This window comes from Lepisma saccharinum (assembly GCF_977018435.1).
Source record: "Lepisma saccharinum chromosome 15 unlocalized genomic scaffold, izLepSacc3.1 SUPER_15_unloc_1, whole genome shotgun sequence".
NCBI classification, from domain to species: Eukaryota; Metazoa; Arthropoda; class Insecta; order Zygentoma; family Lepismatidae; genus Lepisma; species Lepisma saccharinum.
The window spans coordinates 2,667,454-2,739,542 of NW_028142892.1; the positions used below are offsets into that span (position 1 = coordinate 2,667,454).

The 72,089-nt window shown below is 39.0% G+C and overlaps 1 protein-coding gene across 2 annotated transcripts; it reads right to left on the bottom strand.

Moving 5' to 3' along the window:
• Positions 1–5,417: 5,417 nt before the first annotated feature.
• On the bottom strand, positions 5,418–57,240 carry LOC145982234 (alkylglycerol monooxygenase-like). 2 transcript variants are annotated; one of them, XM_083115804.1, is made up of 9 exons: positions 57,099–57,240; positions 42,286–42,413; positions 40,990–41,141; positions 37,544–37,647; positions 21,504–21,666; positions 18,217–18,368; positions 16,536–16,670; positions 12,178–12,291; positions 5,418–7,030 (listed from the first exon to the last, which is right to left on the bottom strand). In XM_083115804.1, exons 1-9 carry the CDS (start codon positions 57,195–57,197, stop codon positions 6,767–6,769), a joined length of 1,311 nt encoding a protein of 436 aa, XP_082971930.1. In that variant the 5' UTR covers positions 57,198–57,240; the 3' UTR covers positions 5,418–6,766. The 2 variants fall into 2 exon arrangements, with proteins under 2 accessions (XP_082971930.1, XP_082971931.1); XM_083115805.1 differs by lacking the exon at positions 42,286–42,413 and having other exon boundaries at positions 57,099–57,232.
• Between the last annotated feature and the right edge of the window lie 14,849 nt (positions 57,241–72,089).

The following is a 72,089-nucleotide window of genomic DNA, read 5'->3' on the forward strand; positions in this document are numbered from 1 at the left end:
ACACACGCACCCACACATACATCCATTTTTATATATACAGGGTGATTCTAAAGGTAGGGTACAAACGAAAACCACAGATACCTCCCATGAAAGAGACGAAAGTACCCCTTCCACTTTGCCGAGAGATGCCTCCGTGAGGAGCTAGACAACGCCGAAAACGTGTGAAAATGAACTTCACACCGCTGTACAGCCAGTACCAGTGAAGATAGAAAGGCGGAACAAAAGAAGTCAAAAGGAACACCAAAGTCGCCGATCCGAAAAACACCAGGCGGCAGCTGTGCAACGCATGCGCATGGGGTTCCACAAAGGAAATAGGAGTATCCCGCAAGACAAGTGAAGGGAAAGGGTAGCGATCGCGATCGACAACAGTAGGGACAAAAGAAGCAAGAAACACACCGAGAATGCAAGCAAAGTGGAGTGGTGGGGTCCGTACGACACTCCAGCAGCTTTTCGCCCCCTCTCACCCAGCGATGTGCCCCCGGCTTCATTTCTAAGATGCTGATTGGGCCCCATCACGACGTTTTTAACAACGTCTGTACGAGGAACGTGGTCCTATCTGTACGTGCACATTTCATTGGCAATAACCTCCTGTGTCCGTAGTTACTGTGTTTGTCCTGCTGGCGCACGACCTCTGTGTGACATCCCCTCGGTGTAGCTACGGGGAATCCCTAGTTCTGCATTTTTTGTCTCCTTGGCACGTACCATTCCCCGTCCGGTCCTCTTTCTCTTTTGTTGCACCGTGCTTTGTTCTTGCTGCGGTGTCTCTACAGTGTGTTTAGGGACTCCCCATGCGCTGCACCGCCAGCGCCGCCATTTCTGCCCCGAACCATGTACGCGTCTGTTGCCTGTTGAGTGTCAAGGACCACTTTGCTTGCATTCTCGGTGTGTTTCTTCGTCCTACGTCGTTCTCCCGTGGATCTGCAACATCGCACTACTTTTCTAGACTGCACTGCTTCAGTCATGGTGTTTTTTCCCGCTGTGAAATTGTTCCTTCATGCATCATTGCTTCTTTTGTCCCTACCGTTGTCGATCGCTACCCATTCCCTTCACTTGTCTTGCGGGACACTCCTATTTCCTTTGTGGAACCCCATGCGCATGCGTTGCGCAGCTGCCGCCTAGTGTTTTTCGGATGGGCGACTTTGGTGTTCCTTTTGACTTCGTTTGTTCCGCCTTTCTATCTTCACTGGTACTGGCTGTACAGCGGTGTGAAGTTCATTTTCACACGTTTTCGGCGTTGTCTAGCTCCTCACGGAGGCATCTTTCGGCAAAGTGGAATTGGCACTTTCGTCTCTATTTCATGGGAGGTATCTGTGGTTTTCGTTTGTACCCTACCTTTAGAATCACCCTGCATAGATATTGTTGTTCTAAGTGACGTGTACTCTCGTCCTGTACACCTTTTATTTGAAAGCTGTCTGGGAAGATCATTAAAAGAGCCAAAGACCATCACGACGTATTCTTTTAAATGAAATAGCTTTTTGAAGAGAGATGGTTTTCCATCGCACTCTGGTAGTACATATAGAAAATAGCACAGATTACAAGAGTTAATACATACTTACTGACGATGCGAAGAAATTACATCTCAAAGTTCTCCCTCATAACATCATGGTAAATTTAACCTATTAGTTCTGGAACATCTCGGGCATCGTTGCAATTAGCCCAGAGGCAGAGTTTTAAGTCAATTTAATTCAAAGTTAGGCTAATCGGGATCGGACCTACAGTTTAAAGTGGGATTCGAATCAATGTGCCACCAGCAGGTATCGAACCCGGGACCTCTTGATTAACCCAGAGGTAGAAAACTACGTTTAATAACAACAACTCAATTAACCCCATTTATATGTGAAGTTAACTAACACATACTGTTTAAAACCTATTTATTGTATTATCAAAATTCAATTGTTATTCTCCCCCACAAAAAGAAACCCTATGCCAATGCACCCCTTCGTCCCTGCCAGGGGTACTGAAATACAGGAGAATTTCACACCGTACCTAGAGGCGCATAATTCTCTTATGAAAATGATTGTGTCCACAGAGATATTCTGGACTAAATTGTTGTCTGTAACCTCCTCAGCTAACATGCCTAGTCTCTTATCATACTCTATTTACTTCACATCCATAACCTTCCCTCGTCGCAAAATACATAGGGGGCAATGGGACTTTTGGCTCACCCGGTACCATGCAAAGTTATTCTGTTATTAACTTTTGCACACCTCGTTGAAGAAGCTTCGAAAGTTTGGAGTGTGTGTCCTCGCACATAAAACACTCATTTTTGAAATTTTGAAAAGTGTGAAAACGTTTATTGTTTGGTTTAAATAGTAGAATATGTATTTTACACTCATGTTTTTCGAATTAATGTATTTCTACTTCGTTATTCATTTCGAATAATAACTAACTGAACTGTATTCCCGTTATTAACAATAAAAGTAACAAGCTTCCCGATTTTTTGTAACTTGAAATGAAGGATGAAAATTTCCAGGGGGAGGGTCGACGGACCTATTCGATCTCCCTCCCGACGTGCATGCTTGCAGCAGGATTTTATCAATCCGCACGTGAGCCGGGCGTGTCGGGCTTGCACGAACAGAAGCGGAAACGTTGGCCAGGTCAACTTTTACTGGCTGCAATTGGCCGACCAGGGTATAAACTGATTCCACTTGGCCACCAGTCGGCGCGACCATCGATGCCAAGTCCTCAATTTCCAATTAAAAATTTACTTTACGTCTCTATTAAGTTACGACAATCAAAATCAATTGTACGTGATTTCGTATTCCCCCCCCCCACTTTTCCCCTCTTAAATATGTAAGACAACTCGTCTTTTAGAATCACTCTCTAATTTTAGATGGCGTCATCGTTCCATTATGGACGTCGCTTACTAACGGAACGCACAGATTCACGAACGTCTAAAGGAAAAGTAAAAATATGGCCAATTGCAAGAAGAGGAATTCAGAGCTGCTTTTTTTTAACGTTTCTTCAAATCCTGAAAGGTGAGTTATTTATCAATTCTGCTCGCTCTTATGTTAGGCTCTATGCAGAAGTAATTTTGAAGCTTTGGAAAATTACTTACCAAAGATAATAAATAATACCTGGTGTATCCACGTTTTCAGTATTTTGCCTTATTTAAGTAGAAGAGTGTATGTTGAGTAAAATATTTGATTGGGTAACTGTTTTGACTGCGTACTACATTATAATTATATCATGACGTAATTTTAGGCAGAAGAATAAATAAGTTACATTCATTGCTTCTTTAATAACCTATATGAATTAAGTTAATGTGGCATATCTTCACTTGATCCCTGTTGTATTTCAATTATTTTCCTCCACTGCATCATTGCAATAGTATTACATACTCGTTAAACATAGAAGAAAATCAGGGCCTCCCCGATGGCGCAGTGGTAGCGTCGTCGCATTGTAATCAAGGGGTCCCGGGTTCGAATCCCGGCGGAGGCACATAGTGGTTCGGATCCCACTTTAAACTGTAGATCCAGTCCCGATTAGCCTTACTGTGCATAAAGTGGACTTAAAACACCAAATCAATCAAAACATAGAAGAAAATAGTTTCCATCTGCTTAAATCATTACGGTGACTATAATTTTTAAACCAAAAATTTGATCCCCTCCTTATCCTGACGAAGGCGCTTGGAACACTTTGAAAACAAGAAACTTTCATTGTACCAAATTTTACACACAAAATGTGAACAATACGTTAGTCCTAGTTAGCATTAAGAGAAGCCCCTGAGGGGTAGTTTTCCCCGTCATTCTGTTTCGATGATTTCACGTATATCTGTTTTAACCATCTTTCCACTCGATAAATGCAAACACAAACATCAATGTCTTAACCGGGATTCGAACTCTGAACCCCTGAGGCTCTAGCGCACTTCACCGTTCTGACACGGAGGTCGACAATGTACTCGTATTGTTCATCTTATATTCCTTGTCGGTCTACATTTTTTGACAATGTAATGGTATGGTGGATTGCTTTTGAAGAAGGCCAAAGCAGCTTGTAGTGTATTGTAACACGTTATATCCACGCGGGAGACCCAGGTTCGGAATTTTTCTGGCCTTGTCCCTGCAATAAGCGGCTCTGGGGTTCACCCTCAAATATAAATGGGTACCTGGCATATAAAGACGGCCGCAACATGACACAGCCGTAGTTAGGAGGGGGCTAGAGGGGCGGGTCGCCCCGGGCGCTGTTGGAAGGGGGCGCCGATCGTCAAGAAGAAAAACATTGAAAATTACTTGTAATAAAGGATGAATGCGATCCCATCGAAAGTATTGGAGCCTTATTAAAACAATATCACTGCTAGTTTCCAAATATATTGATTTTTTTGCTCGCTTTACGAGCTTTTCTTTTAAAGGAAAGTTTAGTACAGTTGTTACGACATGCAGACTGCAGTTTACACCAATAGTATTTTTACAGCTGCATATACTATTGGTCTATTCACTAAGAAGTTCTCCTGCTGAAAAGTCTGCAGCCGTGTGGATTAAAGGACACCATTCTGTGACTGACAAACCTCACCGAGCTGAGACAACAGCAGGCTGTCTTCCGTGACATACTTGATTGATTGAATTGGTGTTTTAAGCCCACTTTATGCACAGTAAGGCTAATAGGGACTGGACCTACAGTTTGAAGTGAGATCCGAAACACTATGCGCCCCAACCGGGTATCGAACCCGGAACCCCTTGATTACAAGGCAACGACGCTACCACTGCGTCATCGGGTAGGCTACCATGTAGTGCTGATATTTTACATGTAATTCATAAGAAACTTGTAGCTAGGTTAGGTGGACGTTAAGTTTGAGCCTGGCAATAGAAATTCCGTCGAGTTTTCTGTGTTACTAATCCGATATAATTTTGTATACGAATTTGAGTTTTCATAGAATAGTTAAATTTACTGACTGCTAACGTATAGCTACAAATTTGCTTACCCCCCAAAAAAAAATATTTCCCAAAATAAAATCACAAATACGCCACTGAGTGACCCAAAACAAAAAACTTAATTTGCACAGTATATCCCACATAAAAAAGTTATGTGTTGGCTCAATGAATAAGGTAGTGTATAATAATACACTTATTTTTCACTCTTTGTACACATGGTTAGAAACATTATCATCTTCAATAATAAGAATTTAAAGAATAGATTGCACGAAGGTATACAAATCATGGTTTTAGCGCAATTCAAGGAATTGCATCTTTTGTAAATACAATGTATAAAGAAACAAACTGCCAGGGTACTAACTGAGACGAGTGTACAAGTAACTAGAAACAACGTAATCATTGCATAATACTTATAGAATGGTATTATCAACTTTTCTGCGAGAAACATGCAAAAGAACAAAGTGCATATGTAACAGAATACTCAAAGATTCATAGGATTGTGTAAATTTTTCACTAATCTGAAAAATCGACATTCGTTAAAAATAAACTTTTTTATTTAAACTTAACTTTATGAACATTAGTGGAATGGTACACGTACGTACTCTATCATACAAATCCACAATATATACGTACATAGTCGATACACTTGAAAAAACACTAAAGAGATCCGTAGTTTTCTCTACGAAGAAATCTTGTGATGCACTTTTAAGGTACTTATAGTAAGTAGTTTCTACTGCTCGATGTGCACAAATATAGTAAGTCTTGTTTGTATAAAATGAACGGAATAAATAAGAAAGTAACAATGTACTTTCGACTATAACAACACTGCCGTAAGCTGCCTTCAGGTTCTTAAAAGTGTCTCACTCATCGCACGTAATGCAGACACCTATTTTTATCAAGACCCACCCTTCGTCTGTCTGACGTCAGACTAACTGCTTTTCTTGTTAGGTTAAAGTCTCTTAGCATAAATAATTCAGTTTTCGTAAAAACCCCGAAAAATCGCAGTGTGTTTCAGAGCCGAACTGGCCCATCCTATGCGCCCTCTTACCATGACGCTCTGCCTCCAAAAGGGTGCCGAAAATTACGCAGTTTACACCCTTGCTGCAAGATGATTCGTTAACAATGAAATTCTTAATACATCAAGCGTGTATTTTTTGACCATAGATGGCAGCACAAGAATATATTTTTTGTTGGTTACAAGCATCACGAAGAACTAGAAGGTTTATCATAATTATACGAACTTTTATAGCCTACATGTTCTTTAGTTCTAAAAGACTTGAGAGACTATTATGTGTAATTGATTGGACGACAATAATAACTTACAATTTGAATCAAACTCTTCTAAACTAATAGTTTCTCCACGAATTCATAAGATGAGTTCATTTCACGAATTCATAATTCGACGAGATAATGATTGATTACGTTCTGCAGTTGATTTGTATATCCCACGCTGTTAATTTTTTAACTGATCTTATTTTACTCCAATGTAACCTATAGCCCAGAAGCGTCAACTTAAGATAAATTTTGAGGAGGCAAGGTATTTTTTGGGGGGCAGGATCGGCATATGAACAATACATTATATATGTAAACATACATAAAATGAGTCCTTCTACGTGAATTTTGGGGGACAGAAAGTGCCTTCCCCCACTAAAGTCAGCGCCTATGGTATAGTCTAATGTAATTGTAACGTTGTCGATATGTTTACTGATGATATTTTTTTAATGGCCGCCCGAACAATGAAATTCCATCACCCTACTGATGCTCCCAGTCCGGCACAGGTATGTTTATGCTAAAAGAACTAAGCCTAAGAGCGAAGGCTTACGTAAGGAGACCAGAAAGGTGTCTGTGTTCCGTGCAATGAGCAAGACTTTTCAAAAAGCAACACTCTTTTGGCGAGATCACTTCCTCTTGGATTTGGCGCCGAGGAGCTTGAGCGTCTGCAGCCCCCAGAAGGAAGACGAGAGGAAGAAGCAGGGCTGCAGGCAGTAGGCCAGGAGGCTGGAGTGTTGCAGCCCCCCGACCCTCGCGTACAGCACGAACAGCAGGCAGCGCAGGAGCTCCAACACGCATGCGTGGGGGACGTTGTCGAACAGCATGCCGATGGACGTCAGCGACAGAAGGATGTAGGACACGAAGCAGATCACGGAGACCTCGCTCATTCCCTGAAACCAGAAACAAATATAATCAGGGTGGGAAAACGTTTAAGTTTGGCGGAAATGCTGGCCTTAGGGAGAGGTCCGAGGGGAGGTTGGTGGGAGTCATAACCAGCGATTTATCCACACCCCCCTAACCCCCCCCCCCAACATCCTCCGAAATTTTGACGAACACCCCCAAGCAGAGAAGTGGGATATGGGAATATATCAACAATAGAATGACAATACTTCAACATTAACAGAATGGAACCATATGTAGCTCTACAAGAAGCGTAGTCCAATGGACCTTTCGATCAACTAAGACCAAAGTGTCAAGGAAGGAGGGTGGAATGTGCAGCATGTCCATTTCCTGGAAACACTAGCTCCCTTGACAAGGCTTCGGTCAGCTCTAGGGAAGATACATTGCAATCTGGAAAATGTCAACCTGACCTCTCGCCCTCTTTACGGGGAGCACATAACGCACACTGTGTTGACAGTTAAGCGTTTGAATACCTAAATAAATATTTCTTAAAAACGTTACAGATTTGTAAATTCAACCCCTGAATCAATGAAATTTACATTTTGTTGCATTTTCCTTTCGATTCTTTCATGTGAAAAATGTACAATAAAAGTAAGAGAAGAAATTGAAAGATACAGGTGTAACTCCTTGTAGTGAATTCTGTTACTATGGTTAGCAACACTATTTTTCTGTAACTTGGGCGAGATGGATGATTTTGGAGTGGTAGAGAAGAGAACAGTCAAATGCTTCTGTGTGCCATCTCAGTTCGTGTGTTGTCGTTCTGCTTACTGTAACAATGCCTGAAACTTTATTTGAAAACTGGCTGAAGAAGGTAGAGAAAATGAAACCAGACAAAATGAAACCGTATCAATCCCTAGGATTGTATGTTTATTTTATTAAGTCTCTCTGAACGCTTCATGTTGACCAGGGCATTCACTTGTTTTTCTCAGCTGTCTCAAGCCTCTTAGGCATGTTTACAATGCATTGTGTTGTGCCATGCAAACCTCCTGAGCATTCAGGAAACAGGTAACACTTCTGGGTTTGGTGTCAGCGGTTTGCATGGTAGCAATTATAATAAACACGATTCGGCATCGAGGAAGAGCTCGATGGCCAGGGAATATAGAGGTGAGACAAGCTGGGAAGTGACGGGACTTTGGGAATTGAGTTGGTAGAGAGAGGAGGTCAGGAAGACAGGAGGTCGAGAGTGGAAGCACGCTTTGATCAACAGTTAGAGAGAAGCTCACAGAGGACTTCGCTATTTTCATTCAGCTCAGAGACTTCAGTTAGACAGGTAATTATCCTACACCCAGCCATGATACAGGTTCAACGGTTCACAAAATCCAACGAGTTGCCATTGTCTTTTCAGTAGTTTAATTCCTTTGTGTAATTTGTACCTTTCGCATGCCAAGCAATAACTCGTCATGTCAATGACGAGTGGTCTCATCAAGAGGATGAATGATGAGTAGTTTACATCACCCCAGCAGTTAACTGGTTCAGATCCCTTCATTCTATAGAATGACACGAAACCGAAAGTGGCGAGTAGAAAAGCAGCGACACTAATCGTAGATATAATTTTTTCCAACGGATATTCATAAAGTACCAATATAAAATGTACTGACTGAGTATAAGATATAAAATGGCAAATATTTCATGAAGAACCAAAGTTATTCATTCACGTCTATAGTTGATGTATGTGGCCATTTTTGTGGCTCTAAGAGTTCTTACCTTTGTTACAGAAATTATACATTAGAAAGAGAGTTCTAAAAGATTTATTTAGTTTTCTTTTAAGGCAAAGAGGCACATGACTCCTAATTTCCTAGAGTCTCATGTTCAGTATTTGAAAGATACACTCTCAATAGCGCAAAGAGTATTTTCCAAAGTTTTGTAAGGGTATAAGACTCCAATATGAAATTCCTTGACCGATTTCGTTCAAAAGCAATACCAGGTATCTATCAAACGTGCATCCCAACTTCCCACTATATTTTAAAGTCTTCATGGCCATGCTCTAAATATATAGAAAAACTCAATATGCTGACCCAATATCTGGAAACATCTATGAACAGATTGAATTAGGGCGAACATTTTAAAAACGGTCCAAAATATGCAATTAACACCCCCAAACTTACATCTCCCCAAAAGTTTCCAACATTCCCCAAGGGAAAAATCCTGGATAAACCCGTGGTCATGACCCCTCCATTGGCCCCGAGTTCCTAAAAATAAAGAAGAGCTTCAAGGGCAGGAAAAGACAGCAAAATGAGGGCCGACCACTAAAAAAAATTACACAAACTCCCCCCGTCGAAAATCCTGGTCAATCGACTGGGAGGGGTAACTTAGGCACCAAATAAAATAATTGTTTCTGTACGCTTTATAGGTCGCTCCTGGTTTCAATTTAGCAACAAAACTGAATTTTCTTGACTTTATATATGTTTTCACACTTAAAACTATCCAAAATTCCTGAAATCTTATTCTAAACAAGGAAATACATAACAATTGTGTTCAAATATTTTATTCAAAAATGGTTATTATGCGCTATTCGTTTAATTGTAGAATTAAATCATGAAGTGAAAGTATTATTTTATATGAAACAATGTAAATTCACTGCAGCGTCAAATTTCAATGAAAAATAATCAAAATAGAATTATGATAGATTCGATACATTAAAATAATAGTTTTATATTGAACTCAGACATAAATGAAATAGTAATTTGAAACCTTTACCGTATGTTATGCTTATAGCTGATAGGTAATAATACGAAATACGCGTATATGCATTAATTGTTTATTAATGTTTATATTGTGACTATACAATATAAGACACATCTACTTTAGACTGACGAACACAAATCTGTTCAGACCCGTATTATTATTATTATTATTATTATTATTTTTTGTTTTAGGTCCTGCGTATATTGTATGCCCCAGCCTCCCATCCCACCTCGGGCCATCCCTGTCTGGCGGTACCCCGTAGCGGCACATTTTTGTACGTGAGAATAAAAACTAATTACGTTCAAAATAAATGCGTGCGTAACTGCATGAATGCACGATTATTTACGAACTTACACAATTTTGAGCTGTTCTCACATGGACGCACATAACAAATTTTCAAAAACGAACAGCTGGTTTCTTAAGTTAGACTTGCTGACATCATGTTTACGTCATCATAGGAAGAACTGCTTCACAATGGAGATAGAAAAATTAGGTGAAAGAAGAGAGGAAGGAAGAGGATTAATGAAGCGAGAGAGAGAAAGAGAGAGAGAGGAAAGCGAAGTAGAGAAGCGAGAAAAAGACAAAAGGAAGAGAGAAGCCAGCGAGACAGAGAAATAGAAAAAATAGAAAAGCGAGAGATAAATAATAATAATAATAATAATAAAATCGCCTTTATTGGAGCGGGCGTGTTTCGGCCTCTATGGCCGTTCTTACAACAGAACCTTGTCTGAAATAAGAACATGAAAAGGTTTACATATCAATACAAATAAGAACAATTAAATATATTGGTATATACGCATATATGTATAGATAATGAAAAAGAAAAACAGATTTACCTATAAATTGTTGAACATAGGTATCTAATGTTCGTTGCTTTTGTTTTAGTACATATTCATATATATTCAGTAATCTGGAACAATGAAAAATATAATAATAATAATGAAGTGAAATAAAATAATGAAATTATAAGATTTATATGCAAAATAGAAGTTTAAAAGAAAAATAGGCAGAAGGTGAGGCAGAGAAGGAAGAGCAGCAGCATATGCTATACACAGAGAGAGAGAGAGAGATAAAAGATGAAACAGGCAGAAAACGGTAGGGAAGACATAGAAAAATAAGTGATCAAAATGAGAGGAAGTAATGACGAATGAATAAGTGCTAAAAGCGAGAAAAGTCAAATGCAAGAAAGAACATACAAGGAAAGACAATGACAACAGATTTACAATAAAAGGAAGGAGAATGAGGCAATTTTTCCTTACTCGGAGGAGATGTTGCGGACGGGCAGAAGTTCATTTCATGAACACAATAACAAAAGAAGTGGAAGAATAGTGGAACCTTTCTTTCCAGAAAAAAAACCCACAGTTTATGGGCGTATTTAAGGGGTGGGGGTTATAAGGGTTCAACCCCTCTTCCAACTAGATCAGAAAATGTATCCAGATTACCTAATTTTCACATATTTATTCTTCTAATTTAGAGGCATGCAAGACGGGAAAGAAATTAATTGCAGGTGCCTTGGACGGGAAGTGTCTGCCATTTCAAGATAATTTCAATAATTTTTCAGGACGGAAAATGTTCAGAAAATTCCCGACATTTCACTAATTTTAGATATTACATGTAATTTCTGCCCGAAGCAGTTGTTTTTTAAATTGTAGCACAAATTTTACCATTTCTTTAACAACCTACCTGATTCGGACAGTGCGCTGAATTTTAGGAATAAGCATTCTTTAAGTTCGAATTTTTTGAAAATTTGAAATTCCCAACTTCTTGATAATCCCGAAAGTCGATATCAATTCACAAAGGCTGGATCGGTAGGAGAAATTGTCTCGATTAGCCTTTCTGCGTATAAAGTGGATTTAGAAACAAACTCAATCATTTATTTACTCTCAGTATAAAAATGTCAAATTACAAAAGGGTTGAAATTCTTTTATTAAGTTTTTGTTCATTTTTGCTTTCTGCTAATATAAATCAATTAGATTTAATAGTTATATTTGTCTTGCATTCTTGTGTTACTTTTATTGTACATATATTGTTATTGGTCTTTTGAAAGCAGGGTTCTTAAAAGTCCAGGAATTTTAAATAAATTCAATTCCGGTCCAGGAGAGAAAATCAACAAGCGTAAATGGGTTCTGGACAGTAAAGAACCTTTATATGTGTAATGTATTTCAATTCGGTCCAGAAACCTTTCTTCCGGATCATTTTAAATACGAACCAGGAAACTTTTACCAATGAAACAATTTGCAACTTGGACCGAATTTAAATTGTGCGAGAGAAAAGGTTTCGGTCCTGCAGCGGAACCCAATAGAACCCATTAGAAACTTTGGATAGGGGGGGGGGGGGGTTCAGCACAAGATTGTTGGTGAGGGGAAATTCCCGTCCACACCAGAATTTCGTACCCCTTCCCCTCCGGTCCACCCCTTGAATTCATCTGAAAGAGAACTCCCTTCTCGCTTACCACGTGTCGCAGGGCCAGTTCCTGGAAGCCGAATACTACGAGGCAGAAGTGGAGGAGGAGGTAGACGTTGCACCACAGAGGGAGCTGCACTTCGTATTTCTCACGGGTCCTTATCTGGAAAGAAATATGCCTTTAACTATTATTATTATTTATTATTTGAAGTAGGGTTACACTTAAGCTTACAGTATTTTTACACGGATTATCTTTCTATAGAAACAGCTTTTTGCCCTACATGGGTTAATTTGTTAAGCTATACAATTCTGCTAAATGTTTATAAATGTATAAATATGGAAAAATATAAGTGTGCCTATATAATTGAATACACAAGGAATAAAAACACACAATATATAGAAATTAAGTAAGTATATGTGAAGGAGGCAAATGAGGCACGGTGTCAGTATTCGTAGATTAACATCTTAATTTCTTTAAATTTGGCCAAATTTCTCTCCTTTTTCCAGGCTACAGGCAGTTGATTCCATACATTGATTTCATACAATGAAATACTTCTTACTTGTAAGCATGGGCGGAGTTTGAGCTTTTGCTTTGGGGGGGCAGACTCTGGGAGAAGCATATCATATTATAAACTAGCGGACATTCAATAACCCTCAGGTATTGAATATCCTCTACTTTATAAGGGATCCGGAGGCCTTCCCCCGGAAATAAAAAAAAACAACTTATAAACACTGTGTTTTAGACCTTTTAGATTTGAAAATCTTAAATTTCCACGCTTAAGTAAACAAATATTAATTAGTATATTGGTTGACAGTTTTAAAAGAAGCAAAACAGTACGATTATTGAATTTTGAATTTTATTATTTTTTTATTGATACAATACTCGTATTACTTTAAAAAAGTTACGTATAGTAAGCTTTCGAAAAATTAAATTGAAAAGTTATTTTGATTCCTCTGCAGTAATTTTTGATTCAACACAAATTCATTTTACATTTTTCTTTCAATCTGTACACATCAATCAAATCGTCTGAGACCCGCTATTGCGGCGCAATTACTGCACATGCCATCATGCCAAACGTCAAGATTTGCAGTATGGCTTCATAACAAAAATGTAGTAACTGAACTTAATCATGTGTAATTTTTTAAGTCTTTTTTAAGTTGAGGGGTCAGGGCCCCCCTGGCCCCTCCAGAACTTTGCCTATGCTTATAAGCAGGGAACGGATTTACATGTAGTAAAAAAGTGCATATACATGTTTAGTTATTTTCACAAAATATGGAGTTAAATAAATATGGACTTAAAATTGTAAAAAATTACCCTTTAATAATATAAGACAGTACAGGAGCTGCATTCAAGGGATTCTCTCCCAATGTTGCCAAATACCATTTGTAAGAACCAGGAGCCGATGCTTGAGCCCTCATTCACTATTGTTGACAACAATTGTAAATAAACAGGAATATCAAGTGTTTTACGATAGCAAAAGCAAACAGTAGGGAGGTGAAAAAATAAAACTTATTGTTTGGATGACAGAAAACTTGTAATTAAGAATTAACGCAATTGGTTGGTATAAAAGAGGTCGTAATATTTACTTTGTTTAACGTCGCTTCGGATTTTGCCAGTTAATCGCAAAAAATTCACTCAACTCTCTAGTTATTCCGCGAATATGGAGTATATCTTGAGAAATGTTTTGAAAAGTGGAAATATTATTTAAAATATGTCGAATATGAGCCAACACCTAATATATGTAGAAATATGGAAAATAAAAACTGAATTTTTCGAGTCTACATGCCAGGATGTGCAAAGAAAATACAACAGATTTCAGCTTCACACAAAAATATGTATTTCCATAAAATCCGTTCACTGGTTATACGTTTCCAAGCATGTGGAAAACGCGGTGTGGCCCGTTATCCATGTTCAAAAAATCAAATACGAGGGGAAGTCAGTAAATACGCCACAAACTGATGTGGGATAGCTGAAAATAGTAGTTAGTAGTTTCTAAAAGTGGCATTACATGGCAGCACAATCCAGCTTGAATACTGCGTATTCAGTTAGCAGTCGCGACTGTACTCGAGGATCGTACGTGGAGGAGATTATGCGAGTGACGATAGACAGCATAGCAACTGCAACAGGGTGTTCTCGTGGTTTAGCCTATAACATAATGCACGAACCTTTGACTTTCCGAAAAGTGTGTGCACGGCGGCGGCAAACGTTTCGCGGATGATGAAGATGTTGAACGTGAGGTGCGACTGTGGCTGGAGCAGAAGCCCAAATACTTTTATGCAGCTGGTTTCGGAGGACTGGTAAGTGTGGGGATTATTTTGAGAAATATAAATGGTTCTTAAGTCAGTATCTTACTTAGTATTCTTTTAAAATAAACGTTTGTGACTTAACTGACTTTCCTATGTACTTCGTTCAAGTTTAAAATTGTTCTAAGATTCATGCTTTGTTTCTGTCTTTGAATTTCGGATATTTTACGATTTTCTACCTTTTGGGTCAAGGTGAAGATGAAGGAAAAATGTTTAAATGGATAAAGGGACCGACAAAATGCCTTAACAAGACTTCAATTGAACTTCTGGCTTCTTAATGTATGGGAGTGACCACTCAACACATTACTTACAAAGAAAGCCTTCATGAATCGATTGATCATTTTTGGCTAATCGCGAATATGAGGATGAGTGATGAAATGATGAAAGAACACTCACAAAGACCACCAATGATCAGGCCCCCCGTTGATTGATTGAGTTCGTTTTTTAAGTTCACTTGATGCACAAGGCTAATCGAGACAGGTCCTACAGTTTAAAGTGAGATCCGAACCACTGTGTGCCTCCAACGGGAATCGTAGCCGGAACGGAACCATTGATTACAATGCGACGACGACGCTATTAACACTACGCCATCGGGGAGGACCCAGGACCGGAATTGCATACATATACAATTCCTGGACCTTAAACAACCCTAGTTATAACTGTTGGTCAGTTTAAGTCAAATGGTCGGGTTTCCTTCATGTTTGGCTACTTTCCAGTATTTCGTTGTTTTTAATTTCCCAGCCATTTTCCAAGTCACTTTTGGAGAGCTGGGGAAGAAGTCACACCTAAATCAGGGAGTGTGCCATATATTTAACTCCAACAAATTGTATTTCTGCAGCTTTGTTGTGTTCTGAGAATATGCTGGTCACGTGGTTTCGGCCACGTCTTGTGCACTCTCACGTTCGAGATGCAGTTCCCCAATGCATGTAGCAGCGAAGGAAGGGAAACTAGGAAGTGCGCTCGTTTCATTGAAAAGTTTACAACGCAGCGCTGTGTGCGTACTTTTTCTGATACTGGTAACAACTACTCTCAGTTTCATATAAATTAATTCAATGGGTGCATATTTTGAAATACGAAAATTCAAGTATTCACTTACCGTAATTTTCGGCGTGAAAATAATATTTCCTTAAGTTCCCTAGCAACGTTCGTTTTCATGGCCAACAGCAAAAGTATTGTTACACCTCTAAACACATTGCACAATGGAGTTCTTGCATTGACTATTAAGTTACAACTGTTTATGTAATCTCTGGACCCAACCTTCTTCTGTTTGATGCGAGTTTTCTAACTAGGAATTGTTGATGAGGATAAAGTGAGAAAAAAATGTCTGATTTCGCCCCTGAAAATGGACATTACTAGGGACCTTAAAAAGGGGGTAAATTATTGATTTTTTAAAGTTTCTCGATCTTTGGAGGCAATTTCGTGGGGGTTCGTAATGGGGTATTTTTTGCCTCCTGGGCTTCCTTCACGGGGACATTTATGTCAGTGAGAGTAGAATTGAGGCTTCATATATACTATGTTTATTGGACAAATCGATGGTGGCACTGTATGATGCATTTACTTCGTACGCCCTAAATCTATAATACTAACTCTCTAGCCCTCTTAAGGCCAAAGGTTTATGGCTGCAGCAACACAAGCCTTCCATCTGTCCCTGTTCTGGGCAAGATCAATCAATCCTTAACCGATTTCCTTTAGGTCCATCTCAGCTTTATCCCACCATACTCGTCTTGACCTTCCTACAGGTCTCTTACCATCAGGTTTCCCAACAAGAATACTGTGAATTCCTCTTTCCTCTCCCATTCGTACCACATCTAAGCCTTCTTGATTTAATGATTCTAATAATATCTGGACATGGATACTAATTATCCAGTTCTAAATTATGCAACCTTCTCCACTCACCCTTCTCCTCATCCCTATTAGGTCCAAATAATTTTTCTAAATACATTATTTTCAATTACTCTTTTTATTTTCCTCTTTTAATGTAAGGGACCAAATTTCACATCCATACTGTTTTGTATATTTTAACTTTTAGTTAAATCTACGAGTTCACGATATCGTGCAATGGAGAAAACATGGCACGGCCCTTGACGAGTGTCCCTTACTTACGTCCATCTTGTCTTCCTCCGCCCCCAGGCGGGGCCTTCCAGGAAGCCAACTGGGCCCCTTCCACAGGGCCCCCAGCTTGTTCCTCCACCCCTCCATGGAGTTCCACTTGTCTACAATGTGCCTGTTGTAGAACGTCTGAAACGATGGAAAATACTGCTTTATCTTGCGAAGAGGAGAAAACAAACAAATGGAAACAATTTGGCAAAGTTTGCAATAAATGCACTTTATGCATTAAGAATGAGAAATAAGTAAAGTAGATACGAACGAGTCAGGCAGGCGGAATTTGTCGGTTAATATTTGCTTAAATAAATTAAAACATATTTTTGGGTTAATAGTTATCCGAAATGATAAAGCTTCCCTGCATGATCATCGACTAGAAATCCCTAAACACAAGAGGCGGATGGGTCTCCTGAGAGCATGTTAAATGTAAATGTTAAGCCACAAGATATTCGCAAAAATACTTTAAGTGAGGAACGTGGAAAATGTAGTTATTGGCAATACAGACGTGCATACTGACGTTCTCCTAATATAAAAAGGCTTGATTTTCATATTGAATCTCCTGCTCAAAAAACGAAATTTTTCAATTACACTCTGCCTCGAAAACCTATGGAGCAAAGCCGCGCAAAGCTGTACAGAAGGGAAGAAAGCGAGTGAGTGGAGCACGGCTGGTAGCTGCGTTCACTTCTCCTCTCACACGTTCATTGGTAGAGTCTTCTAGAGTCACTACTTGCCCAGAGGACTTGTATCCGTTCGGTCGCTCCAAGACACGCGGGACACAGAATATCTGTTAGAATTTCACGCACATGAAATTTTATTACCCACCCTACATGTTTTATAATAATAAGCTAGGGAAGGGATTTTAAGGTGCAACACCTTTCCATAAATGTAGCGCTTTTCATACCGATCGTTTGAGAATGTATTTAAGGACTTGAAATCACCATTTTGCACCTTTTCGTGAGAAATCCCCTTTTTACCCCTCTTTGATGCTACAGCACCTTTTTTCCTTACTTTTCTTTCATGTTTTGTTAAAAAAAATGGACAGACTAAAATGATTTTCACTCTTCTTGAGCAGCTATACAAAATCTTAAGAGCCTCGAACGAGAGCTATAAAATTATGTAATATAATAATTGCAATTCCAACACAATGTAGTTTCTCCACATACTGTATAAGGATCTCCTGAACTCAAAGCATCAGCGACTTAATTCCAAAACAGAAATGTTGAGCGTAATCCAAAATAACAAGTTGGTTGAAACCCAGTAAATGTTTTTTGAACCTTTTAGAAAACATTTTTTGAAACTTTTTTTCCATTTCCCGATCATAATTTTTCACCTTAAAAGCTTTTCTCTAATAATAACAATTAATTTGAACAATTTAACTAGTCAATGTGATAGTAAATTCTATGCCTTTTGTGGGCCTCCCCATGGTGCAGTGGTAGCGGTCCCGGGTTCGATACCCGGTGGAGGCACACAGTGGTTCGGATTCCACTTCAAACTGTAGGTTCAGTCCCGATTAGCCTATGTGTGCATAAAGTGGACTTACACCACCAACTCAAATCTACTTTTTTTGTAATTCCATTACTACTATGTATCTGCGATGACTGTGACAACATCCTTGCCCAGTAACTAACTGCTAAGTGAGAGTTGCGTTAACTCTTGAGTAGAAGCAGAGAAGGGCGCCTACCTGTGACCAGAAGGGGTTGAAGAGAGGCTGGCTGAAGACGAGGCCATACACGATGTCCTCCCCGTCCCTCTCCTCAGCGAACGTCCCGAACATCCTGTCCCAGATGATGAGGAAACCGCCGTAGTTCTTGTCCAAGCAGTACAGGTTGCAGCCTGCAAGAAAGACATAAATACTGTAGTTGAACGTTCCATGTTGAAGCAAAGTTCATTTTTTTAATTACGTATTTAGAGAACTAGATTGAACCCTCCACGTGACGTATCAGAGAAGAGCTATTTCTTCAGTTTGAGCTGGTTACAGGAGTGTCATCAAAGATCTTGTGGTTAGTATCCCGGGTTCGAATCTCTGCCTTGGCATGGGTGTTCTTTGCGAGCGTCCCTTCGTCAATTTCAGCATCTTCATCATCTTCATCGTCGCTATTCGCCAGAAGCGGCAGAAAAGCGACGCGAAAGTAATCATTACATTGATTACAAAATACATCTATTGAACATACGTAACAACCAGCCTGGAATTCATTTCATCTTTTCCATTTTATTTTTGATCAGAGTTTACATCAGGCTAAAAAGTGTTCCATATGGCGGCTCGTCAGTTATCCATTCAGAGAAAGACACGGACAGCTACGTCAGACTTATTATTTAGTAGTTACGGTAGTGGCGGCGTCAACTTACATGTGCCGGTGGATCCCGAGCCCACCCAATAATATGTCTTATATTATTATTATTATTATTATATTTGTTATTGTGATTCGTGCTGGATTTTTTGTTGAAATCGGTAAATAACAGATTTTGTAAAAGGAAAAAATGAGTTGCTGTGATTAATATCATGACACATGATCCAATGCTTTCGTTTTGGCTCCTGGTCGAAATAGCGCGTGGATGCCGGCAGTTACGACCCTTGAGGTCCCGCTTATTTTTACGCACATATGTTTAGCATGCATACAATTGTATTTATATTGCACAGCGAGTACTAACCTGTGTCATAAGAGCTGTTCAAATTGGTGGCCGTGTAAGCCGGACTTACACTTTATTAGTTCTAGTAAAATGTATGTAATTATATGGCAAAATTCGTAAAAACTTCAAAGTTCAACTCGGCCCGATACCAGTCTTCGAGATCCTGTTTGTTAGACTGCAACACTTCAGCACCAGGGGGCACATAGGAACTCCCGCGTTCTGCTTGCGGAAAGTTGTAAGCCGTCTGAATGTTGCCTTACAAATTTCTGACCGCGAAGGAAGCAGTGCCTACCGTATCTGGATGGAGAACCTTAGGTTCGTAAACCTACGGCCACAGGCTTACAGCAGCGTTGCAAACCTCATGTTTAGAAAAAGTGTTGTTCATGGACGTCCGCAGTATTTCTTTCCACCAGGGAGGATTAAGCAAAGTATTTTTTTTTCAGGGGTTGGGGTAAACTAGGTATATTTCCCTTCTCAAAATATCTGCAACGCCCTTACAATAATTAACAATTTGATGTGACTGAAATGAAATTGTATGTGTGAAAATGGTTGACATTCATTTTTCAGGAAGTGTCTCCTTGCCTTGCCCCTTCTGGACATCCATGGTGTCGTTTAAACTCCGAAATTATGCTACATACTACTAAATTGTTCTGTGATTTTCATATTATTAATATTAAGTTATAACAAAAACATAAATATAAATTCGAATGGTTCAACCAACAGCATGGGTTCGACGTTATACGTGAAAAGTTTGAGAAAATTCAACCACAACGAAAAGTGGCCCTCTTCTTTTATTTATATCCCCAACTTACAAACGACTTTTTTAACTTGTGCGAGATTTAGCACCATTATGCTTGGGTTGGCTTCACTGAAGAGGAGGGGTTCCAGCGTTGTCGGGTATGAATGGTTGACTGCAAAGGAAATTTGAGCCGGCGGTGCTTCAAGGAGGTTTTTTCCAGGAACAGGGAATTCTGAACCAAAATGTAACAGGAAGGGGAAAAAGGAGAAACCTAAAAATGAGCGGGATACGATACGGGAAAACTAGATACACATTGATGTGCTAAAATCTTGTTTCTGTTGTTAGCTTGTAGGAGAGCATAAACATCAGAAATATTAAGATCTCAGTTTTCCGTTTATGTATAAACTCAGCTGGTAATAATTGAGCTAAAAGTGCAAAAATAAATAAATAATTAAATGTTAATGAAAGCTGAAGATTGAACCAATTTTACAAATCTCATGTCAAATGTGAACCAAATATTATTAATTACGTAGTCTGTGATTCAAACACTCTCCGAACAGCGTTCGAAAAGCCTGTTTATGATCTTTTAGGTGCTAGATTTGCTTTTACAGTATCCTAAGAAAGCACTTACATGTCCTTTGATAGAAATTTCTGGATATGTCCCTACAATTAGTGAGCATTTCTTTTTTAATTAATATTGTATTATTTTATTTATTTTTTGCTAAATATAGGGAATTTTAAGGCAAGAGAGGGAATTTATTTATATCCGAAAGGGATATTCCCATCACAGTACGAAAGATCACTGCTGTGAGCAGTGACCAATTTTGGATCTGGTTTCTTTTTGTTTCCCCTTTCTTGTTGTCGAGGTAATGCTTTTGCGAATTCCATCTATTGAAAGCGGACTGTCGGCCCTGTGCTGTGGTGTGATAGTGAAGTGCATTATGGAATAAAATGAGTGTGATTGTGCGGTGGGGTGGAGAACTTGTTGAAGACGCCGTTATCCAGCAAGGATTTTGCTGCCAAGAAGAAACTTGTGGATGTAGGTAGGCCCACCCCTTGCTTCTCTAGCAGGCATAGTAACAGAAACGAAAAATAAAGTGCGCCGATTTTGTGATTCAGGGTACGAAGCTGATACTTGGTTATGCGGTTGTAAAAAGTATTCAGCACTTTTCTGTTTCCTTCTATTTTTGTTTCTTTATTGTTATTATTATTCATTTTATCTAACTTTGCATATTTTTTATCGTTGCGTTAGTCATTGTGATAGGAATAAGACTGACTTAATTATCAGTTGAAATGTAGGAGATACACAGCCTAGCAAAGAAAACACCAATCCCAGGGATTTATCCAGAATTTTTAATTTGGTGAAAAATTCTAGGGAAGTGTTCTGAAAAAATGGAGGGGGTCGATGTGTGTGGATAAATCACTAAACATGCCAGCCCAAAAATAAGCACAACGGGAAATAACCTTCATCATGATAGGCTTACACTATTGGAAAGGTCACGCTCCGCCACTGGAGTTAAGCATATGTCGTGCAATGTATACCAGTCCACCTTTATGCGGATTACATCGGTTAGTAGATAAACTAGTAAGAAGAGAAGTACCATGGTGCACTCTGTGGTGCTTGGGCGTGTTGAGCACCCACTCCAAGGGGCCCAGGGTCCTGATGGTCTGCGTGTGCGTCCAGAACTGGTAGAGGAGGCTGAACTGTTGGTGCGTCAGGAAGTGGGCGGGCGGCACGAAGAGCGCCATCGGCAGGTAGAAGATCTGCAAAGAGAAGGGTTCAATTAGATGCAAATAAATGCAGGCATGCAAGTAAAACAAAAACAAATCACAAAAACTCAAAATTTTCCGGCAATTTCTATGTTTTTCGCAAAATTTCCCCTTTTTACCCAAAATTGGTACTGGATTTCCCTTCATGTAGCCTCTGCTTAGTGGAACAGAAAGCAGGAAGGGACAAGCAGTTTTCTCCCGCCGACGCTGTTTGCAGGGGCGGAACTGACCCCGCAAACCTTTCGCTTCGGCTCCCTCGCCCTCCCCCGTACAATAGGGGAGGAAACCCGGTCGTCAGAAGGGTGCGGTGGAGAACGATCAGTGGCGTTCGTAAACCAGTCAAAGTATTTTAAATAATTTTGTTAAATTCTGGTTCAGAAGATTGTTTAAAGTCAGCTGTGATACACAGATGACAGTCTCCATACAGATGCTCTAGACTCTTAAACCATCTGGCATGTGTCCATATCAATCATTTAACTAAACCATTTGTGATCACTCTGTATAATGAGCAAGTACCGATATATTAAAACTAAATTATAATAATAATAACAAAGAGTTACTTTACCGGCGGTAACATGGAGAACACGCCACTGGTGGGACATCAGGTTGACTACCGTAACTAGGGGTGTGCCGGGCAGAAAAAAAATGGTCGAGACGGAATTGGAAGGAAATATTAATAATTCGGACATTTCTCCATTTCTACACCAGGTCGGATTTTTTGGATGGGAAATTTCCAGAAGCAGTGAAATTCTCGATTTCTACAAACTATTTCCGCTTCAAGTGTTTGTTTTGCACTTCTGAAATAAAAAAAAAATCCAAAAAAATTCAGAAACTTATAGTGCAGAAAATATCAAGAATTACGAAAAGTAAGGATCTGACTTTGATAATTCCAACACCGTCATTTTGAATTATTAATTTTTCCTACCCTGCATGGATCAGATACACCATGGAGGAAAGTATATCAAGTGGTTTCTCCTTGATATCTGTGCATTGTGAAAGACTACTAAAATACATAGAAATGTTCATCAACAAATTGAGGAACGTTTTTGGAAAGTCTCAACTCGTATTCAATACAAAATAATTTTCAGTTCAATTTGATTGTTATGATTTGTAAGGTAATAATAATAATAAGAATAATAAGAACAACAACATCAATAATAATAACAACAGCAATAGCAATGGATGTTTATGTCCCCCCTGAGAAAAAATCCTGGTTGTTCTATTTTGTTATTAAATTTTGCACAGATCGCTAACGAAACATCTTAGAATGTGATCGGGAATTTTAGAAGTTTATTTTGTGGAGCATCTCCTCGTCAGTGATTCGGGATATTGGTTTTCTTGCGCTTCTCTGCGTTTTTCAGGCATGTTTTCTGGTTTCTCGAGTGAAAGAAAAAAAATCGTTATTCCCTGAAGGAAGGTACAGGAGGCTTCATCCAAATTGACATCTAAAAGTTTGAAAATGACACACATATTCGTGCAAGGTTAATTAAACCTGTAGATTTTATGAATATTTATTATTTAAGTTGTTTTTTTTTTCTGGACAAAAGCTGAAAGAATAAAAAAAATGATTATACGTAATGACAGCTGGAATCTCGGGACTGGCTGAAAGTGCTGTTTTAATCTAAATTCACAAATGTAAAACTTCACTCCACAGAATTGCTCTTGTATAATAGGAAGGTTTTCATATAATTCTCTGAATGTTATTGACAATGATTCTACATCATCATGCCCTGGGGCGCCGCGAAATGTTCCAATATTTCCAGTGAAATGATGGGATTCTTCCAAACATGTGCATATTTGGTACTTTTACACAGAAGATGTTTCTGAATTTGAAATGTATTTATTTTTTAACTTAAGATAAGGAACCTAACCACACTAACTGAGCGTTGCAAGTGTTAAGCAGACCTACATTCTGACTTTGGCACCGCGGTAAATCTTGAACTAAGGGCGCCGTGAAACGAAAAATTTTGGGAACCCCTGCATTACACAATCAATTCATCCATCTCATAATAAACCAACAGTAAAATTACACAAAACACACATTGCGAGGAAGAAAATTTTTAGATCCAATTTTTTGGAGACTGAAATTATTCTAGATTTAATAGGGCGCAAATAATTTCACGGGGCGCCATGGCATTCTCTCTTTTCCAACTGTTCTCATTTAGATTGTTCGACGGCCAGGGCCGACTTCCGTCGTCCCCTAGCTAAGGCTCTAAACTTGGTAAGACGAAGAAAAGCAGGCACTGCTAGAGAAGTGAGCAAGAAAATTTTACAAAAGTATTTTTATTAATTGGGGGCGAGATTTGCCCTCCCAGAACTCATTTCCGTCCAAAGTTGGTGGGGACAATTCCCCATGTCCCCCTGTGGTTGCGCCACTGTCTGTCACGTGTGCTTTACTTAACTAAACTGTTCCGGGTATGATTTTCCGTGCAGGACATTTTGTTAGTTCGGTTTGACTTAATATTTTATGTTCAATCCATATTGGGTAAAGTGAATTGAAAACAAGCATTTATTGATTTGTTTTTTAGGTCGCTTTTCTGCCATTTGTGGTTAATCGCAACCAGTGATGGATTCAGGAAGTAGCCCGTGGATCTCCCACCGAGAAATTGAAAAATTTAAGCAGAAAATTTCAGTAACGTTGCAAAGCAGCAGAAATCTGGCAACCAAGTTCACTTCGGCTGCCTTCCATTCACTTTAATTTAACTTAGAACTGACTTTTTTTTTGGCTTTTACGTAATAATGACTGTTTCAGTGTTCTTTACAATCAGAAGTCAAAATTAAGAACGAATTTTACTTATCGTCCGTTTTGATAACTGCTATCAAGTAATATGCAATTAAATTCAACTTTTTGCAGCTAATTTAACTGTTAATCAGTCAACAGTTTGGTAGTAACGTGCTTGTGCAGTCTTATTGATAAATACCTCCATTTAACTATGTATTGGATAAGGGACATTTAAAAGTATTAGTATTGTTTTTATTAGTGTTATAAGTTGTTGCCTCTGACATTCCGTCCCAGAAAATTCGATATCCCCACAGAGGAAAGTGGCTGGACACTTGACTGATCGCGACGATGAAGATGAATAGCGTAAGATTAAATGTTTTGTTGGTTGATTTGGTGTGTTATGCACAGTAAGGCTAATTGGGACTGGACCTACAGTTTAAAGTTGGATCCGAACCACTATGTGCCTCCACCGGGTATGGAACCCGGGACCCCTTGATTACAAGGCGACGACGCCACCAAAGATGAAATGACAATCACACACACACATCGACAGGACACATCACAAGTCGCAGAGACGCCAGAACCTCGTTAGTATGCAAAATGCAGTCGAGGCTGAGTTTCCAAAGAGGTTGATAGTTTGGCGTCTTCAAAGGGGGTTACTCTTTATACACACCGAATTGAAAACACTATTATCTAAGGTGAAGTACAAAACGTATGAAATCACGTTCAATAAAGGTATTCGGATGTGATTCTACCATGTCGGCATATGAGTAACACACTGTATATGAAAACAAGAGATTATACCCTGTCCCGGCAATCTCTGGAGCAACCAATAGAAAACGAGTGTCTGCGCAACCAGTGACGCGAGACGGCTCCACCAACGAACACGTGAGAGGAAACGGGATTGCGTGGAGGGGGTGGGGAGCCACTTCAACGTGTACTGCTTCACTCTGCCCACTCGATTCCCCCCTCTCCCATTCTCTGCCGCTATGCGTGGCCTTGCTCCAGAGATGTACGGGACAGAGTAGATGCGAAGGTATTGCAAGAGAGGGACTATATACAGGATGATTCAAAAGTCCCGATCCATTTCCATGATACTGAAGTTGAGTTTTTTTAATTTTATTATTTTTCTTTTAAATACAGGTAAAATAAACCATACTCACTAAAGAAGAGAGAACAGCCATAGTGTGTGGACGGATGAAAGGATCTTGATGAACAAATTTCTCAGAAAATGATCTGTACTGGATGAAAGACGTTCAGGAAGACCATCGACATCGGTACAAAATGTGACAGGACGCAATTGAACGTAGCCCTCGAGCTTCAACATGCATAATCGGCAGAGAGATTGGTGTATCACAAGCATCCATATGGAGAAAACTACGCTTTAAGCTTCACAAACGTGCCTACCATATCCAGGTGATGCATGCGCTTGAGGATGAACACCATGCATCTGGCGAGTCCATGTGTTACGATCTCCTTGCGGCTGTGGAACACGAGGACTTTACGATCAACATCATGTTTAGCGATGAGGCGACCTTCCACGTTTGTGGGTTGGTAAACCGCCACAACAGCAGGATATGGGGTGACGAACAGCCTCATGAAACTTTTCAGTGGGAAATAAACACACAAAGTTAATGTGTGGTTGGGTATCACCAAGACAAACCGATCAACTGTGGAGCGGTGGGGATTGTGGGGGAAGGTCATGTTGAATTACATTGATTCCACATCCTAAGGAGGCATTGAATTGATTTGTGTTGTTTTCCCATCTGTTTTTTTTTTCTTGAATATGGATCGAGACTTTTGAATCACCCTGTATTCCATGCGTGTGTTCTCCATCTGCAGAATGTCTCGTAAATAATTTTCTGTTGGCAGTCCGAGACTGATAAAATGTACAAGTCGCTTTTTCTAAGAATAACTACTATTAACGATGGGACATTCGAAGTCGCAAAAGAAATTGTGAAGAACATATTGTGTCGAATCCGATTCTTAATTAGTTTCACAGAGGACGTAAAATCCATAGCGAAGGCAAGAATTAGATAAAGAAACGAGTTAGCTAAGACGTTTCGATCGCCAATTGGTCTCAAATATCGGAGGATGTGAGGTCGTTGAGAGCTCGGGCCTTGTAAATAAAGGTGCAACTATCTTTTGTGACACTCCTGTCATTTTCGTACTTGTGGTTGGGAGAAAAATTCATTAGCATGTTCCTTCGTTCTGTTATCTACATGCCAACACTGAATTGTTGATTGGTTGATTTAGTGTTTTAAGTTCACTTTATGCACAGTAAGGCTAATAGGGACTGGACCTACAGTTTAAAGTGTAATCCGAACCACTGTGTGCCGCTACCGGGTATCGAACCCGTGACCCCTTGATAACAAGGAGACGACGCTACCACTGCGCCATCGGGAAGGGCAACAACAACAATTGTATACGTCTCCATAGTTTCTTTAATACATTTGTATAAAGATGAGGAGGGCTTCTCTTTTCTTCCAGTTTTGGTTAATCGTGATGATGAGGTTGAATGACGATGCGATGAAATTGACGAACGAACACTCGCAAAGGACGCACATGTTGAGGTCGAGATTCGAGTCCGGGATCGTCGTAGCGCGCTGCGATAACCACTCCACCACAAAGTCGGCTAAAGTGAATGTCACGAAATGAAATTAAGTCCACAATGAGCAGAACATGTACTTCAGCATCAGAAAAATCGCATTTATTTATTGAAATTTCTAGCACAGCAGAAGGCATTTTAAACCGGAAAGGAACAACAGTAAAACAGTACACTAGTATTAAAAACAAAACACGAAATAAGATAACATAAAATAAACAAAATATCATTCCTTAAGAGAGATTTCAGATCGAAGCGATAAGCGACACGGAGCCCCACTGTTGGAAAGCATCCATGGCAGAAGCTATCAACAGACCGAGGCGACACGATGGACGCTATGGAGAAAATGGCCCAGTCCGAGCGACACGTGTAGCTTCTCGTCCCACTTCGATACCAAAGTTTGCTATTTCTGTCTGTGTCGCTTCTGTGCAAAAGCTCCCTAAAACATAGAATAAACAATAAAAAAAGAATGAAAACAGATACGGATAATTTGCCTTCCCTAGCAGTGACATCTACTTCACAGGAATAAATTTCAAGAATCGTTTCTTCTCGCGCATTTCACGTCCAAAGCAGACGATTCCTCAGCGCAGCCTGGTTTCAGGAGGGTTGTTGCGAACCCTTGCATTCGAATTCTGGTTGTGGCATGGACGACCCAAAGCGTTCGTCCCTTCATCAAATCATCATTCATCGTGGTAACTACGTAACATCCCTCCCACGTAGTACACCCTGGATGCAGACTAATCGACGCTCACTGCCCTTATAATCCTGTGTCATCTCTTTGTGACTGTCCATCCATCCATCTCATCTCATTGCAGCTAATCAAAAAATACCTCACAGACAGAGCTCTGCATGGCAATATTCAACTATAAATTAGACTGGGTACAAGTATCACGTATACAAAGAAATTCAATATGTCATAGAAGGAATAATGTATATCTAATTATAAAGAAATTCATGCATGTATTATATATATACAGGGTGTCTCATAAGTAATAGCGCAAATTGACACAGGTGAAAGTACACTATAATAGAAGCAAGAAAGTCTCGGTAAACATGGGACTGCAAACGAGCAGTTTTCGAGATAATTGCGAATGTGTGATTACAAGCCGCCACTGGCGTCCTTGTTTGTAAACGTCGTCCTAGTTGTTAAAATGCTAATAATGTATGTGAATGTGTGGGTACAAGCCGTCACTGATTGAATTTTGTAAACACCGAGTGCTTTACTCCTTGCGCGGTCCGAGGTTTGTTCTGTGTTTACAAAACAGAACATTTCCGAGAGGTGGCGTTCTAATCAAACAGGATGGATACAATCAGTACAGAAAATTGTACATGCTTGTGACCAATTCCGAAATGATCCGGGGGTGTCCGAAAGAATTCGAAACTCAATGCGGAATCGCGTACAGTATTGCATCCAGATGCAAGGACGACACTTTCAACACCACCTTTAACAGGTACGAGTGTACAGTAATTGTAACGTAGAACATACGTACTAGTAAAGTAGCGCTGTATTGCTTGTTAAAGTAAGTAGAATGTTCAATAAAAGCAATGAGATCTCCTAATTTTTCATTATTGGTATTTACCAACTAGCATGATGTTTACAAACACTGAAGTCAGTGACGGCTTGTACCCACACATTCGCGATTATTACTTTTTTGCTTCTATTATCGTGTACTTTCACCTGTGCCAGTTTGCGCTATTACTTTTCAGACACCCTGTATATATAATTTACAAGTATATATCCTTATGATTGTTATTAATATTGTGAATGTAATGTACAATTTATCACATATGTGCAGCATGTAAAATTCTTTTCTTCTTATACTGTAATAGTTTGTGTACCATAGCTTATATAATATTTTCCCATAGTCAACGGATGAATAAAGATTATGATTATGATCACCATTCATCATCATCTTCGCGATTAGCCAAGAGTGGAAGAAAAACGAAGTAAACTAAATCAAAATCAATCAATCATAAGTAGGGATGACCTAAGATTCTCTAAAAATGACCCATAGATTGACTTTAAAATTAATAAATAAAAAAATGAGCTAGAATATTTTTCGATCTTCAAGTAAAAGTATTTTTTTTCACGAATGACAGGAGGGATTTGAATAATTCGATATGACCCGTTTGTTTGGTGGTTCAAACTCTCTCTTTCTTTTTACTTCAATCTTACATAAAATACGTCACATTTGTTTCTCTGCATGTCATTCTCCTTTGCCAGTGGCCCTTGCACGATACAATAGAGTTGTGTTTCGTGCACATCAGATCATTTTTTCGAGTGTTGTGTTAAATTTTACTTTAAAACCACCAAGGATTCACAGTATTTTAAGTTTGCTGCAGGGAAATTAAATTTACCACAGTTAATTATTAAATCCGTTGCCAAAGATTTCAGTTAAAATGATATTGTACTTTGCATTGCCAATATTATCGATCAATGGCGTATTTGCTAAAAAGACTGTTTGGAAAATTAAATTCGTGAGAAACATCACAAATGATAGATTTGCAAGAAATGAGGAAATAGAAACTGAAAAATGACCTGAAAGCAAAAAAAAAAGAGGCTGGAAAATGCAAAATAAATATAATCTTTTCTGGTTCTAATTGAAGGAAAACAGCTTAGCATTGTCTTGAAGGCCCAGATAACAGATGATTTTTCTTCAATTTCCTAGTCCTAATCACAACTGTAGCAATTAAATAAATACAGTGAACATACTTGATATCTCCCCAAGACGTCGTTTGCAGTAAGTGGAGCGTGCGAATGAGTCAAGGGCAGTTATTCGCGTGACGCTCGGAGTTGCTCGTCCTAGAAATGACTGCATCCTCCGATAACCCTTGACCTGCGATAAGCAAAGGGGCCACAACAGAGGAAAGATGGCTTCGGGTGAAGGCTGCAGGCAAAGCATCAGAGAGGAACGCCTTTCCGGGGTTTCGTAGGGATAAATCCTTTGTTGCAGATGTTCTAATCGTTCTTAACTCCTCAATGCTCTACCTGGTTCGACCAATTTGATTCTTCTGGCGCCTCTTTCAACTTTAGACGCACGTCTGGTTAGAGTACTAAATGGGACCACTTTCACTCATTCGATTTGTTGATTGAGTTGGAGTTTTATGTCCACTTTATGCACAGTAAGTCTAATTAGGACTGGACCTACAGTTTAAAGTGGGATCCGAACCACTATGTGTCTTCCACCCTAGAGCGTATAATGGAATATCATTTTAACGTGACAATGATCGTAGACACATACATGTAACATATCCGCCTTGATAGATTCAGCCCACAATCATCTATTTCATTTTCATATATCACTAGGGCGACCAGACGTCCTCTTTTATCCGGACATGTCCTCCTTTGTAGGTTTCTGTCCTGCATCCGGGCGGATATTTTAGAAATCGGTAAATGTCCTCTTTTTGGAAAGAGTATAGCATGGATCATAGCAAATGTCTTGCACAGAGAATGCTGCCACACATAACGTCATCATTTATGGCATATCACTTGGGGTGCGTTAAGTATTCGAGCAATGCTCACCTAGCAACTGGGAGATGATCACGATCACTTTCCCGGCTGAGTCATTAGTGGATTTATAGGCACTAAAAACCTCTGTAATAGGCAGTCAAATAGGCACTAAATGATGAAAAGAGGCACTAAAAAGGCACAATAAACTAAGAGGTATGAAAATAGGCACTTAAAACGCACCTTAAAATTAAAAAAAAGACATTAAAATAAGCAAGGAATGTGAACTTCTTTCAATTTTCTTCTTACAATGCACAGTTATACTGTATTAACACTTCAGTTTATACATAAAAGCGCGCTACTACCGATTAACAAACTATCAATACTCTCTTGATCGAAATTCACATTTGTGAGGAATCGTCAGTTAAAGTAATTATGAAAAGAGCTTGTGTTAACGACTGTGCGAATTTGAACAAATGATGAAAAAGCAATTTACACCATTGTAACAAAAAATAAAAGTATTTTTAACAATGTTTCAATTGAGACCCTCGAATGTGTGGAATACCCGATTTCAGTCAGTACAACATCAATGTAGGGAAAGCCAAAGGCACGCAAAAGAAGCTGAAGTATGTAAAAATTGAAGAATAGCCATTTTTTGGCACGATTAAACAAAATAGGCACTAACCCTCAAAATAAGCATTTATGGGAACTATAAAAGTATGTTTACGGACTATAAACACCATGAAACGAACTTTACACATAAAAGCCTATGCTTTACTACTAAGGAATGAAAAAGGCAAAATAGTCATTACTATTATTCTAACTCGTTGCTTCTCCCTCCGACACTGCTGGATCTCATGTAGTCTGTGCATTTCCTTTCCGACTGATTCATTTGGTTTATTTTACTTTGCTTTTCTGCCACTTTTGGCTAATCGCGAAGATGTGCATGATCGATGATATGATGATTTTGATGAAGAGACACTCGCAAAGAACACCGAATCCGTGACCCCTAGCGTTGTGCTAACCGTTCCATCACGGAGGTCGGCGATTCAGAAACGCGTAGTGATAATTTTGATTATTAAGTAATATTTACTTTCATGAAATAACGAGGCGAAAGTGTAAATTCAACAATGATCTTGTAAGAAAATATCCAGCTTTTAGAGGATGAAGAAACGAATACGAGGTAAAGTCACTTTCCCCTGCTGTTGAAAGAGTGCTAGAAATGTTCCTGTCATTAAAATCATATTTCTCTACCCAAACTACCTAAAATTTTAATTGGCTTTTTGGAAATAAGTTAAAGAGAATCTTACTTGTTACATTTGCATTCACTTGTGGGGATATTTCATTGTAATATCCAAGAATTAGAAAAGGAGTAAAATTCTGTGCTACAAATTCTAGATATTTTTTGTCATTTGTTAAATAACCGTGAGATTGCTTCCTTTGCTTAATGGTAAGAGGAAGTTATCGAAAGAGATCGTCTGAGAAGTTTCTGTGAGCAAAGCAATGGTAAGTTTTTTTTACTTTTTATTAAAATATGAGTAATGGCAAATGTGTTGCCATTTTTTTCGGTGTCCTCTTTTTTATGGCTTTGACCTCCTTTTACTCCATACCCTGCCTTCTTTTTTTTGGCTGTCTGTATGTGTCTGATCATCTGATCACCCTATATTATATATATATATATATATATATATATATATATATATATATATATATATATATATACCGTGCGTCCATTTCGATCTGCAGCCGAGAGATCGGGAGAAGCGTGGCGGGCGGCACTGACGGAGATGCCGACATTTGCGGCCTGTAATGCCCGCTTATTTTTATGGACATATGCAGACATTTATATAAATATTGCAAAACGAGCACTAACCTGTGTTATAAGAGTATGGTTTTAATTTTAGTAGCTTAGTGACTGTATGTGCCAATGATTTTGACACGCCGACCTCTTGTGAAACACGGCGTAGAGGTTTGTTTGGAGAACGTTCTAACGCTGCACCAATATCATCGAGTTTTGCTTCGGTTAGAATCCGTCGTTTTTGCTTAGGTGTTTTAAAATTTAACGATACAGTTTCTCGTAATTTAAGGACAAGATGTCTAACCGTATCTCTGTGTGGAGTTGAAACGCATGGGAATTTCTGTACAAATTACCTACACACGTCTCGACACGAGTTTATTTTCACGTAGGTACGTGTCATACATAAAAAATCTTTGTTCTAACGTGAATCTTGCGGCTGGCATTCCAATCGTTTCACTGACACGTCACACATACACACTACAATAACACAAACAAGTAACTGCAAGTAACCAAGAATAACATTCTTGCGCACAGTACGAAATTAACACGCTCTTGGTTTACATTGCTCGCCACTATATTTACAACTCTGTCTTCATCTAGTCGCGAAGGAACAAAAAACTCGAGCTCGGAGATTTCAGATTGCAAGGAAGCTCACGAACACTATTGACTTTTAACGGTTTCTTCTACAGCGTAATCTTGATACAGTGTTGCACATTCAAAACCTCCAAACGATCCCCATCGGCACAAAACTCTTTCAAGGATATAAACTTAAGCAGGACGTTACTGGTCAAAACTATGATTAAAATGTTTTATTATCTGTGGCTCTTAACATCGTTTCTAAAGCGTATTTTTTTGTGGATATAAGAGCAGAACTTGGATGAATTACAGAAGAATTTTTGCGTGTTATAACACAGGTTAGTGATCGTTTTGCAATATTTATATAAATGTCTGCATATGTCTATAAAAATAAGCGGGCATTACAGTGATATATATATATATCACTGTATTGGTAAGATAGACCTACATTCTAACATGGAGATGACTATGTTCACGTAAGTCAATTTCACTGCACGATACACATTTGAGAGCCCAGCAAATTGCGATTATACGTGTAATACTGAGCGTTATTCGCTGGAGCTAAGCAGCTCTGAATTCCGTACGCTACCTAGCGTCTCCCGTGCGAACTATTTGGCGCTTGACCGAAATCCTCTTCCTCCAGCACTCGACTTCTGATTAACGTGCGTGACATAATGGGATTTCAATATTTGCCAAACTTTAGCTCCCTGCTAGGCGAATTGATTTTATTGTTTTGGTTTATTTTACTTCAGTTTTCTACCACTTTTGGCTAATCGTGACGATGAGGAATAGTAGGGAAGGGATGAAGGGACACTCATAAAAACTCACATCGTAGCGTGCTGTGCTAAGCACTCTGCCACGGAGCTGGGCCTTGGATATAATAGAAAGCAAATCCGAGATTTTCTCAATGGCGAATTTGCAGAGGAAGCAAGATGTAAAGTCACCGGTAAGAAAAATGGGACGCCTGGATCCTGAAATGCTCGCTTCCCTCCAGGGCATTGTGTGTGTTGTCTAAATCTAAGGCGATCAGTGGATTTCCACAGCAAACTGGCAACTTCTACCATCGCCTTAGAGTTAGGCAACACACAACGCCTTTCTGGGAAGCGGTATTTCAGGACCTAGGCGTCCATTGTTATTGCAGGTGACTGTACAGATACCGTCTATACTTGCATAAGCGAGTGAGGCTCCACACATTCTCGATCGTGGCCATAGTGGAGACGTGAGAATGAGACTACAAACGGTTACTGGAATGGTTTAAGATTGACACAGACTGCTTTTGCAATACGTATAAACTGCGATTCATTAGAAATTAAGAAAAACTGGGAAACAATTTTCGTTATGCACCAACAGTCGGTTTTGACCTGTAATTTTCGAATCCATTTTTCACCCGATCAAATTTCCCTTGCGGGGGTCCAAATGGAAGGCCAAAGATATTGAGCAATATGTACTCTGATGTGGTTACAAGGTGCGAGGTATATTGTGAAAAAAGTTGCGTAGCAATCTCCCTGTCACTTGGGAGTGTTTACTCTGTTCGTTTGAGAGGCGCCGTTCCTCACCTTGTGCACACACCGTCTGTTTACCGCTCTCCACGCGCCACGGTTCCCTCGGAGCCTCCTCGTCGCTTCGAGAACTCCTTCGGCCTAGATCGAGGTTGGCTTAGCGCCAGACGAGTGTGGAGCGACGCATCTACTAACCTTCCCTTTGTTCTTCAACTGCTGCGACAGATTCTCACCGCAAGAGTTCTGGCTGACGGGTTCAGGGGCGAATAAACACTTAACCTAGCCAGTTGCAAAGCCAAAGTTTCCTTTAAGTCCACTTAACCTAATCCGTACCGAACCTACAATTTAAATTTGAGTTCGAACCATACGCGTGCACAGACCCTCTGATTAGTGTGCGGAGGCAAGAGACTTGAAAGTTCAGCAGGGGAAAGAAAAATCTCTTTATTGCATTCATGTGCACAAAGCAAGGGCGTATATAGATTTACCCGGAACCATCGAAAAGAAATTCTACTGCAAATAAATATTACTCCCTCTGTCCCATAATTATTGTCCGGTACACCTTTGGTTGTTGTCTCATAATAATTGCCCAATATTCAAACTGTGACATTGGTGTATACAGAAGAACAAAACACGGGAATGAGTGATACAACTTTACTACTCGAGGATCAGCACAAATTGGGCGTTCCATCTGCCTCTTCGTCTGTCATTCCTGTACTACCATTTTGGCATACCGGACTATAATCATGGGACAGAGGGAGTAATAATTATAATACTAACAGTAATAACAATGTTCCCCCACCGAAGATCGAAAGCGAGATCGCTTCATTGCAAGTTTACCGGGTTGCCACTACACCATGGGAAAGTTCCGTCCCAGTCGCAAAGAAGTCCAGTTGACCTTCTATTGAAGAAAGAAGTTAGGTAAAAAAATCAACAAACGAACATCTCATTCTGCAATACGTTATTCTCCAAGGAAGGCAACACCAAAACGCATTTGATATTTCGAAAACAAAATAGTTCCTTCTCTCTATTCGATGATTTCAAGCACGGTAAAGTGATGTTTGTTTCTTTCATTTGATTAAGTTTATTTTACTTCGCGTTTTGTGCCTCTTGGCTAATTTGCGAAGATGGGGATGAGTGATGAAAGTGATGAATGGACATTCACAAACAACCAAGCCCGACCAGGATTCGAACCCGGGACCCTTGGCGTCGCAGCGCGATGTGCTAACCACTCGGCCACAGGGTCGGGCGATGTTTGTTTCTGTCCAAAATTGTAAATCTATTGCAGCTTCTTACGTATAAACAACCGGCACTAAAATACATGACAGAGAAAAGCCCTTTGGTAATCGGGGTTCATTTTTCAGACGGGGTCCCATGGGTCTTCCCGAGTTCTTTACTGCTTTCATTAAAAATTATGATATTCTCACAATTTCGGGAAGGGCTGTAGCCCCATAAGGCCCCCCTATCCGTACGCCAGTACTACAAATTCACCTTATAAGCTTTACTGAACACTTCACTTGTTCTGTCCCTAAACTTTACATTTTCTATTTATTTATTTATTTATTGAAATTTCCAGTACAGCAGAAGCCATTTTAAACCGGAAAGAAACAACAGTAAAACAGTATTCAAAGGTTAAAAACACAAAAAATAGGATAAAATAAACTAAACTAAAAGAAACAAAGATACACAAGTCAAAACAGTACCAAAGTAAACAGACAGTTTCACAAAAGCATTACTTATGTACAATTTTTTTTTATGTTGGTGATAAAAGATAAATATGAACTGAATATATCTACTTGGTTTGACACAGGGTGGATACAAATTATTATTTTTATTTTTAAAAAATCATTTTTGTTGATTCATTTATTTAAATCGATTTTATATTTTTTTTTAAAAAAACGCGCATAAAATTGCTTGTATGTTTTTTGGCACCATGCATATAGTTATATGTTTTTTATAGAAAGGATTTTCTAGTGAACGGCCCTATAAAATATTTGAACAGTTTGATTAAAGCAATTAATAAAATAAATGTATATAAACATTTTTCTGTTTTTGATACTGCACCTACTATGGAAATGTTTGTGTTAATGAAACTATAATAATTTTCAGTAACTTTTCTTCCAGTGATAATAAACATTCTGGATCTGCTCTCTATGTGTAACTTAAAATATTAACATATATTTTTATAGTCTTTCTAGCTGAATTTTGGAGAATTTTTTATGGTAGTTCCAAAAATACCAGCTACCATGTTTATAGTTTAATGATAATGGTACTATTTATGGTTTAACATGATTAGTATTTTGTATACTTTTCTACACAAAATGTTTGCTATTTTTGCCTATAAAAATGATTTATTTTAAATCAAGATATATGTGTGTTTACATTTCCTTTCGTATGAGCTTCACCCCATTGGTACATGTATTTTATTTCCAATGATTACGAGATTAATGTACTTTCACCAAGAGAGATTGTGATGTCTACAAAATACATACATTTTCCTATAAATTATTTATTTAAAGTGATTTAAATCGAGATATAAATTAACCTGATTAAAATCAATCCACCTTGGTTTGAGATGAAGTTGAATTGGTTCGGTAGCTTATGGAATACAAGTGAGAGTCTGGGAGTTGAAGTGTGGAAAGTTTCCTTGCTGCGTGTGTTTATGTCTAGCCACTCTGAGGGAGAGCTCGTGGAGTGAGATGCTGCATCTTAAGAATTATTAAGGAAATATGTGAAGGATGCTGCAAGGTGTAAACTTTTCTTTACATATATTTGAGAATAACATATGCATGTTGAATTTTATATTATTTGCAGCAAAAATCCTCCCCCCGTAACTTTTGATGGATGCGGTCCGCACTATTACGTCCCTTGTGGGCACCCCTGGGGCAAAGTGCATGTTCACGAAATTATATTTTAAATGACGAACTCGAGCATCCAACTTATACTCTGTTCCCGGAATATGTGGAGCAAGGCCGCGCATAACGGCAAGAAAGGGGAGCAACGCAGAGAGAGCTGCTGAAAAGGCTGGTATCTGCAGCCACTTCCCATCGTTGCGCAGACACTTGTTTTCGTTCCCTTGCTCCAGAGATCCCCGGGACAGAGTAAAAGTGCTGTTAGTTTTAAGGATTATACTTCATCTCTCGCGGGCACATATAACGTATTATTTCCTGAAAGGATTACTTGCCAAAAGAGAAGAATATTCTAGCACAAAGTGCAAGTGACTTACGAATCCGCACCAACCGTGGAGGAAGGACTGGCGGAGGCCCGTGGTGAGGTTGAAGTCCTCCGAGCTATGGTGCACCTGGTGCTGCGCCCACAGGATGTGGACCTCTGCAACGGGAGAAAGGTTGGGGGTTCAGTCACCATAAAACAACACAAACCTTTCAAGGGGAATTAAGGTGTTGATGCCAGGCTTGTTAAAGGTCCAGGAACTTCAAATAAATTCAATTCCGGTCCAGGAGAGAAAATCAGAAAGCGTAAATGGGTTATGGACCATAAAGAACCTTTTTATCTGTAAAGTATTCCAATTTTTTCCGGATTAATTTAAATACTGTCCAGGAACTTTTTTCAATGAAACAATATGCAACTTTTACCGAATTCACATTCTGCGAGAAAAAAGGTTCATGTCCTGCAGCGGAACCCAATAGAACCCCTTAGAATTTATGGGTTCCTGGATGTTTAACAACCATGGTTTATTCAAAATTGAATAGAGATAATGATGATGATTATTATTATTACAGAGCAGATGTTAGACAAAATGTCTATATTTTAGTCACATTTGTCATAAAAATGATGTCATAAGTTCATGTCAGTGCATTAAGGTTGCGGACACGAAAGCAATTTTGCTTATATTGCCTATTTTAGTGTATAATGCCTGTAATGATTTTCGAAGATAATTTTCCATTTCATTAGAACAATTCAAATGTACAGTAGGCAATATTTTCTGAAGCGTTATACTTTCACTCCCGTATCGTAAAAACACTTCATATTTTCCTTATTTTTTCAGCGAACCACAATTTCTCTCTGGAAGAATGTTTTCCACATTCGTGGCTCGTTTTGTAAACCGTCAGTCACCAACTGAAGTTAAAGCAAGCGACGCCATCCGTTTCTTAACCTGCCAATCACTTCTCGATGATAGAAAAATGTGTTTTCCGATAAAAGTCAAAACTCAAAAGTGGAAAATTTGAAGAAGTAACCTGCTGTCATGTGCAATTTCAATGACTGCGAAGGATTAGCGCCTGCCGACAGTGACATAGTGCTCTAACGAGAATGTGAAGCATATATTAATTTTCTTTGGGTTCTGTTCCGCTGTATGAATTAGAAATTCACGTGTACTCACGTACGTAGTCTTAATTTAACAGCATTATTTAAAGTTGTATTTATTTGGTAGCAAGTTTTAGTGCCATATCAAGAAACTAGGACCATCAACTTGAGCAATACATTTTCAGTTTAAGGATCCAAGCTAGTTGAATTTCGCACGTACATTCTAAAATTATTCGCCCATTACCGATGCGAAAATTACTGTTTTCAAAATATGCTTGTCATTGATCCAGATTACTAATCCAAAGTACGAGTCTAGCCTAGTCGTAACCAAGTCTAGACACTGAACGATCCACACCCTCCACATATACATACAAAACGCCCCCAAATTAAATAAAAATCTATAGAATGATTAAGCCTGTAGCATTTAGTTTTCTTTATTTGTAGCATAGAGACGAACAGGACTGTGTTTATTCACTAAAGTTGTGCTCCAAAAGTGAAATATGTTATTTGTATGATGTGTGATGAAATGCAAGTTTATTCTAAGCAAAGGTGAGAAAAAAAAACAATTGTTATCCAAAGGTCGTGTGTATAGGCTATATCAATTACCAGAGGAACCATTACAGATAATAGAGTAGGCGTTCGTGATGTACCAGTCAGGATAAATCAAATCACTCTGTTTCGAAACCGGGTAATTTCTTTCAGGTTGTTCTATCATCTGTTCTATATTTTCATCAAATCCATACAGAACAAAACAATTATTATGTTAGTGCAGTACTTGAGGGAACAATGCATTTAATACTTCTATGTTGCAAAGCTTAAATACACTGTCTTGCATTTCTTAATTAGGGATGAAACTTGAAAGAATGCAAGCTCTATGAAACACATTACACGCGTAAGGATCGACCTAATATCAACCCGCGCATACTTCCCACGTCATACACCACACATGTTCAATCAGATTAAGAGAGATTAGATTCATAGGAGGAATGAGTCAGTGTCATTTCTTCCTTATATTCAGTTAAAAGCTTTGTTGCGACGGATCCGATTCTGAATGTCTTCTGCACTTCCCTTTAGAAGCCATAATTTGGTAATTCAGTCCTTTCCCTAATTACAAAGTTAGTGCCTATAAACGCTCCTTATGTAGTCCACCTCACACAGACTTTGTTCTATAAACCTCTTGAAAGCAAGAAACGTGCGTGGAACAATGAAACATCCACATTAGAATTTTTAAAGCTACAAATAATTTACGGGATACAAAATACTTGTTTACTGTTGCATAATACTCAGTGCATTTTTATTCCCGCAGAACTTACACAGGAATTAATGTCAAAAAAATGTAATGCAATATTTATTAAATAACAAAAGGTTCTTACAGGTCCATCTGCTGAAATCTTTATTTTTATGTACATTATTATTAGTAACAGGCACAGGTACTTAACGCAAAGTTGGTCTCCCCGATGGCGCAGTGTATCGTCGTCGCCTTGTAATCAAGGGGTCCCGGGTTCGATACCCAGTGGAGGCACATACTGGTTCGGACCCCACTTTAAACTGTAGGTCCAGTCCCGATGAGCTTTACTGTGCATAAAGTGGACTTAAAACACCAAACCAACCAACATAACAGCTGTGTGTATACAAATTTTACTGATCTTAAATAATAATGTAAATAAATAAATAAATACGGTAAAGAAATGTAATTAAACGAAGTTAAGTAAATTAAATAAAAAATAATGTTTTCTTTTACCGAAACATGGGTTTATTTATCGAAAGTGTAATATTTCACAAAACAATAACATCACAATTTATCTGTCACTTCATCAAAAAGCTCAAAGTGACATTTTGAACTTCAGTGACCCACTGCCAAGGAGTGTAGTGGCCTCGTAATTTGAAAAAGGTTTTGTTGAAAATATCTTTAGGCATGACTCAGCAATACATAATTGTTGCCGAGAATTTGCCTTCTAATTTAAACGCATACGTAATTTTGTAATGTATTGCTTTTTGGGATCAGACATAGAAAATGCAATGGGAAACACTTTACTATTTACTATCTCCGGTCATTGCATTATTTACAAATGCATCAAGCGTTGTGGTGGGCAATTAGCCTCCTACGTAAATAGTGTGTTGTTCTTTCTTATCTCTCTCTTTCTGCGTGCGGGGAAGTGGAAAGGATAGTTTCGAAATGTAGAAAACGAAAGCTTTCCCCATCACCTTTGATTGAAACATTGAGCAAATGGACATTTCGCTTCATCAACTATCGCTATCGAAAGTTGCAGGTTCGAGTTCCGCCAGAGCAGGATATTCCTTTCTGAGTATGCTTTCATCAATTTCATCTATCATCTTTCATCCTCACGATTATACTAGAAGGGCAGAAGAATATGAGGAATTACAAAGAAGCTCCATCAGTGAACTCACCGTGGCTCGCCCTGTGGACCCAGTAGTAGCAGAAATCGACGGCCAGTGCTGCCAGGTACCACGTCCACGCCGAATCCCAGGGCAGATTTACCAACCGGAAGTGTTCGTAGATGTAAATGTACAGCACGTTTTCGGCTCCTCGAAAAACCAGTCTGAAAGAGCATAACAAAGATGATCCTGCAGTTACATAGCAAGTTACATTCGATTTTCAATTTAACTATTTCGTTAGTTATTTCTTTCCCTATAGTTCGTTAGTTACAATAATGACAGAGTCTACTGCCACGCGCGTGTCAGCAGCAAGAATAAGCGTCAAATTTGCTCCTGCCACGTAATTCGTCTGCTAAGAGGATGTTACAAATAATAAGAACAGATGGAGACGAGAAAATACAAGTTTATGATTAGTGGGAATGAATGTACAGGTAATTTAGAACCTTTTCTTTTAGAAAGCATTTAGCGATATTATTTTAATGCTACCAAAACCTAACCTAACTACGAGAGCATTTAGTTTTTTTATTAAAAGAATGCTAAGGGACCTAATCTTAAAACGTTTTTGTGTAAGTAATCGCTACAACTTCACAGTATGTGTTACAGACGTAATTGCTTACATAGCATGATGAAATCACGATAGAACAAAGACCGAGTCTACTGCCACGCGCATCTTTTTTGAGGTTCCAGCAGAAAAAGAACGTGGCAGCAGACACTACCTACAATAATAGTTTTGTTCATATTTTTTAGTTTATAACTATTAGCCTGGAAGCTAGAGTGATCCATGAACAAGATTAATCAATTTTCGAAGATGAATTTCTTGCAGAAAATTTATGACAAAGAGTTGAGTTTACATTGAAATTGTACAACTATAGAGCGACTATAAACAGAAGAACCTTAGGCCAAAAAGCCTTCGCGCATCTTCCCCTCCACGCGTTCAACACGGTCCATTAGGAAGAGTGCATCGTACTCGCACAGGACACGCGGTTCTGCGCAGGTTCTTTTGCCTGTGGTCCCACTTCTGTAGATTTTGATTGATTGATTGATTGATTAATTTGGTGTTTTAAGTCCACTTTATGCACAGTGAGGCTAATCGGAAGTGGACCTACAGTTTAAAGTGGGATCCGAACCACTATGTGTCTCCACCGGGTATCGAATGTGGATGAGTGACGATATAATGAAATTGATGAAAGGACACTCCAATGAAAACCCATGCCGGAATGCGAACCCTAGATCCCTGGCGTCGTAGCGCGCTGTGCTAACCACTCCGCCACGGAGGGGGGCAGTAATAAGAGAGAACCTCTGACGTACTTTCCGCTCTCGTGGATGACCCCGTGGGCGGCGGAGGAGACGCCGTCGTTGAGCCTCACGAAGGGCTTCCCCTGCAGCCACAGGACGGCGTTCTCCAGCACCACGAAGGCCAGGAAGTACGGGAATGCCTGCAAGGAAGGGAAGTACAAGAATTACAGACAATATACTCATAGAATATTCAATTATTTCATTCATACTCAAAATAATTTTCCTACGTAAATAGACCATCCCGAGTTTCATTACCAAGTTTTGGCCACCCCGCTGGCGTAGAGATAACGTCGTCGAATTTTAATCAAGGGTTCCCGGGTGGAGGCACATGACGGATTCCACTTTAAACTGTAGGTCCAGTCCAGATTAGCCTATATGTGCATAAAATGGACTTAAAAATCACATCAAAACAATTACAAGATTTCGTCTTGGGCCCAATTGGTGATTTGACCTTCGACGTGGATTCAGAGTCATTGCACATATACCTCATCCCAGGATCTTTTGTCATAACATGATAGCATTACTGGATTCTTGTGAAGTAGAAGTAGTTATACTTTATTTGTAACACAATGCTTGCAGAATGAAATAAATAAGCTTAAAAACTATTTTGCTCAGGCGAAACTGTAAAAAAGAACAGAAATATTTGACATAGAATCCTCTCGCATTGTGTCATCAGCTAATTAGTTACCATTGTAACAAATCCAGGATTCCATTTCCGGTTTCGACTTACTTGGTTGTCCACCGGCAGGGCAAATCAACTTACGAATAGTGAAAAATACTGTGAGTGGCTAGAATTTATTTTTATCTTACTATCAACTTTCTTGACTTCAATTACAGTACTTTATTATCCAATTCACTGTTAATATTCTATATGATGTTATTCCATTTGTATTTTATTGTACTTTCTTGTTCAATTTCTTTGTAATCGTGAATTTTATTTTATTTGTGCTAGACTTTGTTTTATTCTTTTACAATCTGGAACATTTTTGATCTTTGTTATATAATGATATCCAGGGGTGCCCACAGGGGGGGGGGGGCACGCCTGAGTCATGGGAATTTTTTTTGGGGGGACAACATTTTATACCAATTCCATATATATCTTCACACAAAAATGGTGGGGGGATCGTATCGTTTGATTGAATTGTTATTGATTTTTAGTTTTGATTATTATGTACAGTTTTTCTACTTGCCTGTGGGTGATCGTAGCGATAAGGTTGAAATGAAACACCACCTCTTATGTCTTTAGAATCGGTTTAAATAGAGAGGGGGGTGGTATTCGCATTAATACAGTACAAGGTTAGTCGAACAGACAAACTGTACAGAATAAGGTTGACTAACAATGGCAGGGAGCCTATAGTATCTAAAGTAAACATATATTACTTAAATATGTCTGTATTATACAGTGACGCAACTACAGGGAGGCAGGGGTCGTTCCCCCCCCAACCTTCAGCGGAATTCAATTCTAGGGTAGCAAGGGAGGACAATTGCAATGAGGAGCAATTGCTCCTTCGATTTTAAATTTTATGCAAATATAAATTCATTTTGTAAAATTTTCTTGTTGGCTTCGCTCGCATTCTCTGATTTTCCCGTTTTCGTCAAGTTCAGAGCTGTAGCTAAGGGCGGCGGGAGTCGGTCATGGGCCCCGAATGATCTAAAAAAAAGTTGTAAAAGAGAGATTTCCATTGCGTCCAGTGAACTTATTTGCGCCCTATTAAATCAATATTGTTTTCAATTTCAAAAATTGGATCTAAAAATTTTCTTGATCGCTTTGCTCGCATTCTTTCTGGAATGTAATGTATTAAATAATGTGTGTTCTATATTTGTATTGAATAAGCTTTGAATACGTACACAATTTAGTGTTAGCTTGTTCCATATGTATTTTCTATTTTATGTATCTCCATGTTGCATATGTGTAAAACATATGTTCGTACATGAAAGTTACATGTATCTTCGGAATGCAATTATCATTCATTTTCTGCCATTCAAAAATACAGTTTGTGTGCTTGATTTCCATTATTAGCTAATGTGAAATTGACTGTGTTGAAAAAATATCTAAAATCGTTTGTTCCTAACAAATGCTTTAGCACAGATTTCTACTCCCCTTTTTGCGTAATTTACAAGGATAATAACGTCTCTTTGATCCTACTACTACTACTGGTAGTAGTAGTAGTAGTAGTAATAATAATAATAATAATAATAATAATAATAATAATAATAAAGCCATTATTAATATTATTTTTATTATTATTATTGGTACGTTTATTCTGGTATTACTTGCCCTCCACCCCAGACAAAAATGTTTGGTTGCACCTCTGGTATTATATTTTTCCGCGAATTTTGTGTGACCAAAATAATTTGAGTAATTAATTCGGCATAAACGGGGGGGATGTTCTACCTTTTTGTGGGGGAGTGCGTCATGGGCCTTGGGGGGGGGGGATGGGCACCCCTGATTATATCTATACTTTTTATAATACTTAATCATGCCCTTTTGGGGGGGGGGTACGTGCCCCTCCCGCAAAATCCGCTAATGCTAAAACCTAATGATCTCTTCCCACGTAGGCACAGGCTATCGTCATGCAGCTACGGCGTCGAAGAGTAATGTCATTCGGAGCATGGCTGAAGGTCAAGTTGTCCTTTTCATCGGCCACGATGAGGAAGGCCTCGGCGGCTGCCAAATTCTCTGTCAACAGCGAAGGCTGCGACACTGCATGCATCAATGACGTTGCAACCAGGTTTATTATCTTTCGGGTGATGTAACATTTCCCGTCTATGCTACTTTTGGCCTTAACCGGCCGAGTGCAAGATCTTGAGCCAGAAGTATTAACACCAATGTTGCCAGCTCTATTGATTTATCGTGAGATTTAATTTCAACATAGCTCATCAAATGCATCTCTATTCGTGTTGACTTTTTTGTAGTTATTTAGCGTCCCTTTTGTGCTACATTTTAGGCAAATTGCGACTATGAGGATGAGTGATGATAGATGAAATTGATTAAGGAACATGATCGATGGTGCGTCAACTTCAAAATTGAGCATTAATATTTTCAATCACTTTGAATGTTACGTCCTGAGGTGAGTTTGGTGCATGTAGTGTTGGAGAGGATAGTCAAGTCATTTGTTCACGGTTTCATTTCAATTTTAGAAACTCTCAAAGCAAAGTGGATGCTTTCTTCTAATGTACATTTTGAGTACACCTATATTTGAACTTTATTATATCAGAGCAGAAATTATAAAGTTCAGCTCACTCATCTTCCTTGCACAATGAGACACAGCACGCTTGGCTAACATATTTGGTAAATACGTATAAAGAAACAGATTAAACAGATGGTTGTCATTTTGATTTCACTGACAAACAATGACATTTTAACAAACGAGAGTAACCTTTCTTTGCAGATTTGAGGTGCTGAATTTGATAGAGACATTAACTTTTCATGATTGGCTTTTGTTTTCATGTTATACAGTGAATCATAACAAAATTATCTAAAAATGTATGTTTTATATTTAATGCCTTGTATACCTTTCATCATTAAGAATTGAGATATCATCACAAAATTTTATTCTTCGTCCAACATTCCTTAAAAATCTTCATGCTGATACAGCGAGAGTGTGTCCTTTCGGGCTTGCCAAAAAATCTTGAATTGTTTTTCGGCACTGAAGATGACTTTTTTTTACGGAAGTTCATGGTTTGATGCAGAGATTGAACTTGCAAATTTATTAATATTTAGGCCATTACAAAAAGTACACAAATTCAATTTTCTGCCTGACAGTACAAACCATTCGAATGGAAGCTTTTAATGGACTCTTTCCAAGACAAGTCTAATAGTTATACCATTACATAATGGAAACCGTGAGTTTTGTTTCAGTTGCATACGCACTTTCTGACGATTCGTAAGTCATTGCGATGATAGTTGGTCTGCAAGGAAGGTACACCAAATACTGTTGCTTTAAATGTGAGTGGGAAAGCTGTTCTAGCATAAAAAATATGATTGTGAACTGCTAGTCGATCCCAGTAAAGTTTTGCTACCACCGTTACAAATCAAGTTGGTTCTCACAAAGGCATTTGTAAGAGCACCGGACAAAGATGGACCAGTATTTCAATGCTTGTGCGGAAAGTTCCCAAGCCTAAGTACTGAGAAGATGAGGCAGGGAGTGTTCATTTGTCCACAGATACTGCAGCTCCTGAAACTCCAACACTTTTGAGAGTCGCCTTAATAATCAAGCAGTCGTTTCGGAGAGTATAATCATTATCCTTAGGAAACAAGAAGTCGAACAATTATAAGGGGCTTGTGGAAGAGATCATATATGCTCCTACAAGAAACTAGATGGGAAAGTGTCATTGAAGATGCATTTTCTGAACTCTCATCGCAATTTCTTCCTTGAAGATTGTGGTGCCCTGAACGATGAACACCAGACCACTTCTGCTATGGGTCAGCAATTCAAAGGCATCTGGAATGATTCTATGTCAGCAGATTTCTCCTGGACCTTGCGGACAGAATCACCAGACACAAGCGGCAGTCGAACAGACGCCTTGCTTCCACAAGCCTTTATCACGTATAACAGAAATATAGATTTATTTTGTAAACTAAAGTTAATGTAGAATTTCGACTGCAATTTTTGGATCCAGAAGTCCAAAGTCCAAAACATAAAGGAAACTGGCAATCGTCTTTGGTATATTAAAGTTGTTTCTACAACTAGAGAGTTTTCTATTAGTAGCTTGACTTGTCAAAATTTAATATTACAGTTTAATAATAATATGTTGGGCTCCAACTGCGGGACGGCATAGATTGAAGTCCGCTTGAGTTCAGTCTCTGGGTTTTCGGCCTGTGTATAGGACCAGTGGCGACCCACTATCGCAGGGGGCCCTCCCCCCCCCCCAAGGCCAATAGCGCATCCCCCCAAAATCATGTCATGCGTCCCCCGCCCAGAAATCATATCATTCGCGCCCTCAAACCATATCGTAATCCATACAAAGTATTTAATTGCGACAGCGTGTCACCGAAAGTAAATCTTTTTCTTAGCCTTACTGAACTTAACACTATACTTGATCTGCCCATCCTCCTTTAACAGGGGTGCCGATCTCTCACGACCGCCCCTAAAATCGTTCATCATAATCCCCCAAAATGGTTTGGATGAATACGTAATTATTATGTCTATTTGAATGAAATAGCATGTTAAACTGTCCATTGTTTGATTATCTAGAAAACTTAAAGCTAATACTACATTCATTGGTTAAATTTAGTAAATTAAATTAGGTAAATATGCATTTAAATAGTGTTTGTGAGTGTGTTTAACACAAATTGTTACACAACTTAAGATGAAGATAGAAAATTCAACCTTGGTAAACAGAATAACATGCTCCGGCCGTATGACCGATTCAATTATTGTTTCACGAGACATTACAGAACCCTAGCTAGAAATTCTTAAGCCCAGGGCGATAATATAATACAGCGATGAATATCGAGAATATCGCTTATGTCTTGTATTGCAGGTATAGTATAAAACTTCACAGTAAGGCGCCAAACACACATTTTCTCAAGACAATATTTCAGGCTTTCAAGAATATTAATTTAATGGGGTGTCAATACTTTCTTAGGATTCTCTTTTGGCACGTTCGGGGCTGAAACCGTGTGGATACCATATCGCTAAATACAGTCTCACAAATATAATGTTCGAACTCTCTCTCCACTACAGAAATCCCTTGACAATCTAAGATTTAATATTTAATCAAGAACTTCAAATCTCACACCTTAAATATACATAATACTCAATCCTACCACCAAAATTACCATGCCAATTTTAGACTTACTGTTGATATTATTGAAGAGTGGATGTTGCCTCCTCCAAAAAATAAATTCTCAGTCTGCACACCAGACAAGAATTCAATGCTCAATCCTCCTCTAACTAAAATACCCCCCCATAATCAAAGACCTAGAGTTGGATACTGTCCCCCTCCAACGTCTAATTCAGAATCACCCTGAAATCCCTAATATTTTGATTGAGTTGGTGTTTTAAGTCCACTTTGTGCACAGTAAGGCTAATTGGGACTGGACCTACAGTTTAAAGTGGGATCTGAACCACTATGTGCCTCCACCGGGTATCGAACCCGGGACTCCTTGATTACAAAAACCCTAATACGTAAGAGTTATATATTTCTCCCACCCCCTTTCGATAATACCCTTATACACTTTCTTTTCTTCATCTAATGAATTAATTATGGTGCATTTAAGGCGTACAATTTTTACATATATTTTAGAAAAAATATATAAATGTTGAATTTTATATTACTTGAAGGTATAAAATTACCCCCCCCCCCAAATCTCGATGGCGCAACCTGCGCCATAATCCCCACCTGTGGGCACCCCTGCACCATCGTGAGGAACTTGGGGAGTTACGAGTGAGTAGCGTAATCCCGTCTCGAAACTCTTCTATAACGGCCGAGGATTCGACGTGCTGACCCCACGTCACTCCATTACTGGTTGAAGATCTCCACACCTCTAGGCAGGATTGTTGCAGGAAGACTGGTATAATCGGGAGATAGACCAAGGCCCTTGCGGGCTTTAGAGCGACAAATTATTATTATTGTTATTATCTTTTATTTACGTTTTCTACCTATGCACACTAAATTCAAATTTTCCTACCGGAACGTTATGCGATGTTACTCCAACGATTTGCAGTGGTTAAATTAAATCTTGTAAAAACACTATGTAACCTGTGTAGAAATAATTATTTGTTCCATTTTTTACTCTTGACTTGCAGCCAGAAGAAAATGAGAAGCTTTATGAAAACCACCCTTAAATTCATATAAATGGCACTACCTTGAAAAAAAACTTTGCGTGCTGAATTGTTTATTGATTTTTACAATTATTTGGCTTGTCCGTGGCGAAGTGGTTAGCACAAAGCGCTACGACGCCAGAGGTGTCGGATTCGTATCCCAGCCTGGGCATAGGTGTCCTTCATCTATTTCATCATATCATCACTTATCCGCATCGTCGCCATTAGCCAAAAGTAACAGAAAAGCGAAGTTTAATAAAAAAAGTTAAATTAAATCAAACATTTGAGGGTGTGTTTGAATGGTTCTATAAAAACGGCAATTTTCTTCTTTGGTGGGCTTAGAATATAGGGAAGACCGCTGTTATAAATAAGTAACTATATTGGAGGACACAATTCGAAGAAAATCGAGGACTAAAAGTGGTAAACGTTGTAAGTGCCAAAAGCAAAAGTGTTGGGAAATCGCATCGTTCCGCACATCAGCCCGTAAGAACGTGCACACTAGTGACCTCTTTGCACGCCCTTTGAACTACTTAGAGGGCTACCAGTCACATTTCACAGTTTAACATGGAAAACTGTGTTTAAATTATTGTGGCACTTACAGTGTTTACCAATTTTAGTCGTCAATTATTTGTAATCTTATTTTTGCAGCAAAAAGAATCATAGTAATACAAGCATTTCCACGAAAGTGTGAGGACCAAGTAAGTCACAATGTATCTAGTAACAATTCAGATTTTGCTGTTCATAAAGAGTCAGTGCTGCAGGGAACCTTTCACACCGAAGTGACACGCGAAACGTCACTTGCGAACAAACGGATCAGCAGCAATGTTTCACACCGCAGCGGCAAGACATGGCTTCAGTGTGAAATGTTCCCGAGTTGAAGATCGTTTAAATCAAAGTGTCCTGCACTGAAGCCTCCGAGGGCACAAGTTGGGGTTTTATTGGGCCAATTGAGCGCGTTCATGAGAGACATTGAAGCTGAATGGCCGAACCAGGGGACTTGACTAGGTCAGGAATTCTCCCTGAAGAGGGCGTAGCATTCGTTCGCCGCCAGGAAAGAAAAGGCAACATAAAGTAGCAAAATAAGCAATTGTCAAATTAACTTAAGGACTTAATTTTCATCTTCCAAATACATTTCCCTTGTTTATGATTTTCCAAATCAATGTGAGAAAACCTATAACTAGCATTTTTTAGTTGAAGAAAATATTTTTTCTGTTTAATATCTGCTAACGGTCATCTCTTTGCATTCAAAGAAACTCTACGCTGATTCTTTTCAAATTACCCTGGCAACGCTGACGCACAAGTTCAATGTTGCGTAGATGAAGGTTGGTCGTTAGTTGTTCCTTACACTGAAGGTAGGTGTCGTTGTAGTAGCGGAGGTTCCAGTCTCTTTTTTTTAACTTCGGAAGTGAAGTAACACATCGAAACCATTAACATGCACAACCGAGTCCACCGGCTGACAGAAATCGATTGCTTCGTTTGTTGCAGGGAATTCCTTGCAAGCGAACAGGTTTGCCTTCATTATTTACGGAACAGGTCAAGCAAGGGTGTTATTGCCTGCCAAGATATCTTAACAAAGGTGATTTTGTGGCGCAGTTCCACACCAGAGTCCAATCATTTATTCTTCCTGCGACTTCTCTACGTTCGTTCAGCCAGCGCCTTGTCGAAGAATAAAATAAAAGGTTTAATCTTTCTACAATGCAATTCTAGCACAGACTGTTTGGCACGCTTTAAAAATGCATATTACTGGAAATTCGACTGCAATCAATGTATAACATCGAGAACTTAAGCTACGGACACACGAACTATTTTATCTACGCAGGTTGTAATGTTAAAAATTAACGCATATCGCTACATTATGGAATTATTGCATGTGCACGCGTCAAGGTATGGAGTCAGTATCTCACCACTGAATATTTTGGGTTCGAGTACCGGAATTTGGGTTAAAGTGCTTTAAGTTTCTCATCCAATCGCGATTAATCAAATGTGGCAGAAGAGCAATGCAAAATAAGAAAAGTTTTATACGAGGAATGAAATCAAAGTTGAAAGTGATAATCAATGACAAGTCCAACAGCGATATTTTGAACATAGATGATGGCACTCTGGGAAAAAAACGAGAAAGGGGAGAAGAACTTTATTCGTTTGGTCTCTTAATTTCCAAGCAAAGTTCACAGAAAAAAATCACTATTTCATATTTTTCACAGTAAACAATTCTTAACTTATTATAATGATTCAGAAAATGAGATTTTATAAAATACGAACTTCTTGTGTTTCCTAGCACCATCTCAAAACTGTTTAACATTCCAGTAATGGAAACGAAGAAACTTAGTTTTTAGAATCTCGTTCGAAAACTATGTTCCGCAACATGAAAACAGTTTCGTATAAAATATCCTTGGCACTACTCCCGATTGAATTTTCTTTTAAAAGTCTCAATGCACCGAACAAGGTCGTAGGGTTGCATCACGAATTTTGAAGGTATAGGTTGTAGAATTGTGTCATGTCTACATCTGTGTATACCAGATCATAACAAGTAATTTACACCTATACATTGGGCGAGACGTCATCCGAGTTTCAAAGGCAACAGTGACAAACGATTCCATGCAGCTCAGTTGGTAGAGCAATTGCCCGGTAGGACAAGACGCGATAAAAAGTTTCGGAGCGAATTTACAATACCGTACCCCTCCCCGATTTTTGTAATATTTCGGATACTCACTAAGCGAGTCTTCCTAATCACGAATTTGAAGTTAAAATTTGATGGTCACGTGTAGAAATTGCAAAATAAGTGAAATTGAGTGGTCCGCGATCGGAACAGAAACCCTAAATTTCTTCACGAAAACAATGGTTTTTCAATATTTTACGTTTTAGAACGAAATTTTAACTGTTTGCCTAACCTAACCTAACGTTACTGTGAATCGTTTGTGGGGCACCGTAAAAATTGTCAGTTTCGTAGCACTTGAGCGACAAATTTTAACTACACAATCGTGATCAAGTGTCCTAAATTATTGACTATGGAAATATGAACGAATGCCCTGTATTATTATGTACCCAACTAAAAGTTACTAAAAAAAACTTACGAAAGAAAGAACTTTATTTCCTACCTTCAAAGTATTTTCTTTCACTTTTGGCTAATCGCAACGATGAGGATGAGTGATATGTCGAAATTGATGAAGGGACATGGAAATAACACACATGCTGCAGACCGGGATTCGTCGTAACGCTCCATAACAACAATACCGCACGAAGTGCTATGGGATTTCCACAGAATGCGCCAAAGAAATAAGTTTAAAAAGTGGACTTTGAACCAGTGTTGTTAATGGTCCAGGAATTGTAAGTGCATTGAATTCTGGTCCAGGGGAGAAAAAAAGCAAGCGTAAATAGGTTCTGGATCGTAAAGAACGTTTTTATATGGAAAATATTGAAATTTAAGGAATTAAAGGAACATTTTTTTCCGGATCTATTTAAATACGGTCCAGGAACTTTTTTTCAATGAAAGAATACGCAACTTGAACCGAATTTAAATTATGCGAGAAAGAAAGGTTCCGGTCCTGTAGCGGAACACAATGAAACCCTTTAGAATTTATTGGTTCCTGGATTTTTATCAGCTTTGCTCTGAATAACGCTTTGTACTTACCTTTGCTCGGGCGATGCTTTAACAGAAATAATACTTAAGGAATGTGCATGCGTACAGAAAGAAGGTTTTCGAAGAAGTAACGAATGAACAAAGCGTCAAATCCTATGCAGTCGGGTTTCATTGCGCAGAGGCAGACCAAGTCGCGGCTTATGGTTTGATACACTGCGTATACAGTTGATAAAGTGTACTTCAGTTTGCCTCTGCAGGATCTAATCAGAGCACGGAGTGCCACATGCATATGCTGCGAACTTCTAGGAAAAGCTTTCCACGCCTCTGCCACTTTGGCTAATGAGGATGAGTGATGATATGATGAAATTGATTGATCGACTGGGATAACCACTCCGCAACGGAGGTGGACATCAAAGCAACACTATCGGACAATCAAGATTCAAGAAATATGCAAGGTTTGCGCTTGCTTTGGTACCAGAAAACGGGTCACACTCATCGCACGCAAATCAGACACCTTCGCGTTCACGTGTTCGTGTTCTGGCTGGTCGGTCGGGGTTACTTCTTAGTATAAATACGCTGGAAATTTCGGGGCTTCACAGGGGCTTCTTATAAGAAAACTAAACCTTACAATATATTCCTCACTTATGTCAGAACACGAACGTGTGTGGTTTGCGTGCGATAACTGGTTTCGTATGCGTTCGACCTCTCTTGTTTTGCCTATGCGCAGTGTTCAAAACAAATATTTCTTCATCTTTGCTGAGAAGTGTATCTTATTACTCCGCAGACAATATTTCGTTAACTCAAGCTTCGAAAATTCGTCTGAATGTGAGCATTTGGAGTACTAACGTCGTTTGAGTATTGAACTACGGAATCGCTGACACACTTTTGAAGTTCTTTCTCCGATCATTTAAGGAGCACCGAAGGACAAATGAATGATGTCGGCAACTTCTTTCATGCCTTGAAAATGGGAGCTTGAATGTGATATAGGGATCCCACGTATCGCACAAGGTTCTAGCAACCTTCGTGTTCTGACGTTAGCGCGGATTGCTTTCATTGTTAGGCTAAATGCCTTGGTTGTTAGTTGAGGCTTGTTAGGTTTGGTTCCAAATTAGGTTGATGCATAAGATTGTAGCGTTTGTTTTTGGAATGGGTTCGTTTATCGTTAAACGTTCTTCATCAGGAGTGGTATTGTTGTGCTTGCGAATATGCTTAGAATCTATCAGATTTGAAGGACGTTAGTGATATTTGTGGACAAAAGAACATGACTGTCAAGTAGAAAAAAAAACTAATACTTCCGGCATATTCTTTTGTTTGAGTTTAACAGAGAACAAAGCGGTTGAAAACATTTCTGCCGCGTACGGGGAGAATTTCTACGGAGAAAGCAAAGAGCAATTTTGACTTGGGTGATTCTCCACGTTCAGGAAGACAGGCTTTGATGAAAACTGTCCACGATGACGCACCACGTCAATCAAGCCGAGAATTTGCAAATGTCTTCTACGGATAAGCTGCCCATGAATGTTTCCCTCACTGACGACATTTATTGCCAACAATTCAGATGCCTCGTAGCCGCAATTCAAGAAAAACGACTAAGAAGACTGCATCAAGTGGTGCTGCAACACGATAACGCACGCCCGCACTCTGCTAACATGACCAAGGATGCAATTCAGGAGTTCTGAGGTTATTCCACATCCTCCTTACTACCCCGATCTTTCACCGTATGATTTCCACCTTTTCAGTTCTGTCCCAACAATCTTCAAGGAAATTCTTTGCTAGTGGTTGCTAGAGTTATGTGCAATAAGTGAGACCAGTGATATACTGCAGTCAACAACGGGAAGGAAGACAGTCGCACGAAATCTCTCTTCGGAGACACCCAGTCGGGGGCCAACTCGTCGAAATATGTCTCTGCACATCTCGTTTCTCATACCGGCAACGTCCGTGCAGGACCCCATTTCCTGCATAATCACTTCGCGTCTGTAACCATCTCATCATACTTTTGTTTCTTTCCCTGCATCAAATGGAAGGAAGTCCTTTTGCCATTGTTGAAGGTCGGCGTTGGGAACCTGGATAGACTGAAGTTACGTGTAAAGATGTCAAAACGTTTTCTTGTTTGACCAAAATATGGGCAAATTCGTACGATTGTTACTTTTAGCAGTTTATGACACCCATGACAGCTTGTTTTTTGGGTCCTGGTCACCGAAAGTTGGGGGCGGACGCCTTCAAGGCATTAATCCACTAATGAATTTTGAATTTTAATTTAAAATTTTGGGTGCGTCGGCGCGTAAGCAATTTTGCATCCGTCACACTATACGGACCAGTCCCTTATCATAGAAAAAGTAAGAGCATTTCTGAAAATTAAAATATCCTTACCTGGATTAAAAGCTGAGGCTGTACAGGGACACTCAGCACAAACAAGGACAACACACACACAGACACACCACACACACAGTCAGTCCTACGAAGATTATACTGGCCGTAGGTGCAGACGCCAGAGCCTCGTTAGTCTGCAAAATGCAGTCCAGGGTGTACTACGTGGAAGGTTCAACCCTTACACCCCTAATCCACCAATGAGAGTCTACTATAAGCAGTAATCGACACATCACCCGGTTATTTGCGTTTAATAGCTAGAGCACTTACGCGTCTCGGCGGACGTGGGAGTTGAGCGATTCACTCAACACAGACATGCAAGTTCCAAGTTCGAATCCTGGCGTGTGGAGGGATGTGACCTATCTTCAACTCCATCATTTACTCCTCTTATGAACTATTAACAACAAGAGTGACGGGAAAGCGACGTAAAATAGGGAAGAGAAATAGTAATACAATAATTATGATACCCAGCTGAAAATGGAATGTGCTCCCACCGGGATTATGAGACGACACTATTTCCACACTCTATCGCGGTAGCCTGGTGATGAAACATATGGTGTTTTGTTGGCGTATTTTATAAGTTCCAAGCAACTAATTTATTTCACAATGAATTTAACTTTGACGAGGATGAGGCTAGTGACGGGCGTCTTTTCAGTGCCGACCTCCCTGTCGGAGTGGTTAGCACCACGGGTCCTGGGTTCGAATCTCTGCCTCGACAGTGTCCCTTCATCAATTTCACCTTATCACCCTCCAACCTCATCATCGCGATTAGCCAAAAGTGGCAGAAAATAAGTAAAATGAACCAAACCAATCAAAGCTAATCGGGACTGGTCAGAATTTTCAATCAGTATCCGAACCTGTTCGATTCCTTCAGCGGAAATCGAAACTTCTATTCTTGAACCACGAAGCGTAATTTTAAAGAGTAGGATATGTGAAGTCAATTTGCATTGAAAGTGCGAAAGAATGAATGATTTGCTTTATTTTACTTCCCTTTTCTGTCACTTGTGGCTAATCGCGAAGAGCGAAGATAAGGATGGATGGTTATAAGATGAGATGAACGAAGAGCATACACAACACGACCGAGAAAATACTCTGGTTCAATGTTCCAAAACTTTTTGCGTGCTTCGATAACTGGCGCCTACGCTGTAAAGTTAAAACATTCAATACCGACAAAAGCCAACTATTAATTATTTCAAGTCAAAGACATTATAAAATATATCAAATCGAGCACGGAAGAACTGAAAAGTGACGAAACCGAAGTGAAGGAATGTTATATTAATTGGTGATAATAATTTTACGCTGTTAGCTTAGGAGAGAGAGGTTTGACGCTGATAGCAATGTTCCATGTTTTTCTAAGGGTGCTAATGTGACGTTATCATTTGCGTGTTGTTTCGCCGCTTGAGCGTGCAAAGAACGAATAAAGAAGAGTGATAATACTCCAGGATAGGTTTTTTCTACTTCCGAGAGCCATACTTTTGGATTAAATACCTCGGTTAGTTTTGTATTCTGCTCAGAGGAACGTAGCCAGCGGAAGGGCTGAGGGGGCTGAAGCCCTCCTCCAGGAAATCCTACAAATATATAATTTAAATAGTGTATAGTGGTAATTAATTTTACTTCCTTAACAGGATTAAACATCGAGAAATTAAACTTTTTCGCCTTTAGATGGCGGCTGCTGATAAGGGGTGAGCTCCCCCTGAAATAAAATCCTGGCTACGGGCCTGATTCTGCTCTATGATACAAAACATCGAATTATATCAATTAAAAATAACTCGACATAAAACTCCAAGATGTACAGTATGTCACTAAGAATGTAAATACAAATAATAATTAGAATGCAATAATAATAATAATCACTCAGTTTAACTCGAGGGTACTGTTCCTACACACAGTTCGCACATGCCACACCAGTCTTCCGAAAGTTTGTATTTTTGGAACTTTTCTACGCTGCTTGTGAACAGTACGCACTGACAAATGGAAAAGTGAAGGCCAAACAGTTTGCCTGGCCGCGTGCCACTTTATCAATAACACGAGATCGCTACGAACCTTTCAAAATACAGAAACAACACGTTACAGCACTGAAATATCCCAGGCGCATTCGACGTTCCGCTCCCTACCTGTCGGTAGAAGTCGGGCACATGCTCCGGCCTCTCGAAACACACCTCCTTCGGGTCCACCAGGTAGAAGAACTTCCCGACGGTCTTGATCGCTTCCATTGCGTCAAATCACTCGCACGTCGCCGTCGACTGTTGACTCGATCTGCTCGCTTGGCCCCGCCCCCCCGTGGCGCTGCAAGCCAGAAGCACTCTCCTAGGTCGTCCGCTGTTTGCACCGACAGATGTTTTTTCGCCTTGGTCGGTGGCCGCAAACAGAAGAACTAAAAACTATAAACAAAAACAGATAGTCGTTTCTGCTAGCCACGAAGTTGGCTCGGAAGGAGAGGGAGATGGCGCTGCTTGCGAAAAACTGTTTGTTTGGAGATTTTCATTTAAGCCCAGTTTATGCACAGAAAGGGTAAGCAAGACTGGACCTACAGTTTAAAGTGAGATTCATCGTGTGAGTGGGTATTTGTTATTAGAAGAGTCGGACTTATCGTTGACAAGAATTAATTGTAGTTACTGCTGCATAACATAATAAGTATATTGTAAAATCATATAGGAATGTAAACTAAGATATGGCTGTTATTTTCATGTCACTTTGTAGGTATTAAATAAACAGATATCTACAGTAAACGGTGGCTTAGTCGGTAACGCGTCTGACTACCATGCTAAAGGTCCCGGGTTCGATCCCCGGCCGGTTCAAATCCGGGAACTTTTCTAACGATGGAAGCGGCCCCGGCGCCCACCCAGCGTCGAATAACATGGGTACCTGGGGGGAACCCTGGGGGGTAAAGGCGGTCTGGGGCGTGATGCTAATCACATCACCCCCACTCACGACCGGATCAAGAAAGTGTGATGCGTTACCCCCACACCCCCTATATGCCTTCATGGCGTGGTGCTAAGCACAGGGGAGCACTTTACCTTTACAGTAAACGTATTTTTTAACAGTAACAGTTGAAGTATTTTAAAACCGTAAACATGTAACAGTGTCAGAATTTTTATTGGAGGAAGGTGGAATGTAGGAGGACCAGGGTAGGAAGGTGGCAGGGTTGAAAGTAAGGGGTGCCAAAATGCACCTCGGCAGGGTGAAAATTTTATCTTGAGCTGTCTCTGACCTGGTCCTACAATTTAAAGTGGGATCGGAAACACTATGTGCCTCCAGGGGGTATCGAGGAAGAGAAAAAAAAGGTTTCCACTGCCTATGAGAATTTCCAAGTTCGAGTGAAATGGAAAATGAATGTCAACCTAAAATTATATATTTCACACATAAGTACATTTCAGTCACAGTAATTTATGTTAATTATTAAAAGAGCTTGGAAGGAACATGATAACTTCAAACTGTGAGGGTAACGCTATTAAGGCGAGAAAATACCTCGTTTGAAAAAAGAATCCTGGAAAAAATGTTAGAGACGTCCACGAATGTCCGGCTACTCGCATGGAAATCTTTCAACATGATGGGCGCTAAGTTAAAAATGCAAGAAATCACAGCGAAATGACAGTGACAAGTATAATTCCTTCATATTATTGTAATATTGTAAATTGTATATTCATAGGCAGATGTAGCTCCCCGTAACGGAGTGGTTAGCACATCGCGCCACAACGCCAGGGTTTCCGGGTTCGAATCCCGCCTGGGCATGGATGTTTGTTCCTCAATTTCATCATGTCATCACTCATCCCCATCTTCGCAAATTAGCCAAAAGTGGCACAGAAAGCGAAATAAAATTAAGCAAATCAATCAATCAATCTTAGGCACATGTAAAAATATTTTCACGAATATTTACAGCATGTGCTGTAATGCTGTAAGAACTCACACATATTATACATAACAGTTGGGCTGAAAAGTTCGTAGGCTAACATAGTAAAAAATATTTTTTTGACAAAATTCGATTTTATTATTCAATATAGTTGCCTTTGAGGGCGATGCAACGATTATAGCGGTCATACAATTTTTCGATGCCATTTTTATAGTACGATTTCTCTTTAGCCTCAAAATAGGCCTCAGTTTCGGCGATTACCTCTTCATCAGTGCTAAATTTCTTTCCAGCGAGCATTCTTTTAAGGTCTGCAAACAGGAAAAAGTCACTGGGGGCCAGATCTGGAGAATATGGTGGATGGGGAAGCAATTCGTAGTCTAATTCATATAATTTTGCCATCGTTTTCATTGATTTGTGACACGGTGCATTGTCTTGATGAAACAGCACTTTTTTCTTCTTCAAATGGGGCCGTTTTTTCGTGATTTCATCCTTTAAACGCTCCAACAACGCTATGTAATAATCGCTGTTGATGGTCTGGCCCTTTTTGAGGTAATCGATGAATATAATACCATGCGCATCCCAGAATACTGATGCCATAACCTTGCCAGCCGACTGTTGCGTCTTTCCACGCTTTGGATTCGGTTCATCACGTGCAGTCCACTCGGCTGACTGTCGATTGGGCTCTGGAGTGTAGTTATGGAGCCATGTTTCATCCATTGTAATATATCGACGGAAAAATTCGTGTTTATTACGGTTGAATATCGCTAAACATTGCTCCGAATCATCAAAACGTTGTTGCTTTAGATCGATTGTGAGCACGCGCGGCACCCATTTTGCACACAGCTTTCGCATGTTCAAATATTCATGCACAATATGTCCAACACGTTCCTTTGATATTTTTAAAGTCTCAGCTATCTCGATCAACTTCACTTTACGATCATTTAAAATTATTTTGTGGACTTTTTTGATGTTTTCGTCGGTAACAGCCTCTTTGGGGCGTCCACTGCGTGCATCGTCTTCGATGCTCATTTCGCCTCGTTTAAATTTAGCAAACCACTTCTCAACGGTTGATTTTCCTGGTGCAGAGTCCGAATAATGTTTATCAAGCCAAGCCTTGGCTTCAACAGTATTTTTTTTCGACAAAAAGCAATGCTTTATTAACACACGAAATTCTTTTTTATCCATTTTTTCACAATAACAAAAGCTGCTTCACTCACAATGCTATATCTCACGAACTAATTATCCGGCAGCTGTGAAATTTATACACGTATCTTTTGAAGGTTAGTACTAAGTAAAAATCACATGGATTTAATTCTAGTAACGCCATCTATGAGTCAGCCTATGAACTTTTCAGCCCAACTGTTATTGGGCCTCCCTGATGGCATAGTGCTACGACGCAAGAGATGCCGGGTTCGAATCCTGGCCTGGGTGTTCTTTGCGACTGTCCCTTCATCAATTTCATCCCATCATCACTCATACTCACCTCAGCAATTAGCCAAAGGTGGCAGAAAAGCGAAGTGAGAGGGAATTATTTATATGCACGTACTATCGGTAGTCATATCAATATTATTAAAATTAACTATTTTTAAAATGGTATTGTTAGTACAATTTACTTGCAATAAATTTCTACCTAGTTCATCTCCTGTGTGTGCCTAATCTACAATAATAAATTTCTTGTCTAATTTTTTGTGAATACCTATTACGCTGCCAAATGAAAACTTCTTACTTTAAAACATTGTAGTAACTACATAAAAATAAAATAAAAACACGTGGAATATTCATACTTATTTCTTAATCTGTTATTTATTGATTTCGGTAAGCAATCAACCTAAAATTAGTGAAAATGTTGCTAGCCGGGGGCAAATGACAATTGAGAATGCTAAAAATTATTCACAACATAGTTACATAGACTCTTAATCCTATGAACTAACTAACTCTCTAGCCTTCTTAAACCCGAAAGTTATTGGCTGCAACAACACAGGCCTTCCATCTGTCCCTATCTTGAGCAAGATCTATGTACTCTTTTCCATCCCTACCGATTTCCCTTAGGTCCATCTCAACATTATCCCTCCATCTTCGTCTTGGTCTTCCTACTGGTCTCTTACCATCAGGTTTCCCAACAAGAATCCTGTAAAATCTTCTTTCCTCTCCCATTCGTGCCACATTGCCTGCCCACCTAAGTCTTCTTGATTTCATCATTCTAACAATATCTGGATATTAATACAAATTGAGGACTAAAAGTGGTAAACGTTGTAAGTGCCAAAAGCGAAAATGTTGGGAAATCGCATCGTTCAGCACATTAGCCCGTACGAACGTTCACACAAGTGCCTGTTTATACGCCCTTTGAACTACTTAGAGGGCTACCAGCCACTTTTCACGTTTACCACATTATGAAGCATGGCACATTTCACAGATTAACGTGGAAAACGGTGGTTGAATTATTGTGGCACTTACAGCGTTTACCAATTTAAGTCTTCAATTATGTACTACTAAATGATGTGACCTTCTCCATTCACCTGTTTCCTCATCCCTTCGTATCATCTTATTTTCAAATCCTCTCAATTTATTTCCTCTTTCAATGTAAGGGACCAAGTTTCGCATAATATTACAGGCAAAATCCTATGTATTTTAATAATAATTAACCATCTGTGATTATTCCTTAAATTAATTGTTACCTTTGTGCCTTACGTATTGAGCGGGCTTCCCCGATGGCGCAGTAGTTGCGTTGTCGCCTTGTAATCAAGCGGTTCTGGGTTCTATACCCGGTAGGGGCACATAGTGGTTCGAATCCCACTTTTAAACTGTAGGTTCAGTCCTGATTAGCCTCAGTGTGCACAAAGTGGACTTAAAAACACGAATTCAATCCGTATTGAGCGGCTCGAGAGTAAAACGTTGCAGTTGCTGTACAACAGTGAATGAACTTCCTTGCCCGCGGATAGCCACAAACACACGGGATAAGTCCCATGGCCGTGGACGCATTCCCAAAGTCTTTCATCAAAATTCCTCCAAAAGAATTCTTCATCATACCCCCCTCCTCCCCACACACTGTTTGGATAAACACGCAGTAATTGACGTTTGTTAGAATGTCGATAATATGATTTCATTTTCTTGAAAAAATACATTTTCGAACACGTACAAGCGAAACAAATCGTGCCTGAAATCATGCAACAGTAAAAGTGAAGTCTCGGAACACATACAAAGAAATCACCAGACATTATAACCGACAGAGATGCTAAAAAACGAAAAGCTCATAACATTCAAAAACTTCCATTGCAGTTGAAATTAAAAACAAGGTAAGGAAAGAAAAATATGCTCAGGCTCTCTGCCATTGTTAGTGTACTGAACCTTATTCTTAAGAGATTGTCTGCTTGACTAACCTTGTATTAATGCGAACAGCACGTCCTCCCCCTCCCTCCTTCCAAAGCGATTCTAAAGGCATAAGAGGTGGTGTTTCACTTCATCCCCATCGCCAAGATCACCCACAGGTAGGTAGAAAGACTACATGATAACCATAACAAAAAAACAATAATAAGTCAAACAAAACGAAACGATCCCCCCATTTTTGTCTGAAGATATGTAGAATTGGTAGCTAAACTATACAATTTGGTTACCTCCAAATACCTTCCTGTGGGCAGCCCTGAGTCACAATGTAGTGGACGATCTTTCACTTGCCTTTTTTGGGTTTCACTTTCATACTTCTGTGGGTTATCAAGTTTTAATCCGGAGCCATTCTACAGTATAATAGTAAATTATAGTATAGTATTATAGTATTAGTATTTTTTCTGGGAAGAAAGATTCCGGCATACTTCAATTTGGTATACGAAAGAATTGTCGTCTTCTCAGTTTTAGCCCTATTCGTGTTTCCTACCTCTTTTCTTGATCATCTCTTACTCTCTGTTTTCCCTCTCATTTCTGTCGTTTTTCTTCTTTCTTCTTTCTCTCTACCGATATTCTGCTATTTCTCTCCTATATTCTGTTTTCCTTTGTATTTCTCTTTTCACGCTTTTGCATTTTCATTCTTCATCTTTTCTCTCTGTCTTATCTATTTCTTTCTCTCTCTCGTTTACTTCCCTGTTTCTCTCTCCTCTCTCTTTCTGCGTAGGCGTATAGATAACACGCTTCTTTATCTATCTCCCCTTCTGTAATTCATTTCCTTTCTCTCAATCTCCACCGCATTCTTCCTTCATTTCTCTATAACACTTCTTTCTTATGACGACGTGTAAACATGATATCAATATATCTAACTTCAGGATGCGCCTTATAGATTTTGACACCCTCTGGGAAACTTTCTGCTGCATTCAAGTAAGAAGTACAGCGAACTCTGAAGCCTAGCTTGATAGCTTTGCCATCTTGCGGCAAGGACTGGAATTACTTAGACACCACAAGTTCGCACACAGCTGCACTCGCAAGGATAGATCCGCATGATCACAGATTAGTTATGATTGTCTCTCGATACAAGTTCTAGTTCAGTTGTGTTTTAGAACACATGAAAGACCAAAGATGTGTGGCACAGTTTGACATGATATGGTGGAAGGTGAAGAGGTGGGGTGGGGGGGATATGTAGGAAGTGCTCTGATATCGGGAAGAGAAGACGAGATAACCGTTTCTCTTTCTGCTAGTTGTAAATTAGACGCAGGTGTGAGTTTTTTATATGCATTATAACTAGAACCCGGATTTGTATGTAATTACATATTATATTCCTTGAACAGGAAAATGTCAAAGAATTATACAACTGACATGATTTTGCATAAGTTTTATGTTACTATTTTTGCATTTGCCAGGATATTACATATATTACATATTGGCTAATTTACTTTTCATAAAACAACATATTTCGGTCTTTTTTCCTTTCTTTATCCTATTTCATATATTTTCGGTCTCTGAAACATGAAAAAAAAATTGTAGCTCATGTGATATCATATTTTCTAATCAATGAGATGCATGGTGCTTACTGTTACCTAACATTGACTGCCAAGTCGAAAGACAGGCTGAAGACAAAAAACAAAAATATACGGAAACTGTTATTTATTGAAAGATATTGGAGTCTCCCTTCCCTTACTGGTTACATATTTTCGTTTCACTCTTAGGTTTAGGCAAAGCGATCACTTTTACAAAAAGTACAAAAATAGCTATGTATTTTCATTCGATAGTTCTTTCTGTAGACGTTTTTTTTTTACAATTTGTTTACAACATTTGTTACAAAGAGATCTATTACATATTTACATATTCTACAATAATTGGCTATGTGAAAAGTAATTAATAGTTGACAAAATTGGTTTCTTAAATATGTACACGTGCTGTGCTTTTTTGAGTTTAAAAAAATTGATACAAATTGTAATTTGAACAACTTATATCTTGAAAATTATGTTGAATACGTTCAAATAAAATAAATATCCTGCAGACTTCTTTAAATTCTTTAGATACTCGATTATTATTAATATTACATATTCTTTGATACTACATATTTAGCTACATATCCATTTGATAATACATATTTAGGTACATATTTTATCAATTATTATTACATATTTATGTACATATTTTGCACTTTGATATTACAAAAAATCCGGGGTCTAAAACAGTGCAGGAAGTAAATGTAGGTTCTCTTTGGGCCAATGTTTGATTCGTTTTTTTTAATTGTTTACACAGACAGGCTAAGATTAGGATCAATGGTTTGCCTGTTGCATACACAAATATCGGTCCCACTTCAGTACCTAACATTCTATGCTCAATATGAAGACATGATTTTAATGTCATGACGTAATATGATACCAAAAGAGTAAATGTTTTCTGTTGAAAATAGGTTTTGAAAATGTGTTGCGGACGAACATTAAGAGGTTCTGAAGCCTCCTTCGCACCTCCTCGCATCCTGGCCTTCACTTAATAGTAACGCCGCCGCCTTGTAATCAAGGGGTTCCGTGTTCGATAATCACTGCAGGCACAGACTGAGTGATTCGGATCCCACTTAAACTGTAGATCCAGGCCAAATGAACCTCTCAACGCATTGTTTGCTAATTTAAGTATGGGTGATAAGTTCGTGTTGGCTTTGTCATTTGTAATAATTTAGATATGTAATTACTTAGTTATTTACAGGGGTCCGTGTGAGAGTCTAGCCTTGATTGGCCTATTCGAGCATAAAGTGGTCCTAAAACAAGCATCGACATTTGGCACCATTCTCTTCCTATTTCGGTTATTATACGTAGCTTTTCTAACCTTTGGGTTAATCGCGACGATGGGTTCGTATCTTGGACTTCGTAGCAGGATACGAAATCATTGAAGATTGCTGGGGGAGGATGATTCACACACACACACACACAAACAATGTATATTTTGTGTGTGTAAATTATTATATGATATACATATTTATAATGTTATTAAAGATACAAATAAATTACTAAATATTGAAAAACGCATTATTATTAGGTACATATAAGGGAATACATTTTTTAAAGTTTATATACATCAGATGTAAATAAATTACAAAAATAGCTGACATTTCTTTATTATGTATAAGTTTTTGTTTTTCCTTTCTATTAATATCAATCAATTATATTTCAGCTATTGTTTATTGCATTATCGTTTTACTTTTATTGTGCGTAGATCTGTTAATGATCTCCTGAAAGAGAGAGAGAGAGAGAGAGAGAGAGAGAGAGAGAGAGAGAGAGAGAGAGAGAAAGAGAGAGAGAGAGATAAAGCATTCAACACACTGCTTTGTGTGTGTTTCCGATATTATTCTTTGACGTCAAAACTAATTGCTTGTAACATAACCTCTCGCACCCCCGAAATTTTTTGGTGTACGGATTTTTGAGGCCAAGATTGTTGGAGGGGGAAAATCCCCCTGTCCCGGCAGGTTTTTGCTGACCACTAAGACGCGTAGATTGACTGATCAGTCGTAAGTGAATGAACAACGCCGCTCTAAAAATAAGTACACTGTATTATTTACATACGTCGTTCCTTGATATGTGTATGGCTGCGTTCGAAAGGTGCAGACTTGAAATACAGTCTTGAAGGAAGTGATTGGTTAGCACATCGCACTAGGACGCCAGTGGTCTCGGGTTCGAATCCCGGCCTGGGTAAGGAAGTTCGTAAGTATCGATTCAACAATTCATCACTCGTCCCCATCTTCGCAAATTAGCTAAAAGTGGCACAAATGCGAAGTAAAATAAAGCAAACCAATCAATTCACAGAAGTGACGTCACCCAGTGCAGTTCGGAAGAGCCAAGTACACAAGCAACCGAGACCAGAGCTCGTAGCACTGATCGTTGCAGACTTGATCAATTGAATTCTTCACTCGTTGTTCATTTGTTTGAAATCAAGGATGTAGAAAGCAAGCGACACAGGTTTAGGCAGCAAGTTGTTGGTTGAAGTTCTTCTAATGTGTGGAAATGTATGTAAAAGATCATTTGAAAATGCTATGTGATTTCTGTGGTGAAAAGAAAGTGTTTAAAACACAGGAAAAGCAATGTGTTCTTAGTTTTATCTACTGATCGTATTTGGCGCTGCAGTCGAAGTGCAATTCGAAACACTTTCACTTCCAGTCCACGACTTCAAGACCGCATTGCTCGCTTCAAGTACGATCTTCACCTTTCGGACACGGCCTACATTTGCGCAGTCTCTTCTACGCCCTGACGTCGCCATTCTCGTACTCTGCCATGTAGTCCGAGGGAGAAATCAGGATGGTGGGTCGGTCGTTCTCCTCCTTCAAGTACTCCCTGCGAGCCACGAACACGATGTACAGCAGCAGCGACAGAGACAGCACGAACACGCACCCCGTGATGGCGCCTGCAACCACCAGCGTCTCCATGTCCTCGGGGTCCCACGAAGCGTCCACGGGCGAGGAACTGGCAACGGTGCTGGCTTCCGCCGGGACGTTTTCTTCCTTCCAAAAAGGCAGCATGCTTCTTAACTTCGAGAATTACATAGTAACTGCCATTCTGTTTACCTGAAAATCACAGAGAAGTGCAAATGTCTGCTGCCGAAGGCATAAGAATTATTATACCTTGTCCCAGCTATCTCTGAGGCAGGCGAACACGCATGTAGTGACGCGAAAGGGCTCCACCAACGAACAAGTGAGAGGGAACTGGATTGCGTGGAGGGAGGGGGAAGTGACTGGACTTCCTCCCCTTTCGCTGACGCCTTGCTCAAGAGATAACCGAGACAGGGTATAGAAAACTTCTTTTACATCTCATAGTTTGCCCACTGATGAATTCAAAGCGCTGGAGGTGCAGGGGTGTGCCCAGGACTTTCTAAAGGGGGCTTGCGTGTACTTTTTTTTAGTAGTCAATCCTCATTTTGCCATCTTTTACTGCCTTTTTCGTTCTTTCTTTGGGACACTGGACTCCCACCCCTTGGGCACGCCATTGACTGAATTTCATAAAACTACCATTCTCAATTTGGGCAGAACACGTTGACTACTCGACTCGCCGACCATCAGTGGTTATTCTCCATGTTAACGTGATTACGGCCAGTAAACCAACTTTTTGTTATATTTATATGCATTTAGATTTAAGTAGTACATAAATTAAATAATAAAAATAATGAAATAATAAATTAACTAAAATTAAATAATGAAAATATACTTGTTGTTTAATCTAGGAGCGCTAGGACGCCAGGGGTATCGGGTTCGAATCCTGGCCTGGGCATTGATGTTTGTGAGTGTCCATTCATCAATTTCATCATATCATCACTCATTCCCATCTTCGCAAGTTAGCCAAAAGTGACACAAGAAGCGAAGTAAAATAAAGCAAATCAATCAATCAATCAATTTAATCTAGGATTATTTATTTCCGCCAAACTTATTGGAAGGCAAGGATTAGATTATATTGGGATCATACGATTTTGAATGAGAGTACCACAGAACATTGATGCAAGGTTTATTACTACCTATAATAATATGCATAAAATATTATCAGGAAATTTACTTTTCGTCAACTGGATCTAACATCATGTTTTAATATTCAATAAATATTCAATTCTTTGTCTATTTGACATTAATTTCCTTGCCAGGCAGTTCTTTTAGCAATATGCTAGATAATAATAAAATCGTCTTAAAGAGAGCGGGCATAATATCACTATCCTTATACAGTCTTTTTACATATTCATGTAGTAAAAATATAATATTAATTAATTTGAATATTTTAATTAATACTTTTATTAATTATAATGATTATAATATAATTATTTTAAATGTAAACATTATTATTATTATTATTATTATTATTATTATTATTATGAAACACTTGGTTCGAACACCGCCGAAATACGTGCCTGATGCAATGTTGCTCATTACACATTACGCAAACTACTAAAGCAATCTTCTAAACCAAGTAAATTATTTAAAGAACTTAAAGATTAGTTGACGCACGCCACTGATGGTTCTACATCGCACCCTTCTGACAACCGGGTTTCCTCCCTTAGTGTACGCGGGGAGGGCGAGGGAGTCGAAGCTAGTGCAAACAGTGTTCCTTCCTGCTTTCTGTGCCGCGCTTGGCAGAGGCAGTGTTGCTACTCAAAGGGAAATAATCTATGTCCAATTTCGGGTAAAAAGGGATTTATATTAAAAATATTAAAATTGTCGGAAAATTTGAAGTTGTCGTACTTTTATTGGTATTTTATTTGCACTGTATCTAAATAATGCACATGGGGGGTGTATATGCCTCCTCGATGGCGCAGTGGTAGCGTCGTTGAAAGGGGTCCCGGGTTCGATAACCCCCAAGGGCTATGACGCACTCCCCCCCAAAAAGTAGAACATTCGTCCCCCTTTATGCCGAATTATTTACTCCAATTATTTTGAACAGACAAAATATGCGGACATATTTAAGCAATATATGTTTAATTTAGGTACTTGAGGCTCACTTTCATGTTTGCTAACATAAAATGTACAAATCTGCTCAGGCTCACTGCCTGCTTGACTAACTAATGCAAACAGCACCCCCTCTTCCCCCCAAACAAACCGATTCTAAAGGCATAAGAGATGGTGTTTCATTTCAACCCCATCGCCGCGATCACCCACAGGTAGGTGGAAAAACTGTACATAATAACCAAAACTAAAAATCAATAACAAGTCAATCAAACGAAACCATCCCCTCAATTTTTGTGGGAAGATAGGTAGAATTGGTATAAAATTTTGTCCCCCCTAAAAAAATTCCCATGACGCAGGCGCGTCATGAAACCCCCTTGTGGGCATCCCTGGGTGGAGGCACATAGTGGTTCGGATACCACTTTAAGCTGTAGGTCCAGTCCCGATTAACCTAACTGTGCATAAAGTGGACTTAGAGCACCAACTCAACTACATGGAGTGTATAATAAATATCGTATGCAATAAATAAGAATTGTTGCAGTAATACGCCACTGATACGACCGACCTGTATTTTGTAAACTAACGACGCTCTGCAAGACTATTGTGTGTCCTGTCCATTCATGTTTAATTTAATTTAATTCTATCCCCTTTGATCCTCATCTTCGCGATTTGCGATAAGTTTTACAAAAGCCAAGTAAATGAAATAAATTATTAACCATCTTGGCACCGACAATCCTAGGTTTGTGTCCTGTCTGTGTCATTGACCCTCATCCGGTCGTCATTCTACTTATACTCGTCGTCGCGATCAGCCAAAAGTCACTTAAAATAAGAAGAAAGCTAGACATGTTTGTAAGGGGTTAGGACATTGATAAAGCCTCAATAGTAGAAATAATAACAATATTAATTATTTTAATATCATGGTTACGTTAATGTTACACAATAATGACTATTATGAACTAATAGATTGGTTGATTTGCACAGTAAGGGTAATCGAGACTGGCCTCAGTGTTTAAAGTGGGCTCCGAACCCCTATGTGCCTCCACCGGGTATCGAACACGCTACCACTACGCCATCGCGGAGGTTCTATAAACTAAGAGAAATGAACAAATTGTATTCGAAAATTATTCCTTGCTTTTCCCATGTACTCTTTAGCTTTCGACCTTTTATCATTCGTCCCTTTTCTACGTTTCTCTCGCATTTTCTGTTTCTGTCTTCTTTATTTCTTCTCGCTCTCTTTCTGCTTGTTTTTCTCCTAAAGTTCTCTTTCCTTTCTGTCTCGTTTTCCCTACTTTATAAATCTTCTCTCCCTTTCTTTTTCTTAATTCACTACTTCTTTCTCTCTTTAGCTTCTCATCTCCCTCCCTCTCTGTCTGTCTGCGTACATTTCACTTCCCTGTTTCTTTCTTTCTTTCTCTCTTCTTTCACTTTCATATTTCTCTCTCTCCCTCTCTCTCTCTCTTTCTTTGTGCTTCGCGAGCACGCGTGTGTTGTCTCGTTTCTATCTTTCTGTTCATTTACCTGTCTCTCACTTATGATTCCCTACATTTCCCCATTCATCTTTCGTACACCAAGGTGGGTTAAAAATTGTCCACACTTTGATTCGGATAAGAATTTCTATGGATGTTTCTTTAGTATCATGTCATAACTCAGGTTTTGTGTCAAAAATAATATAAATTTTATTTTCTGTCATTCAATACTTTTAATTTCTAGAAAATAACCCAAAATTTTAAAAAAGTTTTCGTGGTGGACATAAAGTACCCACCCTTGGTGTAACGTGTTACCATAATGTGCATGTAAAAGAACCGAAAACAGGAAGAGGAAGATGTGTTCTTTGTTGCAAGGAAGCCAGATCAAAAAATGTACAGTTGAACAAGTTTGCAAAAACAACAATTGTATGTGGACAATGTGAAGCCTTTGTTTGTGGAAAGCATAGTGAAAAAAGTAACGTGTGCCGCTCTTGCGAACGCAAGACTATTGATTCAGAGTAACCAACAATGACTTTTGAAAAGTAATATAAGACAAGAACGCTTACTCTGTAGCTTCCAACAACAAAAATAATTTATATCTGTAGTACTACATCATTGCTCTTATAATTCGGGAAATATGTGAATAGAATTTCCATTATGTTAAAATATATTGTAAGAATAACACATAAAAATGGTGATATACTTAATAGAATTTCCATAATGTTAAAATATATTGTAAGAATAACAAATAAAAAAGGTGTTATACTTAATGCCTGCTCTGTTCGTAGCCTTCAGTTGTCTTACTTTATAGTTACTACAAAATAGAGAAGAATATTAAATTTTCTGGGACAGAAAAAATGATTTATGTGGTGGACATTTTTTAACCCTCCCTTGGTGTGCGGTGTTACACGTAACCCCTTGGTGTACGTAGGGTTAAATAAACGACATTTTTCTTACGATGACATGTAAACATGAACGCACTAGTTTTTTTTATTCTCACCTACAAAAAGGTGCCGGTTAGGGTGCCGAAAGAAAAACATCTGGTTATTATCATTTCTTACAGTTATTGTACTAAAATGCGTAGCTATTCTATTTCATTTTTGTCATTAACTTTTTCACAACTCGTTCCAAAAAAAAGTTTAAAATGTACGACCTCTCACATAAAACTAATCTTTGAAATTAAAAAAAACAACTTATTAGGAGGGAAATTTTCGTGATATTCTTTCTAATTATAATTTAATTTAATATAAATCATTTTATGTAATAATATGTACCTCTCTTTTCAATTTAAATTAATTTTGAACTAAATTTTATCATTCAGACTCAGTTTATATTTTGGTTATTCTGTTGGAATATTAACTGAACTTCATTTCTGTTATTATTGACAATGAAACTTACAAGCTTTCTACTTGTCCGATGAACGCTGCAAATTTCCATGGGCGTCGAAGATCTGTTTGATCCCCCTTCCGGGTGGGAAGGTCAAAATATGGATTCACATTTCCAAAGTTTTGAAAAGACATTGACTTGTGCCTTAAAAGTGATGTTTTAATGATGCCCTAAAACTTACGAATGTATAGAGAGTGAGAACGATTTTAGATAGCCTTGGTGGCGGAGTGGTTAGCACAACACTCTACGACGCCAGGAGTCACAGGTTCGAAATTTGGCCCTTCGTCAATTTAATTATATCATCCTCATTTTCGCTATTAGCCAAAAGTGACAGAAGATAAACCAAATAAGGTTTTTACTCGACACAATAATCACTACGTGTTCTGAAACGAGAAGGGGCCTTGCTCTCTGTTTGCAGAATGTTTTCATGGTAGCAACGACAGCAGAATTAAATCGAACCGTAAGCCATGGCCGAGCTTTACCTCCTCCCAGCGAAAATTACATAAAAAAATGTTTTTTTACCTTAAATCTTTGTAAATGCAACTAACAATCTCCAAATATTCCCTTCTTTCCGTCCATTCATTTTTATCTGACCTTGATACTA

What these genes read in the sequence shown, in the direction of transcription:
- LOC145982234 (XM_083115804.1), bottom strand. Translation starts at nt 57,197, where the DNA reads ATGGAAGCGATCAAGACCGTCGGGAAGTTCTTCTACCTGGTGGACCCG. An exon ending in GTCATCCACGAGAGCGGAAA is followed by an intron (nt 41,142 to 42,285) that starts GTACGTCAGAGG and finishes ATGCTCTTTCAG; the next exon opens with ACTGGTTTTTCGAGGAGCCG. An exon ending in TCCACGGTTGGTGCGGATTC is followed by an intron (nt 21,667 to 37,543) that starts GTAAGTCACTTG and finishes TTCTCTTTGCAG; the next exon opens with ATCTTCTACCTGCCGATGGC.